The sequence below is a fragment of the Telmatherina bonti genome (assembly GCF_933228915.1).
Source record: "Telmatherina bonti genome assembly, chromosome: 22".
NCBI classification, from domain to species: domain Eukaryota; kingdom Metazoa; phylum Chordata; class Actinopteri; order Atheriniformes; family Telmatherinidae; genus Telmatherina; species Telmatherina bonti.
In genome coordinates this window covers 14,138,710-14,193,397 of record NC_136631.1, presented here as the reverse complement: position 1 = coordinate 14,193,397, position 54,688 = coordinate 14,138,710, and the positions used below count along the sequence as shown (strand labels likewise).

At 39.3% G+C, this 54,688-nt stretch overlaps 3 protein-coding genes across 3 annotated transcripts; 2 read left to right on the top strand and 1 right to left on the bottom strand.

Moving 5' to 3' along the window:
* Positions 1-5,413: 5,413 nt before the first annotated feature.
* Positions 5,414-24,839, top strand: LOC306772140 (uncharacterized protein; the record flags this gene model as incomplete). Its single annotated transcript, XM_079261554.1, has 9 exons — positions 5,414-5,705; positions 17,673-17,816; positions 17,922-17,965; positions 18,053-18,188; positions 18,541-18,648; positions 18,811-22,617; positions 22,769-22,804; positions 24,305-24,432; positions 24,792-24,839. 9 exons carry the CDS (start codon positions 5,414-5,416, stop codon positions 24,837-24,839), a joined length of 4,743 nt encoding a protein of 1,580 aa, XP_079117680.1.
* A 3,450-nt stretch (positions 24,840-28,289) lies between these two features.
* LOC306772883 (sodium-dependent lysophosphatidylcholine symporter 1-B-like) lies at positions 28,290-38,207 on the bottom strand (the record flags this gene model as incomplete). The annotated part of the gene is made up of 14 exons (XM_079262528.1): positions 28,290-28,332; positions 28,544-28,720; positions 29,437-29,580; positions 29,675-29,787; positions 29,927-30,010; positions 31,345-31,428; positions 31,636-31,754; positions 32,031-32,121; positions 33,452-33,603; positions 33,683-33,761; positions 33,846-33,969; positions 36,023-36,147; positions 36,633-36,761; positions 38,124-38,207. 14 exons carry the CDS (start codon positions 38,205-38,207, stop codon positions 28,290-28,292), a joined length of 1,548 nt encoding a protein of 515 aa, XP_079118654.1.
* Positions 38,208-50,528: 12,321 nt separating this feature from the next.
* On the top strand, positions 50,529-53,451 carry LOC306772512 (protein L-Myc-1b-like). The gene is made up of 3 exons (XM_079262010.1): positions 50,529-50,741; positions 51,259-51,851; positions 52,345-53,451. The coding sequence occupies exons 2-3, from the start codon at positions 51,332-51,334 to the stop codon at positions 52,902-52,904; spliced, it is 1,080 nt and encodes a 359-aa protein (XP_079118136.1). The 5' UTR covers positions 50,529-50,741; positions 51,259-51,331; the 3' UTR covers positions 52,905-53,451.
* The last annotated feature ends 1,237 nt before the right edge of the window (positions 53,452-54,688 follow it).

The following is a 54,688-nucleotide window of genomic DNA, read 5'->3' as shown; positions in this document are numbered from 1 at the left end:
AAAAAAAAAATGTACGAAACTTTTTTTGCTTGTCATTTTTCTTGATTTCAATTAGGAAAAAAACAACATAGTGGCCAGACCATCATTCTGCTGCTATAATTCCCAAGAAGACAATTAAAAACAATAATAAAGCCAATAAAAATGACAAAAATTTTGAAAATGGAATATTTTCAATAATTAAAAATAAAATTGATTTTTAAAAATTGTGAAGCAAAAATTCCTAATATTCGATTTTTCAATTCGATTTTCCCACTCTTAATATATATATTAGGGGTTGGAAAATATATATTTATATATAAATAATATATGTACATATAAAGTTGGGAAATCTTAACTCCCAGCTTTCCTTGAAATTTATATGGTCATAAAATTAATGTCACAAATCCTCCATAAGTTCTTGGAATGGACAATTTCCAGTTTGTCATTTATACTCGCTCCATCATCCATCACAGTGGATGCCACACTCCTTGAATGTTCACAGTTGAGTGCGTAGCAGAGCTCCAGTTCAGACAAGGTTACTAAAGTTTGCTGTGGAGTAGAAGTGCTCTCCTTTGTTTGTTAAAGCCCAGAAAGGACAGCCAACGCCCTGACTGATACCTGCAGGTGCTGCACTGTAACAACCCCATTTTTTGCTCAACTCTCCAGTTAAAGAGTCATTGCAAAATGTAAAAGCTGTTATTTTCCACAAGTAGTTGTTACTGCAAAGCCTATTCTGCTCTTCTCCTTTCTTTCTTTGCAATAATACTGCATCCAGAAATCATTCCAAGTCCTCAAAAGAAAAGTATTAACCCTCTAATCTGTCATTTCTTTCATCCAACCTCACTCAGCCTGATGTTAACCTTGCTTAGTGCCAGCTAAAGGAGGCCAACAGCTTAGGTGTAGATGTGAATGCCCTGCTGAATAAACTGAGCCAGTCCTAATTCAAACAAAGTTGGCTGTCTGCATCTCTGACACGCCCTCTTCCCTTATTCCCATGAGGCAGTAGCAGTCTGCTCTGGCAACTTGCATGTATGACTCAGTGCAGTCAAGAGTTACATTTCCTGGAGCCCCCTCCTTTAACCCCAAGGCCACTCGCTACCTGAGTTTCTTATTGCTTGTGTTAGTCGAAGTTGATAAGATTACAGTAAGCACTGTGAGGTTTGAGTGGGCTGCTGTTTTTGCCTGCTGATTACTTTGAAGTTGTTCAGATCTTTATTAGAGAAAACATTGTTTTAATTTTTTTGTGAAATATGAAATCTTACAATAGATTCTCGCCATTTTACTAGGAAACAGAAGAGACTTTTGTAAAGTTCTCTGAATTGGTGTAAATCACACCTTGTTAGGCTAAAAAAAAACAAAAAAACAACAAATGATAAGAATTACTGTATTGACAATTTAGCTTTGATACTAACGTGTTCAGGGTGTGTTAAGGAATTTTCAGGAAGAATGACCAGCTTTCCGTCTCTACACACTTAGATGGAGATCCATGGTGTGTAATCCTGAATTTGCACAGTAACCTATGCAGTGGCACTTTGCTTCAGGCCAGGCAGGTGTGGAGGGAGGGGGGATGCTTTGCGTCACTCTAACTGACTTGCCCTCAAAAGATGTGAGCAGACCCAGATTTGCTCTGGAATTTGTAGCCTCGAGTTATAAAGCATATAGCTGTCAGAAATGTACGATCATTCTGTGTTGTTTCCAGATATTGTGAGTCTCCAGGCCTATCTTGCCGTCGGTGTATAAACTATTTGTCGCTGTTTACTTTGTGTTGGTGTTTGGACACTGCTGTCAGTGTCAGCGCTGCAGGTATTGACACAGTGCTCTGAGGTTTTTGAGGTTAGAGTGGTATCTCATGTCCTCTGTGAAGTCTGACGTCTTTTGTAAAATGATAAATAAACAGCATGTTGGGGCACATGCCTCTGCAGGACCAGGGTGGGGCTTCAAAACCCACAGCAGCTTTGGTGTGTGTGAGGTGGATTGTGACTCGATCGTGATGTGTATGTATGTTTCACATGTTTGGGTTAATGAGATGCTGCATTGTCCCTTTATGTCTTCAGTTTGTGTATCAACATCTACAAACTGGGAGCTGTTAGAGTTAAAAGAAAAAAATCGATGGGACGAGGAAGCAGCTCTGTAATTAGGATATCAGCGCTGTAGTTTTGGAAACAGATTTGCTTATTTGCATTATAGCAACTTTTGAATTCGAAATGGCAATTTAGTCACTGTGTGAAAACAAAAAACACCAAACTGAACTGATATTTTTAGAGCGCTTTATGGGGCTGTCCGCTTTTTCTGTCATGCTTTTAGTCATGTTTGGGAAACTGAAAATTACAGGTTGTTTTTGTGTAACCACAGCATCTGTGGAATGAGTCACCTCCATGACATCCAGACTACACAGACAGTGGTCCTCTGGGTGGTCTTTGCCACAAGCTTTGAGCTCTGCGCTGGTTCTTCTGGGATGAAAGTAATATGAAGAGTTGTTGGATTATCAGGAACTTGTGGGCTCTGAGTGAATAAACCAGCCCTCCTTCTCCAGAGAGAGCCGTCTGATTATTGGCAGCGTTAGTCAGTACTGATGCATGGATCTTAGTCATGACAAAATGACTGTAATTTACAGAAGGAGAAAACATGTAGCAAAGTGCAGAAGAGATGATGGTTACTCTTTCCTGCTATTGGCCTTTCACTACAGCTTCACACTCACTGAGACATTTTAGATGTTCAGCTTGTGTGTATTAAAATAGCTAACTTAGAAAATAGAGAAATATTTCAAGCATTTTATACTTATGATGATGCTACTGACATTAATCTATTTTTTTGTGTTTTCATCATGCTTTTACCAAACAACAAGCAAATAAGTTTACATATTCATGTGTTTCTGGCAGTCTTGTTTTGACTAAAGAATATTTTCCAAGTTTTTGGTGTATTTTTATGTTTCTCAGAGGATATAACCTGAAATACCAAACAGGATGGATCTACACTGTGAATATGAATTTCTCACAACTGATATAAAAATAGCACATGGAAATTAGTTTGGAGATGGATGTATTATACAGATAATGAACAGACATGTTTGCATTTTCCTTTCTTTTCCTTTATCTGTGTTTTTTTTCATGTAAAATTGAAGACAAAAGAATCAAAACAAATGTTAATACTATTAGCCACACACACACACACACACAGCACAAAAAACAAAACAAAAAAAGAAAACAAAAAAGGTTTCAGTACGCATTTATTTAGAAATGTAAGTTATTTTTAATTAAACTGAGCACTACTGGTAGACTTGGGCTGAAGAAACAAACTATGCCAAATATCTTTGCATGAACATGCAATTTTGTCCTGCATTAGACCAACAGAAGGGTTTAAGTTACTTCTCAAATATTATTGATGTTATTAGCAAAAATCTGCCTATTTTTTCCATTCATTCTCTATGTACATAGAAACTGTTGTAATTCCCTCCTGCTGATGTGATGCATGCTGGAAAACTGGAATGTTATTTGTCTTTATGCTACAATTTCTGATGTTCCCAGTGGTCAGTTTAACATCAGGTCTGTGAGCTTCTTTCATCAATTCACATGCTGTGACTGTCATTGATAAAACTTGAACTCACCAAGAAAGACAGCAACAGCTTTGTTTCTATTGTTCAAACAGAAAATTGAATCGTCTCATTAGTAGAATCAATCAAAATTAATACTTGCCCCATGAATAACAATCCCATCAGGTTTTTCTCTGCTTTTCCCAATAATGGATGCATGTGACATTGCCAGGTAGGGCTTGGACACAGTGTGCACTAATTTCCTCTCAGGGTTCCAGCATCCAGTTTTACTTCCCAATTAGTGTTTCCGTGAACTGGCTACAAACTGCAGGATCCAGACTGATCATATCCTTAATTTTACAAAACATAAACTTAATTATTTTCCCTACAGGGAGTTGGCAAGGCCTTTTGCTTTTTCACGCTGCTTTTACTCCATCAGCGAGGTTTTGGCTTTGCAAAGTTTTGACCAAAATTCAAAAAGATTGTTACCAATCTCCTGTATTTTATGTCTGCTTCAGAGTAGACGCTTCATTAAACAGGGCTGCTTGGGAAAAAAAAAGTCATTTTTGTAATCCTTGGAGAACATGACTTGGGTTTCTGTGGTTGAGTTTCATGTCTTGTCATGCAGCAGCAAAGTGTTCACTGCAGACTGAAAGATGTTTGGTTTTATTTCTCACACATTACTTAAGTCAGGTTGCAGTGTTTTCATGCATGATTGGAAATCAGCCAGACGTTTTTGTTTCACAGAGGATTCATAATTCCCTCATTCTGACTCGACTCCCACTCTCCTGCAGCCTTTCAAACACTGATTTCTGTCATCTTAAGAGCTTGTTCCTACATTTAGACTGCGATTTGGAGATAAGTATCTAATAAAGTGCACTGCTGGAAGGAGCCCCAGTTTAAGCTACACATCCCCAGGAGCAAAGCTGGGAAATCTGCCTCAAAGCATGGAAGTTTAGCAAGGTGTAGGGTGGGTGGAGGAAGGAACCAAACAGAGGGTGATGAGCTCATACAACTATGTGGCAGAGAATACAGAAAGAGAGCGAAATAAGAAATAGAAACTACACTGATGCATTTAATAGATGTATTTGGTTAATAATGCCCCCGTGCAAACTAGTGGATGTTTGTTTTACACTTCTTTGGCTTCTGCTTGTGTGCCGTTGTGCCTGTTTGTAAAATTGCCTGAGCCTATGGGTGTGGCTTTGTGAATTATGACTCCATGTTATGGAATGAAGGGAGTCGTGCCAGGTCTTTCTTTGAAATCTGTGAACTTGGGTTTAGAGGAAAGAGTGGGGTCTGTCCTGGCTGAATGAGCAGTGCCCACTGAGACTCACAAAAACATACTGTTGCTCATAAAGTCATTTAAAAAACAAGACATTTTAATTTACTTATTGTGCCTGGATTATTTTTTTTTGTTTGTTTGTTTTAAAGAAAGAAAAACAGCTTGTAAGCCCCAACACCTACACCAGTGGAAAGGAATGACAAATGTGATCTTTTGATTTTTAAGAAGTCAAACCTAGAAGCAAGCGGTAATCAGATGCAGTGACTGCTGGCAGCTTTTAGATGTGGGATGTTAGGATTTCCATGCACACAAAAGCAAGGTTTGTTTTCGCTTCGTGCTTGAACACTCCACAACAAGCGATAAAGCCAAAGTTATGTCTACTTTTTTGTCAGAACTTGCCCTGATGGACAGAAGGAAACCTCAGGCCACCATAGGATTGTTTTAATGTCTGCATTGAGGCGAACTGTTCCACAACAAGAGGTTGAAAAGTAATAGAAAAATCTGGTATTTTCCTTTTTATTTAAGTCTTATCACAAGTGATCCCTAAATTTAAAGTGTTTCTTCATGGACTTCTCTGCTTCATGGACTTCTCTGCTTTTTCAGGTTTTTCAGCGTAAGGTGGCATGTCTAACCGTGACTCGCTGGGGTTTGGGGACCTGCTTCCCCATGACGTGGTTGAAGTTTTTGCCCAGCAGAAGCACCACAAGAGAGGCCGGAAGAAACGCAGTCGCTCTCTTAGAAGGGCTTTTAGCTGGTTGAAGGGTAAGAAGAGAAAGACTCTCAGCTCTAATGGGCAGGGCCTGGGTCTAGGTCCGGCACTGGACCTGGCCTTGGATGGACATCCAGCTGGGCAGCAGGGACACAAAGGCGCACAAAAGTCTGGAAAACAGGCTCATCCACAAGGAAACAGTCATGGTAAGAACCCTTAGCATTTCATGTCTTCCCATAGAACTACAAGTACCACCAATGTTTGCATCTGATTGATTTTTCAAGCCATTGATCAAGCAAATCATCAGCTTTTCCCGTTTGCACATTTTTATTTTCTTCACAGCATCTTTGTGAGATCACCATGTTTGGACTGTTAGTATAATAGAAAGTTTGTACAATTTATGCAGTATTTTCTGACATGATTGAAACAAATGCACATTTTCTTTGATGCTTGAAAGATGCTTGATCATATTTTCAAGAGGACTAACCATGCACACATAGGGAACCTGTGATTAAATGAAGTATTTTGGAGTCACTTTGTTAGTGGAGCAATTTTACAGGACCAAACATGTTGGGTTGACACTTAGGGGACTTCTTTCAAATGAAAGCCAAAAACAAAGCTATCTGTATGTTTTACTCCGACTGCATATGTCTGATGTGGTCAGCTTTGACTTGATATGGACTCACTAGCCTTACACACTAACTGGCACTGTCCTGTGCCATCACCTACATGGACTACTACAAAAGCACACAGTTAGATCCAAACAGAAACCTTCTACTTTCTTAGTCTACCAGTGTTAAACTATTATGTCTTGAGCATAGTTTACTTGTGTAGTTTTTGATGGGTTAACTGACCATATGTATTCAGTAAAATTTAGGTGACAAGCTTAAGAATGAAACATCAGGAACCTGTTTGAATATCCTTCTTACAGGCATGTGTGTTTGTTAACTGGATGGATGTTTTAGCACTGACTTCTACTTGCCTTCTAACCTGCAGCTCACTTTGTTTGCAGCGCAAAAAATCTTTGTCTGTCCTGTTCTATGTCACTGTCACCTCTCCGGTCTTCAGATTGCATAGCGCTATGCAATCAGGAAAAGAGTGGTGTCTGTTAAGTCATATACACACACATGCATACACACAGTGGGCCTTTAAAAAGAAAGGAGCATTTACACTCTATCAGGAAAATTGCAGCAACACTGAGACATTTTCTAGAGCTGCAGGTCATGTTGGAGCATGTAGAGTTGCACTTCTATTTCAACTAGTCTGCCCTCTACCAGTCTGTTTTCTCTGTGTTAGTACTTTTTTCTGCGTAAGAATGTGAACTGTGAGTACACAAGTTTTATTCCCAGATTTATCACACCTAGATGCAGCAACACACACAAAAACATTCCACAATAAAGCAAAACCTTGTTTTATGGAGTCTGCTTATGCACAAACAGTGTTTAGTTGCTCAGACTCTTTTATGTGTGCTTGTTTGGCTTCACTTATGTTTATGGCTGACTGTGTTATAGACAGAGAGGGCTCCGCTTGTTTATTCTGCTGCGTCTTCTCAAAGTGGAAGCCCAGATCTCAAGCGAGAAGGGTGTTGGGGATTTCCATGGGATCAGAGTAATTCAGTATCTATTAGTTAAACTATGTCCACGGTAGAAGATGAATGTGTGGAGACACGTTTTCAGTCTTGCATGTGTTTTTTTTTTTTTTTGCAGATGATGATGAATGCATTGAGAAACACAGCTTTTACTACATTATGTGTTCATAGGCCTTCTTACACAATTTTGTGCATTTCATTGTGCAGCCCACAGTTGGTCAGAATAGGCTTTTGTTTGAGAAAGCAAACTGAATTAAGATAAAAGTCTTTCTCCCCTACCAAGGTTGGCTTTGAGGCTAACTCCCACATTGGGCAGAGGTCAGGAATCTTACCTGTCTTTCAATCCAATGTGTTCAACCCGAACGAAGGAAATGTTACTTTTTCTGGGTTGATTTAAAAGTCGGAAGCAACATTTCTATGCACATAGCAGCCATTGTAAGTATTGTTTAAATGGCATCTTAAAAACATTAAACTGGTGGGGTTTGAGGTTACAAAGATATTTTATGTCACTCCAAAGCCTGAAGTGTTGGCTATTGGCAATGATTTATGTGCCAGGTATGCTGATTTTAAATCATCAGCAATGATGGAGTTATGATGGTGCTGGCAGCAACGTCAGCAGACTCCTCATGTGATACTTCCACTGATTTTAGGAGGAGCTGAACAACTCCCAGAGGGCAATTACATGAGAAAAGATGTAATGCTTGCCCAGAATTTTGAATACCTCCAGCTGAGTCTCTGATGATGATGATCTATATTGATACCAGAGGGACCTCCTGCCCACTAGCTTAGTATGGAGGGCATGGTGCCAGTTAATTAAAAGGCATGCCAGTACCATTAGAGTGAGGAACAGTGAGGAAGGAACAAAGTTTTTGTTTTGCCTAACCTATCTATTTCTGCCATTTTATGTTGTTTTCCATATTTAGAAACACAATATGATCAATATTAGATTAATAAAAAAAACAAAAACAAAACATCATGTAAATTAAAGTGGAGCATGACCAAGAGACAGAAGCAACACCCATGTATCTCACAACCTTTGTTTGGTAGATCATGTTTGATTTTGTGATTGATAGAGAAGTGGCCTTAGATGTCCATCACTTCAGACTTAAAAGGGTTTTATTGAAGTTGACATATTGGAGGAGTCAGACAGTATGACATTGTGTTACAAGAGGGAGATACAAGAAGCCATATGAGCCAATGAGCAATCCCAACTAGGTGGACAATATTGCAAAGAGATTGGGTACCAATACTGAGCCCTGTAGGACCTCTTTAGACTGCCAGGTACCCTAGGATGAAAATAATTCATTGTTGTTAAGTTCCTCGACAGAATCACCTCCAAAACAACCCAGCTAAGCAAAACCAGAAAAACAAACAAGCAAAACAAAATCAAAGAAATCACAGGTCAGAAAAGTTTATCTTTGTTTTCCGAGTAATCAGTCAATGTCCGATCTTTGCTCCTCCTTTATCTAAAAAAACATTTTTGCTTCCATGTGTTCTGTGTTTTTGAGATCAAAAGATACCATGCAAAAAGCAAACAAACAAAAAACTCGTCACTGGAGTACTTTCTTTTAATTTTTGGGAAAAAGTTCACGAGTTTACAAGTGTACATACTGTATGCCATGTTATCTGTAACAGGTTTTGGATGTGTCTTTGCAAAACAATAATTGATTTTTATGCTATTGTTGATACGGTTAAAATGGTAAATGGGCTTGTACTTATATAGCGCTTTTCCAATCATGCCGACCACTCAAAGTGCTTTACACTACTTGTCACATTCACTCATTCACACACACATTCATACTATACACCAGGGGTGTCAAACTCCAGTCCTCGAGGGCCGGTATCTGGCAGGTTTTTGTTGTTTCCCTCTACCAACACAACTGATTCAAATCAAATGCTTAAAGCAGCTTCTAGTCAACCTATTTGTGAATTTTGAGCAGGTGTGTTGCAGCATGGAGACAACAAAACCTGCAGGATACCGGCCCTCGAGGACTGGAGTTTGACACCTGTGCTATACACTCATACTTCGATAGGCACATGGGGGGCAGCTTGGGGTTCAGTGTCTTGCCTCAGGACACTTCAGCATGTAGTCAGGGGAAGCCTGGAATTGACCTCCAAACTTTCCAGTTGAAAGACGACCACTCTTCCTCCTGAGCTACAGCCGCCCAAGATAAAGATAATTGCAGAAAAATGTTTTTAAACGTAACATGAAGATGGATCGCATGGTATTGCCTTCAGCACTGAAAATGTCTTGCGCTATAGTCAACTTTTAGCCATTAAATCCACTGGGAAAGAGTGTCCAAACTTTTGACTGGTAGTGTACATACTCAGTTAGATGATGAGTCAGTCAAAATAAATGTCAGACTGAAAACTAGAAGCTTGAATTTGTTTTAAGTTTCAGTTAAAGATTTGAGTTCAGGCTGACCTGCATTCCCTGTGGAGAGCGAGCATCAAAACCCTTTGTAGTTATTCTACCCTTTGCTCTTCAGGGAATGCGTTTTTGCAAACACAGCTCTTGGAGTTTGATCCGTGAGGAAACTGTTCTGAAATACAGTTCGAGCTGATGAACCCTGACATGCCGGACCTTTCAGTGTGGTAAACCCATTAATTCTCCATTGTGTTTTCTGACATCTTTGCTGTGTTTCATCTTCAGCCAAAAAGCAGAGATTTTATGCCTTTGCAAACGCATTCACAGTTAAATACTTGTTCCTCTGTCAGTGATATGTTCCTCCCGTACTGTCTGTTTAGTTGATCCTGTGTAAAACTAGACGACAAGCCTCTTGTCTTACTGTCTCCCCTTTGTTGTGAGCTTTAAGAGGAATTCCCCTTAATTTAATTATGAACAAGCTTGTTGAAGACTGATTAGGTCATACAGCCCTAACAAGACATGCTCAGGTCACCTGTTTGCTCAAAACACTCCCTGAGAGATTCCCAGCATTCCTGATCTTCTAGATATTTCTTTGAGGAAGCTAGAAATAGGGAGCCCTTTGTGTTTGTGCTTGACTTGCATGCCAGGATCTCAGGACTTCTGAGCCATTCATTTGACTTCCTTTGTTGAATATTCACTAAAAGACTCTGCTTAGCAAGACTGCTCAGCCAAACACATGGGCTGGATCTCCTGCTTCACTCCATTTTCTTAGACTGTGATGTTGGTATTGAAAGCCCTGTTTGTTAAGGTGTTTGTGGACCAGCAGACCTCAGCTGAAGATAAGACAGATTCTCTGTTAAGGGTTCATGAAACGGTCAGGTGATATATAAAATCTAAAAGATTGATTTAACTACATAAAAGAAGATTTCTGAATGGATGAGAAGGAAACTGTGTTTTCCTGTGGGGAGAAGTTTCCAGTTTGAGATCGCGGCGCAGATAGGACACAGAGGGAAAACAGACTTGCAGCATGTTATTCATTTGCATTTAGGGAAGTAAAAGAAAGACATCATAACTATCCATGACTAAAGGGACACTGGTCACAGCATCCATCTTTAGACTGAAGTAAAGCTTCATGGTATTGTATATGTTGTAAGTGATGTTAAGCCCCTAAACATTAAAAAGAGGGATTGTGCAGGAACAGATATGCATTATTTTTCACTCTTTTTCACTTTCGTTATTACTTTTGTACTTCACTCCTACCCACTTATGTCTGGGAGCTAAAACTACAGGGTCAGGGACAGAATTAATCCACATGTTTGGGTTTAGATGCTCAGAAATTCAGGCTTATAATTAGACAACTATACCGGGATTTTTATCCAGTTTAAATCTAATTACATGATGTTGTTACCTAAATTATGTGACTCGTATAAGGATTATTTTCTTTTTTTTTCTAAACAAAAAAAAAACAGTTAGCCATAGACCAATTAAATGAAAAATAATATTCCTGTACAATGCACAAGAGTGAACTTTTGTTACTCCACAGTACAACAACAATGTAGGGCAGGAGAACGGGTTTGAGAAAACTGACTTCTGATAGAGTTTCACTTTGCATCTCAAGGTGGGAGGTAATCAGTTTCCTTCTTTTGCACTTTTGCCTAAAGGGAAGGTATCCCTTTGAAAAGTGCTCGCATTGCATGGCTTTTATGGGAAGATAATTCATTTTGGTGCATGTTTTTGTGTCAATTTGCCACCACAGTGTAGAAGGGATGAGGTAGACCTTTCTGACACTCATCCATATATGAGAACAGCTCAGACTAACACGAGACAAGAAACAAGTTTATGCTGGTGCTTTGAGAATTTCTGCAGCCGAGGACTTGGCTAACCTGTATTGTAAACAGTTGCGCAAATGCCCATTTCACATGGCTTTTAGAGCATTTAGTAGGATTTTTATTACAAAAGGTGAAGAATCACCACACCCTCATGGTGGAAGTGATCATATTTAGGTCATTTAAAAGTTAAGAGGTTTTTGCCAGTGTCCCCTCTGATCCCATTTGAATCATGTTCATATATTTTGTATAAGGTTCTAGTGTTGGGTGTCACTTAGTCTGACTGATCTAAAAAGAAAAGAACTGCTATTTATTGCTTCACAGTCAAGATATGCAGACATGTTACTATAGCTTTTCACCAGCTGCATGAGCCTTTGTCCTTAAAGGAAAATGTTTACCAGGGCATTGTGGCAGGTCCCCAGAGAGGTTGATAAATGTGTACTTGGAGTTCTCTGAGTCACCACTCATGACTTCTGCATTTATGTTTTGCAGGTTTAGAGCAAAGATAGACAGTAGGTGCTTGTGATAGTCTTGTTAAGGATATCTTTTGTTGGCTTTAACTCACTAGGGCAGCAAAGTAGAGTAAAGGTTTACAGAGTGCTTGGCCTCAGTATAGATTTCTTTCTGTGTACATGCTGTTCTTTCTGGATAAATTTTAGCACCAGTGCCATGATAAGTCTGAGCTGTACTTGTATATAACAGAGCTACTTACCTGAGATATGTCAGCACAGAGATGACAGGGAAGTCCCACTAGTCTCTGCTATTTTAATTTTGCTGGTATCCTCTTAGCTTGAGAGAGTTTAACATCTTCCTGGTATGAAGTTCTGAGCACGCTCCACCGGGAGGAGGCCCTGGGGAAGATTCAGAACAAGATGGAAAGACTGTCTCAGCTGGCCTGAGGACACCTTGGGATTCTCTCAGATGAGCAGGAAGATGTACCCAGGGAGAAGGAAGTCTGAGCTTCTCTGCTTAAACTGCTGCGTCTGTGACCTGACCTGGCCTTCATGCATTATGCTTAAAGTAGGATTAGAGAATTCATCAATCTTTTTTATGATTGGATTATGTCAGGACTTTATCTTAGTCATTACAACATTTATATTATTTTTTTACTTTAACCATTCTTGAGTAGAACAATCTGTGAGCTGAGGGCCATTGTCTTTTATGACCCACTTTCTCCTGGTATTCTGACAAATGCCCAGACTTCTTTTTGGTTTTTTTAATGTTTTTTTTAGTATTTGCTGGTTCAGTTCATTCTTTGTTTAATTCATGCTGAGAAGATGTCCTGACTTATGATCTTGTGCTGAAATGCAACGTTTTCCTTTTTTCAGTCTCTTCTTGTTTACAAAAAAAAAAAAAAAAAAAAAAAATCAAAAATCAGTAACTATAGGCGGGCAAGAAACATTCCTTTGTGGACAGCCAGAGTTTTTTTTTTTTTTTTACGTTCAGTGTCTTGTGTTGCTTAAAAGTTACTTTAGTTTTGTTTTTTAGCTCTCACAGGTCAGGAGGTGAATAATGGATTATACTTTCCTCCATTCTTACAAAATCTGGCTAGCTGGATTTCTGGTGACCAAACTATGAGGAATAACTTTTGTAATCTGTATCTGTCATATGTGTCAGAAAACACTTGCATAAACATCTTTGGATGATCAACCTGAGGAATAAGTGGAATTAAGTACACCTTTCTTGTGTCTGTCATCTCAACACAATAATTTTAGAATGAAAGGGAAAATTATCACAATTTTTTCAGATTTGATCATATAATGAATTGATAACTGACTAAGCTGAATGCATTATTTTTTTCTCATTTATTGTACAATCAGTGATCAAAGTTGTTGCATTTTAAAAATCTGTAAATATAGCCATACTTTAGTTATTGCCTTTTCCCATGTGTCGTCTTTTCATGTAAACTTCTGCAGACTTGGAAATTAAATTGGCCCAGTCGTGTTGGTAGACACCCTCTGCCATAAGGTTGTAATTAAAGTCTGTCTTTCACGTTGTTTATTGTCACTAGTCACATATCTGCTAGCAGCCTGGGGCAAAACTGTGCGTACACCAAGCAAGCACTAGCAGGCTTGAATATTTTCCAGTCTCCTGCATGTTTTCTAATTTTAACTGACTTGCAAAACCTATTAGATAATATAGATTGTCATTATGAAGCTGGCAGAGTTTCCCCCCTTCTTGACCTACAGATTGTTTGAAATGATCGATTAAGACTGTGGGAAAATTAAAAACCGATGCGATATATGAATAATATGAAAAGAGAATATGCTTTGTGCTCATTGTTGATCCAGTATATTTTTGGAGTAATATGATATATGCTGGTTTCCTGGTGTTCCAATTGTGTTGTCTGACAGTGATGAAATGTGTAACCCTGCGTGCCACATGATGCAGGTATACCTGTTACCTAGATTGCAGTCCTTGTCACACCATGCTTGTTGCTTCCTTTCTTTCAGCCATGATGTTTATGTTTAATTCAGTGAAAAGAGTCAGAAGAACAAACAAGTTTTTGACGAGGATGCATTAACACATGGGTCCAGCTTTTTTTTTTTTTGTTTGTTTGTTTTCGATGCATGGGGCCTTCAGCCTTTTTCCACTGTCATCACGGAGCATTCAGTTAGGCTTGTACTGATTAGAGAAGCTTAAACTGCACGATTGTCTGCCTGACTGTGCAAAACAAGAGAAAGGAGCAAGTTAGGGCAGAAATGTTCGGTGTGTGTGTGTGTGTGTGGGCATTGTGTGATTCCCACATCAGTACGGCCGATGCTTGAGATGAAGGCAGATTGCAGCATGTCATCATGCCTGCTGAGGGAAAAAAAAAATCAGATACAATCTGCTGCTTCTTCAGGATCTCTTTATATCAAAGGAAATATGATTGCAACAAGCTTTTTGAGTCACTCCTGGAAGGAGATTGTGATCCATCAGAGCACACCACCAGAATGTTTCTTTTGTCTGTAAGCTGGCCTCATCAGCGAGGCCCACGCCCCCCTTTGCTCTGTTACACAGCCTGCCAAACCCACTAAAGGCTATGTTAACTTTTAAGTCGGTACATCTGTCATAATGCACCACAACTCCTGAACATTGTACTCACACACTTCATTTTTTTTACACATGAATTTACTGTAATTTCTTTTTTTTTTTTTAAACCATACTATTATTGTTTTATCTTTTTTGTATTTTATTACAAATATATCATAATAAATTTTCTTCTTTTTTATTAAATTGGTAGGACATTTTAAAACGATTGGTTCTGGTTTTCCTTCCCTAAAAAGTATTTGAATTATTAATTATTAATTTTATTTCTTTTTTGGTATTCTTCTTCTTATTATTATTATTATACTTGTCCTGTCCAGCAATAAAGCAAGCAGAATGATGGTCTGACTGTTGTGTTGTGCTGAGAAAAATTAGCTTTTTCAAGAGGAGATTTAGATAAATAAAGATCCTCCTGATAATTGGAGTTTTTTTTATTTTCTTAAAAAAATATTTTTTTTATAGAACTGAATAACCTTTTCGTACACTCCCTCTATCCATGAAGTGGATAGCCATGACTAACATATGATTACCCTGTTTTCATGTCATAAACACTTCACCACCATCTATGTAATTTTTTTACATTATCTGTTAATTATCTGTGGATTTATTGAGCCCTTCAGTCTTTTTATAATTCCACAGCAATTACCAGTGAACATTTGCAATACATATTTTATTATTTTAAAAATCTTTCCTCATTTGAATCCAATTTTATTAATAGGGTGATTATTTATTTCTCTCCTTTTTTTTTTTTAGATGATTTTTGTTCCCTTTTGTTATTATTAACATTGTTTTTTCCCTCTGGACCCTGAAGTCTCATGCCTGAATGAAAATGGTCACGTGGCCTCAAATCCATTAGACTTAGTATTCCAATCCGAGATGTAAACATCAGTTTGGGGTACATACATAATCACTGGCAGCCGGTTAATACTTCAAGCTTTTGCACAATCCAGCAGTGACAGATGGGGTCATTAATATGGACACAATTACAGAGATAATGTGGGCCCCCTTGTTAATGTGCAGTCACGCCCCACCCAGTCACTACAGGCTTCTCCAGTTTAGTGTGTATTGGCATGGTAACAAGTGAAGTGTTGTCCTAGACTGACTTAACTTTATATGCCCATCAGCTTTCTGTTTACAAATGTGGACTGAAGCTTCCACTTTAGCAGCCAGTCCTGTTCAACTTGTGCTCCTATTTTTTGTCACTAGGCACTAAATCTACATGTCGTTGATTCCTTTATTCTTTGTAAACTGCTGTTGTCTGACTCACTTGGCTGGATCACAAGCATGGGAATGTTTTCCATTTGCTCAGATGTCATACATTCCATATCATGTCTGCTCGGCACACTAGGAAGTGAACAAACCCCACAGTTTCAGCAGACGATTTTAAGTCCCCTGACGATAAATGATCTTTAAAAGATAATATTTTAAGTCCTTGCAATGCCAGACGATTGACTTTGGAATTAGATGAAAAAGTTTGAGGCTTCTCCAGATGAGAAAAATCAATACCAGTCTTGTTCCATTTTTTTAGTTGCACGGTAATAAAGTTAGAGATGTGTTTCTAAAGACAAAAGAACTTTTTTTTTCACATGTGTGACCATGTGCTGTTGGGCTGCAGGCCTCTTGTACAACATGTTTTTAATCTTGTTTTCAAAGTAGACCACTTCAGTTGACCTACTCCCCCTTGTGGCAAAAGTGTATAGTTATATGCTGCTTAATGAAGTTTAAGAAGTGCAGAAATTTACTATATAATTAGCATTCTGTAGCCTACTCAAAATGGGATATGATATAACAAAGCCATATAGTTTCACCTACTTAGAGCTGTTGATCAATGCACCCTCAATGTGCCCGTATCTCAAATCCCAGAAAATCCCAGGCTTTCTCTTTCCTGTAATGTTTACATGCTTGTTATTAGTTTGATCGGACCAATCCGGGGCGAGTGTGCCTGCAGATGGGGAGCAACAGAGAGATGCTGTTTGATATCAGAGAGGAATGGCAGGAATTAGGCTGCTGAGGATTAACGCCTGAGCTCTGATTGTCTATTGGCTGAGGAGGCATTCTCTGCTCTGCTTGGATGTAAACTGACAAAAACAATTTGATCAAAAACAATCTTGTTGTTCTGGGACGTTTATTCAGCTGAAAGGCTGTAGAGTACTGGCTTAAAGTTTTCTTTTTCCTTAACACATCTTCACCATCTTTTTTGGTGGACTTTTGGATAACTTTTGCTAGATATAAGACAGGAGATGGTGGTGCTCTTAACTAGAGACTCAGGCTCTAGTTTGCACTGCTTTCCAACAATTTTAAAGAGGAAAGGTGAGTTAAAACAGTACTCGGTGAGTGTTTTAGTATTTAAGTCAGGCCAATTATGCACAGAATGGTGAAACCTCTTTATTAATTAAGTGCAAACAGGACAGTCAGGATCATTTGGGTCTGCTTTGATAACAATGGAATCAACTTTTGTTATTTACTCTCACTATAAATCATGAAAACAATCATTTTTTATTGTTCACACTGCTTATTGATAAGATGCTGCGAGTCACATGTCAGAAATCTTACTTTTAAGTTGGCATAGCTTTAGAAAACTATTTGAAATTTTCCTGCTCGGAGCAGACCATAATGCTGTTACTGAGAACAAAGTAAAAATTAGCAGCAGTCACTAAGCACGTGGTTGCGAAGGCTAATTCCAGCATGTACTTACAGAGACGGTGCAGACAAGAGAGCAGCTAAATGTAGAGCAGCTGTCACTATTGCATAAAAGTGTTGTGGCAAGCTTATAGCTTGTCTCAGACTGTGCCGTGGATGTGTTAGGGCACTATAATGATCAAGTTTTGCCTCCTTTTTTTTTTTTTTTTTTTTGTAGGAAAACTTTTTTTTTTCTTTTTTACTTTATATTTTTACATTGTTTTACTGTAAGAAATATCATTCTCAAAGCAAATATTGGTAGATGGCATCTCCTTGGTATTTTAGAAATATTATAATTAGTTTCTGAAAGATTTGACTTGTGTGCAATGCAATTTAAAAGACATGACAGTGATTTAATGAATGTTTTTCTAACTTGTCAAATCACACTTAAACTGGAAAGTGTGTCTGCATACGCTGCTGGTTGCAGATTTATTGATTTGATAATCTCCTCTTTAGAGTAAAGTCACAGTGGTTTAATCCCACATAAGAGGAGGAAGAGTTCAGTCTATTTTATTCACAGTCCTATGCATTAAACCTCAAACAAATGTACCACTCCTGTACGCAAATACCCCTGACAAACACCTGAATGCTCTCCCGCTGACCATATGGCCCTCTTAACTCCTGTTACTGTAAAGTAAGTCTTTGAATTAAAAACCCCTCCCCTCCATTTCTTTGTTACAAGCTGTGCCAAAGCGAGATGATGACGGCAAGACCCCTGCGCCCCCATTGTTCCAGGAGAACGTGTTCATTGAGTCAAGCAGGCCAAAGTACCTGGAGGACCTGCACACAGAGGCCATGGAAGGATTGAGAATGATGCAGCAGGATGGTACATACTCTCTGCACTAAATTACAGCTGTTTCACTAACATGTTAACGATCCGCATGCTTCTAAATCTGCAACTTTAAACCATTAAATGCTGAACTGTTTGCAGAAACTAACAATGGAGTGGAGTTTCGGGATAATGAAAGCACAATTGTAAGTTCTGCACAAACAACAAATGCAAAGCTGTAGTAGAAGCGCTTCCTCTCTTCACACTTCTGACCGTTTTCCTCCTTTTGCCAGTCGGCAATGACGCTCCAAACCGATGGGGAAGGTGGAGGGTTTATAACTGACAGGACCATTCCCGATTCCTCCTCGGTTGTTTCTATGCAATCATCCGCTTCTCTAAGATCCTCCCGCTCTGGACTCACCAGGCAAGGTAACGTACTCTAAATAGCATTTATTTGTCTTATTATCAACTTATTTTGCATGTGTAAAAAAACAGATGTGGACACAATTTGATTTTAATTTAAATGAGAGGATTAAGGATTTAAGGACTTGTGACAAATGTTAATAATAAATTAATTGGTTTCTGCTTGAAATGGGTAGCTCAACAGAAAGGAGTCCATTTGTAAACATTTCTCAGCTTTCTAGCTTGTTATACAGAAATTTATTACATGTTTTATGTATTTAAGACAAAACAATTAATTAATCTGTAGATAGAATCAGATTAAATCCAGATTTACCAAAGATGTCTGAGTGTTAACGTCTTCTCACAAATATTAATCTAGGTTCAACATTCAGACCACTGAACTCTGGGAAAAAGTCTGAAAAAAAGACGAGGAGAAGACACAGGAGGACTGTTGTGGGGATCCCGAAACATGTTCAGAGAGAGCTGGGTATGCACTTCATCTTATTCTGAACTTATAAGAATTCAAAATTAAATAAAACCATCCATTTCTAACAGGAATTTGTCTAATAGGTCATTTTGTTTTAGATGTTTCCTATTTCCCTAATTAGTAATGCAAACTTGTGACAATTCCTCCTCTTTTATCCATCAGGCCTGGACAGAAGTGGCTGTTCGTTGACTCAGACACCAGATGAGGAACAGCCTCACAATGGTGAGGCTGATGTCAGCTCCACTACCGATGGGCCACAAAAGACAGCAGAGTCAGCAAAGGAAATGAATACCAGCCTCCAAGCTACTAACATCATCCAGCCTCTCAGCAAAGACAAAGTAGAGCAGCTCAGTGCCACCCATGCTGGTCATAGTGACGACCTGGCTCTGCTGCATCGTCTTGGTCCTGACTTGGAAAGTGGACAGAGACCTCATTCCTTGGCAGTTCCCTGGATGACTACTGGCTCCAGCCTCCAGCTGCATCCACCTAGCCCTGTCATGTCCATCTCTCCTCAAGCTGCTTACATGTCCAAAATCATTCCCAATGCTGTGCTGCCACCCTCCATCGAGGTGGTGGAAATCAGCCGTGGACCGAGTCGCAGCAGTGTGCGCACTGTCAGCAAGAGCAGCCTGCAGCTGTCCAGCCCATCTCCCTCTCGTGCCTCCTCTAGAGCTTCAACCAGAACCACGTCCTCGAACATCACCTCTGCTTCCCGCTTCAATGTTCCCGATGTGTCTGATTGCTCCTTTTGGAGCAATTCTGCATCTTCAGAGACTTTGGTATCAGACTCTTCGACCATCTCCAGCAGCGGCACCCCCAGACAAAAGAGGTCTCAGAATGAGGATTCTTCTGTTACGGACAGCAAAGTTATGTCCTCCACATGTACATCTAATGGCTCCTCTAAAAGTAAGATTGTTAAGGAGGACAAGGTTAAGAAAGATGGGCAGTTTGTGCGTAGCCTCTCTGTCATGAAGTCCAAAAGGGCTCCACCTCCTCCGAATCGCTCATATTCCCTCCACGGTAAGGCGAAAGGACGGTCACGAGATCTGGCAGAGGTTAGAGTCTTTCCGGGAGAATCTTCTCCTGATAAGGCCTCAGCTCTAAATTCAGAAAATGAAAAGAACAAACTCAGATCATCTCCAGTGCCCTGTGTGAGTATTGACAGCCCCGGCTACAATGGAGACACCAGCTCTCTGGAAAACTCTGCTGACTCAGTTTTATTGTCTCTCATCAAATCTCAACAGCAGAGTCCAGAAGCAAAGGATGTAAAGAACAACGCAGGAACAGTTTCCAAAGAAGCGTCACAAGAGAAGCAAGAGCCTCTTCAGGGGAATAAGCTCAACAAAATGGTCTCCCCATCTAGCGGCTACTCCAACCAAGATGGAGCATCCCCACAAATCTCTAAACAGCCTCATAGCTCATCTCCAAAGCAAAGGAAAGGCTTCTTGGCAAAGCTTCAAAGGTTATTTCCTGGGTCAAGTTCTCCTGGTTCATCTCCATCCTCTCCATCAGAACCAGAGTTTTCTGAAAAGACTAAAATCACAGACATTGTTGACACAGTTGGCGTCAGCCCCTCTGTAAGGACCCTGAGAGAACTCTTCAACATCCCTGCCCCGCCGAAAGTCCATGCTCCTCCACCTCCTCCCCCTGAGGTATGGGCTCACAACAAGCGTACATTTGTGCTGCTCTTTGGACCCCCAGCTCCTGACAACACCTATGCCATCATAAAGAAGAATCCAAAGGACAGGAGACAACAGAGGCAGTCTTCCGTGTCTACAGAGGGCTCTGTGAAGATGGAACGAAAACACAGGAATTCAACAACAACAGTGGAGTCTGTAAATGGATCCCTGGATGTGCTGCAGACAATGAAAGTTCATGAAAGTGGGACTTTGAATACCGAAATGCACAGAGAGAACAATGAAAGATTAGCTCAAAATGGAGATTTGAATGTAAACGGTAAAGATGAGAAAGTGAGAGTATGTGAAATGTTGAATGGGATGTCGGTGAAGGCTGTTGAGAAATGTGAAGAAACAATGGTAGAAGTGAAGAGAGAAGAAGGTCAGCACACATCCACCCAAGCTGCAGAGGTAGAAACCAACTCGGACTCCTTACCTTCCATTTCATTAGCGAACATTTCTCCGTTGCCGCCTCTGCAACCACTAACAACCAGACAGTCAACTGAAGCTGCATCTGTCGCATCAGTACAAGTTGCATCCCCTGAGTCGTCCTGGCCCCCGCCACCTCCACCCATGGCACAGGTGGGCACCAGCAGGCCAGATGAAATAGATCTCCCTCTTCCTCCTCCACCTCTGTTTGGTGAGGAAGGGCTAGTCCTGCCTTCTACAGCTGTGTCTGATGAACCAGAGGTGAAAGCAGGAAGTGTCAGTGTGATCACAGTTGCTGAACCCAAGAAACTCCATACATCAAATGGGGTCGTGTCCTCTACTTTGAACATACCTCCTCCCCCACATTATACAGCTCCACTTCCACCAACTACAGCGGTCTTGCCTCCCACGACTGAAAACATCTCTCCACCACCGCCTTCTTTGAGACCTGAAAAGTCCACTGTTCCAGTTGTCGAAGACAACACTCTACAGGTTACAGTAGCTAAAGAAGACCCACCTACTCCAGTTGTAGAGGTCTCTTCTCGGCCCCCTGAAGACCTATCTCCACCTTCGCAAGAAGCCTCTGAGTATGCCGAAGATGCAGCACCAGAGAGTAAATTCAAGGCACCGCAAAGTATTCCACCTCCACCACAACTGCCATTACAGCTCCATCTATCAGAGCAGGTTGATACACCTCATGATAGGACCCTGCTGGAATCTGAAACTAATGCACATCCATCCAACAGTATACTCACACCTCCTAAAAGTATTCCACCTCCACCTCCTTCAGAGCCTCTCCAATTGACAATTCATACTCAGACAGCTGATAATCCAGAAGCTGAGACACCCCCTTCACCTCCATCTGAGTTCAGAAACTCACCTTCACCAAAAGAGGCTGAAGAATCTGCTCCTCCTCCACCTATTAGCTTTCCTTTGCCTCCACCTTTGCCAGTGCAGGGCCTTGTCAACGCCAAGTCCAGATCTAGTCCTGTAAGCACAGAAAACCAAAGCCAAGAGCAAACATCTGCACCTGCTGAACCCACTCCCATTGTTACCCCATTGCTGCTGCAGATGGTTAAGCTTCGGTCAGTTAACAGTAGCCCTGAGCCTCCTGAAGTTCAAGAAGAGACCCCTGCACCAGTTTTACTTGAGGAGCCCGGTCCCATTGACACCTCCTCCTTTCCACAAACAGTAAATCTGCAGTCTGTTAATAGCCCTGATCCCCCAGATGCACAAGAACCACCAGAGCCTGAGGTCACAGTGAACCAACAGCAGCAGCGCAGTCAAGTCCCGTCCTCATCTTCAAACAGTGAGGTTCCCCAGAAGCCCATCAGAAAATCTTTAATTGTGCCCTCCACATCAACTTCTCCATCAGTCATTGTCACCTTGCAACCAACTCTGCCCAAGTCTGAGACTGTTGTGGTCCCATCCGAGCCTTCATCCGCAACCGTTTCTTCTGTTGCAAAGTCTCCTCCTGCCACAACTCCTTCTATGAACCTGCAGGAGGCCATCCGTCTAAGGACAGCGTCCAGATCAAAAGGGAGCCCTCTACTTGGCTTGCAGTTGCCATCATCAGCTCCAGATTTCCATAAATCCCCTACATCCACCGCCAGCTTTATCTTTTCCAAGAGCAACAAGAAGGTAATGATTGAGACCAAGCAAGAGAAGGAGAACAAGGAAAGCATACAGAAGAAGACAGAGGTTTCTTCTGTAACAAAGATTCCCGGGGAAGCGGAGTCCAAAAATAAGGGAGTCAAGGTCCCACCACCTGTTGCAAAGAAGCCAAAGGGTAATTGTAAAGGGGTAGAGACCAATGAAGGTGTGGAACAAACAGGACAGGAAGCTGAAGAAGAGAGTGTCAGAGGTAAGAGAAATCTGAACAGATGAAATGTCAATAGTTTTCACATTTGACATTATTACAGCTTTGCGTCTTAAAAGGCTATCATTCAATCAGTTGTGGTATTACAGCTTAGCCAATCGCATTCCACAAAACTAACCCTGTCCGCGTTTTCCAGTTTCAGATGCCACAGAGGAGACAAATGGGACAGCAGGTACTGTTGGAGGGGAGACGTTGTCAACATGATTGCAGAGACTGGAGAAGCCCCTGGAGGGACTTTCTGAATTTTACTGCAAGTTTTTGTTTGCGAAAGACTATAAAGCAGGATTTTGATGGATAAGATGTGTATTTCAGAAATTGTTTAAATTTGATGTTAATGGTGTGGGTCTTAATTTTCTGAAGTATTCATTTAGCATTTAACAGACTAAATACTGTATATTTTCTTGGCCAGTGGGTCTTCTAAGCTTTACTGTTGCAAGAGATGTGGATCTACCCCCCTCTAGTGTCAAAATACGATTGTACCACTTACAATATGTCCTGCTGAATCAGCGCTTTATCAATGGGACTTTGGGATGCTCATTTGTAAATGTAGCTATTGCTTGTATATTTAACATATCCAATAATTATTGATCTGTTCAGAGTTCTGTATATTTTCCAAAGATTCCACACCAATTATTTGTTTAAAAATATTAATTATCTTAAGTTATTATTCCTGTCATGTTCAGAGGAGAGTCTCCACAAGAGCATCTTCTTTGCAATGTGTCAAATCATGACATCACATAAATCGTTTGTTTAGGTGCATAATCAAGTCTGAAATCATGTCAAACATTCCTCATGCCACTTTCCATTGTTTGTATAAAGCAACAGAAACAACTTAGCATGTAACTTTATAATGGAGCACCTTTTCTGCTGCTTTTTGTCGCTGATGACCGTGGCGATGCCGTTTCCTCAGTTACGATTCATTAAATTTGTTTCAGAGATGTTTTAGAGGCTAATGGAGGAAACAATCATCTATAAAGAAAATTAAAGATTTATGGACAGATCAATTCGTCATTTAAACATTAGTCTTGTTCTCATTTGTATGCATTTTCTTTTCATGTCAACTATTTGTTTGAACTGTGTGCCAGAAAATACAAGCATTTATACCTTTATTTCTTGATCCGTTTACATTCATCTGCTAGCAAACAGTCATTCCTATGATGGAGTTGATCTTTGACATTTTAGGCTATTTTAACACGTCTACTTTTATAAAGACAAACAGAAAATAGGTAAAATTTTCATACAGTATCCACTAGTACGTGAATGAGTGAGGATATATTTGCTAATTAGTGGCTACGGCTACTCACTGAATACAAAATTTATAAGTATTGTAATTTCCAAGTTTGCCTCTGTGATAAACAGGAGAAAAACATAACACAGTTGTGATTTATTACTTAAAATATTTTATAAATATTTAGAAAAACTAAAAATAAGATAAAAAATAAATCATTGCTGTTATGTGTCTAGAACTGAAATAGTTTGTGAAAAAGTTGTGGAACTTTTTAAATAATTCATGCATCAGAGGGTTAAATTGGTATTAATAAGAGAATTGGCAACAGTGTGTGCGTATTGATTTTATTGAAATGAGCAAACAAAATTATGATCTAATCACACATTTATTTAACTACCTCCATGTGAAATACCAAGTTTTTTCCTCTTTTTCTACATCTGCCAGACTGGTATCACTATTTGGTTGCACCACAGAAGCCATCGTCCAATCCTCTTCAGCTGTACATGCATGCTTCTCGTTTTCCTCCTCACAGTCAGGAGGCTCCAGCTCCCCCTGCAAGCCACTTTCTGTTGGTAATGTTGGTTTTAACTGTTCCCAACGATGGAGCGGTTCACCTTCCTCCTGATTCTCATGGATCATCTGCTCTTTGAAGATCTCTGAAATATCCTCCTCATCTCCTCCTGATCCATCCTCCCTAAACTTATTGAAATTCCTCGCTTGAGGTTCCATCCACTCATCCTCTAAGACACTCTCTCTGTAGTCCAACTTTTCAAGATCAGGTTCTGCCATTGCTGCAAAAACGGTTTCACGCTCTTCAAATTTCTCCATGTTTTCACCATCAGCAAACTTCACTATATCTCCCTTTTCCCACATCTTCTCAGGATTATTTAGCTCTGTGTAATAATTTCTGCTTGTCTTGTTTTCTTTCCAGCTAGCTGCAGAGGGACTGACCGGTAGTAAGCCATCCTGTACTGTGTAAGGCTGATCCGAGACCAGAAGCGGCTCACTGCTTGCAGACCCTTTGAAAAATGAGAGGTTTAAAATGTTAGGTTTAAATCTTTTAAAAGACAAATTATCAAATTAATCTGAGTTGGAAGGAGTATTTAAAGAGTGCCAAACCTTCCTTCAAGGCCCTGCGGTGTTTTGAGGTCACACATTTTGACTCACAGCACTCACATATTGAGTCATGACCAACAAGGGCCCTCCATCTGTGAAGGCAAAGATATCCTTAATCCACCTGCAAAGAGTGGAAACATCCATAATCTGGTTGGAATAGGATATTATTAATGCTCACCTGTGACCTCTGTAAGAGCAGGATTTGTGCACAGGTCCTGGGTCCTCTGATGTGACCAAAAATTTGCAGTGGATGCTGACCTAAAACAAACATGGATAAGCCACAATTGGTGGATGAGTAATTCTACCAAACCACAAATGTTTAAACCTCACCTCAGTGTCAGGGTCAGTGGTAAACTGGAAAGCCTTTAAGGAGAACCTCAGGGTGCTGTCTGTCCGAGAGGTGAACTCTGAGGCCCCAGGGTCCTGTTTGCTGTCCAGCATGCAGCTGTGGAAACAAACAAAAATACAAACATCAGGGGGGAAAAAAATTAACAAAAAAAAGCAATATATTTTAAATATGGCACTATACATACCCAAAGTTATCTATGATTGTGTATCTTAGGGAGGATTTGGAACCAGTGGATGGCATTGCATAGCAGGCACTGATGTACAGTTTTTCTCCAGCTGAAAGGTGAGGATTAGACACTTGGACATTGACCGTTTGCCCAAGTAGATACTCATGAGTTTTGGCTGGAGTTTTCCAAGAATCTAAGAATTAGATGTGTGGAATCATCATGAAAATATTTAAAACACATCCAAGCGGGGAAGTATTCACAGAATACAAAAGCATCTTTAAGCATACCATCCATTAGTGTGATCTGGAAGTCCACTGGATGACCCTTTAATCTTTTACGTACAATTATAGTTTGCCATGTGGGCTGTACGGCCAGCTGGTGAACAGAGTAGTCTCTGTAGGATGGAGGGTTTGAAAGGCATCAGCACAAACCCATTTTTTGCGTAAATGGATCATTTTATAAAGCAAATAAACCAAACGAACCTTTGGTAATGGCATTCTATGTTGACATCTATGGGCTGCGCTCTGCTTGGAAATCGTTTGGATGAAGGCTCGTAGTGAAGTACATATTTGTAGACCAGAAAACCACGAGGCAGCTGTGCGTCAGACAAGCATCCACTGACGTTAAATGTGAAAAGGTGGTGCAGCAGACATGTAAGCGACCTTACCTCACGCACTGCATCACACGACGTCAAGGGATACTTGAAGACCAAGTCACCGTGCGCCCCGAGATCCCCGTTGCTTTTACAGCTGCTGCCTAATGTCAGCTCCTGCGCATCTGCACCCAGACCATAGAAAGCTCGTTTCACCCGCAGGACCAAGTCAGACGCGGAGCAAGTTACGGAGACGTCTGGGTCAACTGGGGAGTCCGACGGCATCTGTCCTGGACGCATTAATGGAGGGGTTACCACTTTCGAAGAATGAATTAATCTCCCTAAACCAAGTTTAGACAACGGAGATGCGCTGCCAGAAGACCTCCGGGGGAGCGTTTGGCTCGGTGTAGTCGACAGACTGACTGGTTCCTGGTTTGATTCAACAAATTCTAAAACTTTCCCCACTCGACTTAACTGAGATTCATACGCAAAACTAAAGAGGGGGAGGAATACAACGGAAATACATAAAATGAAGAGATAACACTTTGTTTTCATCGCAACAGACTGTTGTCCTTTCTCTCATCCACGTTCAATCCGCGCGTAAAAACTCTGGCGTCACGGCTGCAGGTAATTAGTGGAGATACGTCACGACACAAGCCTGGTGGTAAAAGGGACATCGATTGCCAACATTTAATCAACACATCTCACACAAAGTGTACACTATTCTGGGGATATTCAAATTCAATCCACTTTTTTTTTTCTGCTTTGACAAACTTTATTCACAGACTTAAAATTACAAATTTACAGTACATCACTTTCTCTGCTCCCTGATTTACACGTTGCTCTTCACTGTCAAACGTGGAAAAAAGTATTTACAATTTAATACATACAGCAGCATTTTACAGGCCAAGACGAATGGCCCAATGGGAGATGTCATGTGTTTCATTCTGGTTGTGCAGTGCAATTTCAAAATCCTACAAAAGGACAAGACATGATGCAGCAGTTCACTAAAGATATATCATTAGTTGTATTTTTTTAAGTCTTTTATATCAACTTAATGAATGGAAATTGGGTGACAGCTGCCTCTCCGTTTTAATCAAAAGAATCTGGGCTTGTACAGCTGGTTTTGCAAGTATCGATTTTGTAAAAGCAGTTAATGGCATATCTTTTCCTAGAAAAGGAAAAAAAAAACAAATCCACCACTTTGATGTTTTTAGTTTTCCACTGAACTTTAAGATCAGTTGTTCAGTCTACAACAATCACTTAATAAATTATACATATGCATTTCCATAAGAACAACAACAATCCCTTAGGCAGTTTGTTCAAATAAATAGTTAAATAAAGCCTTTTCCAATCTTGTGAAGTGAGAACATGTCAGTTGAAATGATTATATGAGTTGACCTTGCTGTAAAAGACATGCATCTCGAATCTCATTGAACCTTCAAGAATAAAGCAGAAAGTTTTTCCCCCCCCAATATGATTACGAGTCCCAACTGAATCAGAAAATCTCATTGTAAATAAATATACACAGTCTTTGAAAGGCAGTGATCCAGACACGCTACTAGACAACTTTTCACCTTCAGAAAATTCAAGTTTTTGTCATCAGGAAAAATTTTCTAAAACAAAATCAAACAAAAGGCATTGGCGAAACTCCACACAACTCCAGTAGTACAGTAAACATGGAGGGTAACGTCACACTCCGGTTGACACTAGTGATGGAAAGCTTTTGTAAACCCACAAATAAATACTTCATCAGCCACAACAACAACACATCCCTCCCAGGATGTAAAGCAGTCACACAGAAGGAAATCGCCAAATGGAAAATAGAACAAACAAACAGAGTTCCAGGAACATCTCTGTTGACAACAAATCTTTGGACAAATACTTGAGCTTGACACGTGGACAGATCTCAGTGCCTGATTCCACCTTACTGATGAAAGAAAAGCCCGAGATAAAAAGATACGGAGACATAAAAACAACAAAAAAAAAAAAAAAAAACCCAAAACAAAATCTGACCTGGGACTTTGGCTTGATTTCTATACCATTTGTTTGTGTTTTTCTTTTAAACTATTGGGTCTCACAGCAGTGAAGCAAAAAAACAAAAAAAGTACTGCTCTGCCATTAGAGGGCGATGTAAACCTGTGCAATAAGGAGGGCGATGCCAAGGCAGCAGTGTTGCTTTATGGTCCTCTGTGCAGTAGTGTAGCTACACGCTGCTCCCAAGCTCTGATGTTTCAGACTCTGAATCCCTGTTAAAAGGCACAACAGTTAAGAGTTAAACACACAGAAAAAAAAAACCAAAGTAAAATCTTAGGCAAACTGAATATAAAGGCAAGTTTATTGTCTAGCACCTTTCATGTACAAGACAATTCAGTGTTTTACATGAAACAGATGACACTGTTGAACCTACAGTTGTTTGAGCTTGCTGTATGAGTTGTGTGGGTTTTACTCCTCACTTACAATTCATCTTGAAGAACTTTGTGGTTTTTTTGCCTCGTCTCCTCGTCTATGGGATAGGTCCTCAGTATCAACAGTCCCACAACAATAAGAACGATAGGCACAGGAGAGACCAGAACCTTCAGAGTTAAACTGACCGAGTCAGGCTGCAAGCAGTTGCCGGTCACATAGCCAGCAAATCTGTCAAAAAATGTAGAAAGAAGAGGAAAAAAATGAGTGTACGTGAGTACAGTTTAGACCACATGACCATTAAAACCAGGAGGTAATCCCACAGAGTTTTAAAGGATGAAAACACTCATGAAGAAGTGTGTTTGAAAAGACTTATAGCCAATTGTCATTTCGTTGTGCAGAGCCAGAAAAATAATTAGCAGGTCCCGTGTGAAGTTTTGCCTGAATACTTTTTCAGTTTATTTCTTTTTTTCTTCTTGTTTCAGGACATCCCTTATAGATGTTTCTCATCTGCTGTAGATAGTGTCACACCATGCAGATATACTGTATGCCACGTTTCAGTCCATACCATGCAAAAAATACTTTATGCCTTTCAAACTACCATATTTCCTTTTTTTAAAATATGCAATGAAAGGAATTGGGGTTTCTTTGTGATATGTCTAAATAATGGAGGTAAAGTGGCTCTACAAAACTGATTCCCCATAGAAAATGGCCAGGCAACAGAAATTGACTAAAAATATGTTACAAAGCAAAAATAGAAAGAAAGACTTTGAAGACCTTCAGAAAACGGTTACTCAAAACAAGGATTGGCTCCAATAAAGAGTTGCAAGAGACTTGTACACAGTACTTTAAACAAGAAATCTGCATTATAAAATGACAGCAGGTACAAATGAAAATAATTTTAATGGTAGTAGTAGTAGTAATGACAATCATATCAATAAACTTACTTCAAGCTGAGAGTAGAAATACCCAGAGACAATCCAGAGGCAAATTTGATGAAGAAGACATAGAAGGAGTAAAAGAGGGCTTCATGACCATGAATGTCAGGATTTTTAACTTTGAAGTCATCCACCACATCTGGAAGCATGGACCTGAAATGACAAGCAAAACTTATATGAAACTCAATACATAAATAACTCTACATTTCCAGCCAGAGATGAAGTCTATGGATAAATCTGTGCGTACCAAGGCAGGAGGAAAGCTGCAGCCACACTCACACCTGCTGCCACTGACACCAAGTAGGAAATGATCAGGTGGCTTTTGATGGAAACGATAAGGATCATAAAAGGAACTGCCCACTACAGAGAGAGAACAAAGTCAAAGAAGTTTCTTTTTTGGAGAACAATATGTTTAGCCACCTTTCAAATAACGTGGTGACTGATCTGATGAAACATCGCTGCAACCTTGAGAAATAAATTATTAAAAAGTTATACTAACAGAGATGCCAACGAAAGATGCTGTCTTCTTCCCGAAACGGGCCAGAAACCACTGCCACCATGGGATGGTTAGAGTCCCAGAAAGCTGGAAGAATAATGACAAAATATCAGCAATGGCGTTTCATTAAAAACCATAAGGCACAAATGTGAGCAAAAAGTTGTGCGGGGTAAATGAACGGAAGATTAATAAAACAATCAGACCTAAGTTTTCATTCAATCAGATCCAGCCGTGCTAATTTTATAAAGGGAGGGGGACTTGGACACATTTAGATGATAAAAATCCATCCAAATAACTCATTGAAGTTACTTCTGAGTCATAAGTCTGGCAAAAAAAATTGAGATGTCGTTGTAGTCTGGGGTGGAAGTAGCAAGCAGATATGGTAACTTTGCCAGAGTTCACTAAACTATTGAAAGTGTCTCTAACCTGATATGGCATCGCCAGATTGTAACTGAAAATGTTTAACTCATTTTAACATGTACTGATATACTATCTCAAATGACAGCTGATGTGTTCACAAAGCAAAGAAAATCACTGTGTTCAAGAATCTGAAAGACTCACTGAAGTGGTTTTTTGCAAGACATTTGTGGGGAAAACCTTCCGACTGAGATGAGAAATGACTACTTGGATCACTTGTAGTGTTTTCAGTACAACACAGATCCTGTCCTATGGTTTATGTGACTTGAAGGTGTTTGCATGTTGTTACGGCGTAGATGTGAGAATTCAGAAGGTATATGAGCAGATGTTGGAGTTGGATTATTTTCTACCTGTGTACAATCAAATCCATTGTTTTGTGCATTTTTTTTTTTGTTATGGTTGATAGAAAATGGATTTAGCAGAGCAACCACTGTTAACTTAAGCTTGAATGCACCTTATTAAATGTACTTGATTCTGCATCAAGTATACAATTTATAACTTCTTGGCCAAACTTGGCCAACCAGTCTTGAATGACAGCACAACAAAAAGCAGCTTGAACTTCTGCAGTGTGCAGTTCTCCACTCCCACCTTTCCAAATATAACAAACCCCAAAATTTTCCACTGGCAATCAGAAGGAAAAGCAGCAGAGCAGAAAACAGTGATGGGAGGATGGAAAGAAGGACACAGCCAATAGTGGAGGTTTCCGTGGTGTCAACGAGGGGTTGCCAGGGTAACAAAAGCTCCACTGTGAGCCCATCTCTTCCTTGATCTTCTGCTAATGCAGAGTGAGAGTGTGGGAGAAAAGTTCCCAGTGAGCGCAAACAACACCTCCTCTCACCCTGAAAATCTGCCCTCTCGGCCTCAGAGCGTTGTGTGAGGGAAGGCTTCTGAGAAACAGCTGACAACAGGACAGCAGACTGTACTAATGTCCTCTAAATTCCATCCTGATAAGGTCTGTTACAAGGATATGAAGGGCCTTTCAGGCGGAAAAAAGAAAAACTCACCATGATCACCAGTAGAATATTGTGGAAGTCTTCTCGGTGGCCCAAAGCATAGGTGATGAAAAGGGCAAAGTTCCCCTCCAATAGCTGATGATAAAAACACACACACAAAAAAAAAACATTTATCTTTTCAATAAACATTACTTGTCAAGAATTAGATGTGAAACCAGTCAGTTTATTAGACCTAAAGCTGCTACTCAAAGCTAGCAAGGTTCAACATAAAAAGTCACAGAAATAAGTGTTTACTTTCTAAAATGTGACCTGACAATGTTTATACAAAATCATAACTATTACCATGAAGGCCAGAGACGTGAAGAGGAAGGCGGCGACCAGTTTAACGTACGGTCCGTGACTCATGACCATCCACAGACCCCGGCGGAAGGAGAGCGGCTTTGACTTTTTCTGCCCGCTCTCTACAATCCAACACAGACAGAGAATAGAAGACAAAAGGAAAATCTTTGCTTTATGAAATAAAAGACCAATCTGATAAGCAGGAATCTGGAATTTGTCCAAAAACTGATGCATCTTGCAAAAACTGTCTGAGAAATTTGAGTCTCAGTACATCAGGTGCAAGGAAGATGTAGTGCGTTTTGAGTTAAGAGTTGTCTTATGTCAGCACTTCTATGTTAAAAGCAACATTTCCACACTGAACAAGTGAGAACTTCTTTTTTCATTTGGTGGTTTCATACCTTTTTGCTCCTTCACTCCCCAGAACAGGATTGCTGCACACAGGATGTAGATTATACAGATGACCCCTGAAGCATGTAAGTATGCTCGTTTCTGCAAAAAAACAGAAGAAAGAATCAACCTGAATCAACAGAGGCCTGGAGAGACATTATTAAATAAGGCTTTTTATGATTTATTTTTACTTGTTGTATTCAAAAAATACATATTTATGTCCTTTTACACAAAGAGCAGAAATTTGTGGGTTTTTTTCTTGGGTATAAATGGTACAAACAGAATAAAAATGTTTGTGATGAAAAACAAATATAAGTTGTATTTAGGATTATTGTGGCAGGTTGACCAGATGCGTTTGGGAGCAACCAATAAACTTGTGACTGGATAATTAATCTGTTTTCATCTTTTGTTTCTGACAAGGTCCTGTCTGTTTTGCAGGGCGGACATATGACGTGTTCCAGCCTACACATTTAATGAGCAGACATTTCCACCATGTCATCATTAATAGATCTGCTTGACAGCATTTGGCTGTGCCATCTTGGATGTTTGGTGCCATTATATGACACAATATCTTAATGAAAGTCTGTGTTTTTGTTTTCAGATCAAGCTTTTCATTGAAGTTCATTCTGAATGTCCAAAATGTTCTAAAAGCTGAAAATTTGCTTCATTCTGTCTCCAGATATGCTGAACAGCTAATTGGTACAATCTCACACTGACTGACCTGAAGAAGATTCAAAATGTTGAATCAGCTTACAGAGCATTCAGTGTATTACACAGCAAAAAGACAAGGAGACAGATGTTCATCAACACTCCAGATGTTACCAAAGATCAGCTGTTGGCTTGGAGTGTATGGTCTTCCAAGTCCATGGAGAAAAACTTGTAGAATAGAACAGGTTCCAGATCAAATCAGCCATATGCCTTGTTAGTTGTTCATGCACATCAGAACCTAGTTCTTCTTTTAGACTTTGCAAAGTGGTCAAACCTATGATTCGCACATAAATGTGTGAATGGTTAATCTTGGCACTTAAACTTGTTCAAAAATGCCTCCAAGAGACATTCTTCTCATTGTCCTGAATACTTGTCAACCCAAAGAAAGGTATATCTTTATATGTTGCTACATGAAGCTACAAGCTGCATTATTTCATGACCTCTAACATAAAGCTGAATTAGTCATCTTTATTTAACTGGATTTAAAAATATGTTTTTTTGTTTGTTTGTTTTATTTAGAAACCTGTAAGATTATTTTTTACCCAATGTTGATTTAATAAAAGTCATAGTAAAATAAAACTTGTTTCAGCTGTTAAATATGTATGCAGTGCAGTTATTCCATCTCAAAAAACAAACACATTTATAACAAATAAACTGGAAATGCTGCACAAAAAACAGCTGTAAATGCAATAATTGAATTCAATACAAGCCTTAGGAGACTTACCGTCTCATCCAGGGAAACTATGGTTTTGTTGACGGTGGATGTGTTTGTGCCGTTAGCGTCGTAAGCCTCAGTAGGACAATCAGAGGCACCGCCGACCATCTGTCCCTGGATGGCAGTGCCCAGCACTGTGCCCAGAACCTCGACCATCATACCTTAGAGAAAAGCAGGTATGCAGTTAAAACATGAGAGAAAACACAGATGTGTGTTAATCACACAGGAAGTCTGACATACGATAGGCGGTGGCAGAGTCCCGCTCCTTCTGGTTGCTGCTGATGAACATGGTGAGGGCTGAATATGGCACATGGAAACACTGCAGATGGACACAAACTCATATTACAGAAATTGTGATGAAGGGGGAACAAATCACTGAGAAGCATCAACATGAGGTACTAACTGTTTGCATGGACTGGAAGAGGCAGTAAAAGACCAGGTACCAGATGACTTTTCCTTCCTCAAACGGGGGCACGTACCAGATCAGGAAGTAAGTCAGCACCGCAAACGGTGTGGAACAAAGGATCCTGGGTGGGAAGTAGCAGAGTTAGAGTATTAAATAAAAGATCTATCATCAAACTAAGCAAATACATTTTTCCTAATTAGTCTCATTTTGTGAGCGAAGGGATTAAACACAGTTCAGGTTCACTCCTTTGAGAATGGCTAATGAATTACACCTGCTGTTACTGTACCACAAAACCTTTTTTTTATTCATTCCTGCCATGCAGTCACTTCTTTTCTGTGGCCTCCTGCTGCTTTGAGAATAATCCTGTTAATCCTGCCTTATTAGATCTCATGGCTGGAGAAAGGCTTGTCGGGGCAGTGTAAGAAGGCCAGGGTGGGCTGACCCAATGGTGAGGCCGCTCTGGCCCAACTCACTCACCCCACTCAGTTTCAACAGCCTTTTACTCAGCTCTGTAAGCCCTCCAGCTGACCTCAGTGCTGTAACTCAGTCTGTCAGCTGGTACCACTTCAGCAGCTTGTTTTTACACAAACGCTTGCTAATAGTCCAAGTAATGATAAGATCAAGCTCTTGTACAACCTCCCTTCTGTTTGACTTATCTGATATTATGAGTTGACAAAACAGTGCTGGAAGATCAAATATGTCTTGTAAGATAAAAGAGAAAACAAATATTCTGCACATTCTGGATTTATTATCACAGCTGCGAACAGAAAACATGTATATCAATAGTAATCCCAACCCCCCCAGCACACACACACACACACACACACACAACTAGCAAATGCAACAACTTTTGTGTCCCTTTATGTCTGAGCTAATGTAGTTATCATCAGTAGAAAATAATCTGGATTGAAACAAGTTGACATGTCGACATGACTGACTAAACACAGACAAGTGAGAATTTGCATCATAAGGTCAGTGAAACCCAGGAACACACTTTGAAACATTTTCTAATGAAAAAAAAAACTTGCAGATTGTAAATGATCTTTAAATGTGCAACAGTTCCAGCAAAGACAGAACAAACACAAGAGAAAATAAAGAAAGATCTTACAAATGACTGTTTCATTTACACGTTGCCTCTCCTTGACAATGACCTCCATTGTTTCAACCAAACACGGCTTTTGACATGAGGTGACCTCTCTTTGCTTAGGCAAAAGCCTCTTCCAGAATCATAAATACACTCCGCACATATTGTGACTCTCCCATTGGCTTGAATTCGATGGTGTGGTGTGGGTTGGACCAATCTGTGCAGAAGCTTCCCCTCCCCTTCCTTATTTCAACTTACAGCATGAAGCACGTGCACACAGCTGTCTTTTTTTTTCCTATCAGAGAGACACTGTCTCATCACTATGTGATCATAATAGAAAGAAATCTGTAAAAATATTAGTTATGTTTCTCAGCTAATTAGGTGATGCTTTAGGTGATGGCTTATGATGAAACAGTCTTAAAATGGTGGGAAAAAAACAAACAAACATGCTTTCCTCTACATGCACAATGTCAAGGTCATCTCTCTTTATGACCTGACTTCCTCATTGAGCTCAACTGTATGAATTTGTTTGCAGGAGTAATTTGATTCAATAAAGAACTGGATTTGCATTTTACAGCCTGGATATTTCATATCTTTGTGCGACATGTTACTGTTCAAAATACACATCCACACAAACATATCCTTTTTACGGGTTGCAGCGTACTGAAGCAAGTCACTGCATCCTTTTGAGGAAGGGACGAAATGGATATCCATGACATAATGGCACCTGTAGCACACATGGACGTTTGAGCAAAACAGCAATGTGCAAACGAAGATAGTCTGTTAAATGTAGGTTCTGAAAGTAATCCAATAGATTTAGTTTTATACATGTGATAGCGGAGTGGAAAATGTTGTGTTTAAAAGCTTAAAAAAAGGGAGATTTTTTTTTCCTTTTACATATTCGAACAGTCAATTTTCATTCCTTTTCTCCTTTTAGCAACCGCTTCAACCTTGTTGCCATGGTTACCGTTTACAGCTTATGAGCTGCTTTCCATGCAGTCATGCTTCACATTCCTGTCTCCACTCAACATCCTGGCACCTCATCTCTGCAACATCACCTTCTGCTTGTGAACCTGATTCAGACACCTACCAGGGCATCATGCGGCCGATGCTGGTCCACCTACTCCGGCTCACCAGGAATCCCACAGTTGGGTCTGTGATGGCATCCCAAGCCCGGCCCACAAACAGGATGATAGAAGCGTGAAAGGGATCCAGCTAGAGAGAGAGGAGGGAAAGAGGAGAGAAGCTTGAAACTAAAATAAAGAAGATGCCAACTATATTATCTCATTTGGTGTCATTGAAGAATAGTTCAAAGGAGCAGTGACACCAATGTTCAATGAGAGCTACTGTTATGAGCTCATCCCTTTGGCTGAATAGCCACTGTTTAAATTTCCACTGATGAGTGTGGGAAAAGACTAGTTAAGAAACAAAGACACAAAAACCACAGGAGTCCAAGTTAATGAGCTTGACAGAGGACGAAGACAGCAGGATGAACAATATTAAAGTGACATGAGGTAGAGAGGCCAGAACAACAGGAGCTAATCTACTGGGAAAACGCTAAAATATAGAACTCAGTTTAGAGCCAGTTTGTTGGATACTGTACAGATGAAGGCATTTTTTTCTTTAAAAACAACGTGATACTTGTTGGTCTTATTATTTTAGTATGTGCTTCACTTATTTGTGCATCTTTTGTCAGTCACCTGCGCCACATCAAGTAGGTAAATCTGGAGGAAGAAGCCCAGAGCGCTGCCTGTTATCTGGTAGGGAGCCCCCCCAAATGCATAGCACAGCTTGTTCCATACAGACAGACGATTTCTCCGCTCCTTTGCCTGGAAGAGAAATATAGAGGTGATGCATAACTATATTAATTCGGCTCTGAAACAGTTCATGCTTCTGCCTGGGGAGTTATGAATGGATTTTATCTAATTCTCATTTTCTGCTTCAAATACCCTCACCCATCACTGATGCTGCGTTACAGTCAGAATCTCATGAAAAACTATGAGGTTACTCTAGTTCACTCACTATGAAACTGCATCATTACATCAGCCCAGCACATTGGCTGCTGTGATAGGATGCTGGAGGTAGTGTGACTTTTTTTTGCGGAACAGTCAGCACACCGGCTGCAGTCTGATAGACCTCAGCCAATCATCTTGAAGCCTGATGATGACGGCGAGGGGGATCCACATCACCACCACGCATTTAAAATCTGTATCACCTCAACACAAATTGATACCCTGTCACAAAAATAAAAGGCACAAGCGGTATTAACTCCAGCCATATCCCAAAGCATATGATTACCAGGCTGAAATAATAACCATGTTAAGCCCATACACACAAGCTAAATAAAGTCACGGCTTTAGATGTTTGATCTCTTTCAGTAAATCAACTCACAGTTCAGTCAAGTTTTAACTGCAACAGTTGAAATAATGATTTTGGATTCAAGGAAAATCTGCATAACATTGCAGACTTTAAACTGGACAGAAATTACTTACACATAATTGAATAATTTAAAAAGTATTTTAATGTCTAACATTTCTCTTCAAGTATTGCTGAAATTAATGACTTATCAAACAGGACTGTGTATTTGTCAGACTATTTTGGCACTTTGCTTTGTATTTAAAGTACGCTTCCTTCCAAAAGATCCCTTGACAGTCATCCATCCATTTCTACAATCCAAAACTGGCTTCATCTTTATGACTTAATGCTCATAAAGAGTGACAGAGCGGAAATGCTGTGGGTGCTAGGCTATACACAGCCACATTTTTACATGCCAGTCCCATTCTGAAAGCTTTCTGTCTTTACAGAGTAAAATGTTTGTTTGATGTGACAATGCAATGAAATAATCGGTTATCTGTTGCAGCTCTCAATCAGCAGCAGCTCGTGCCAGCTCAGCTGCACATCTGTCTGGACCGGACCAACCAGACCAAACAGTTTATATAAAAATGTCTATGTAAATGTGGTCCCACTTTAAAAAGAAAAAAAAGGGCCCGGACTACGCCTGGACAGGTGGACAAACGTGGTGAAATTCAAAACCCGGACTACCAGGAAAGACGCCACACGGCTGATACAGAAAGGAAGTAAAACCTACTATGATTTTACGTGCTTCTGAACGAACTTTCAGTAAAACAATCTAAAAGGAGATAAAAACGTGCACAATAAGATCCATACATAAATAAAAGTGTCTCACTTACCTTTACTGTCTTTATATCTGTGTTTAATGGTTTTACTGTGAGTAAAGTCGCCGCGTACTGCTCTGCGCCTTCTCCTCGTGCCATTGTGCGCTCAAGACGAGAAAACGAAGAAGAATTTGTGCAATATTGAAATAATTTGAATTTATCGGTGGAGGAAACCCTTCTTCACAGGACCATGGTATTTTGCTCTGATGTCTCTGTGTGACTCTACTCGCTTGTACTCCATATGGCCAGCTCATTCATTCTCTACGTCGGCGCACCACGTGACCATCCCGTGTTTCACGACGAGTGGATCCCTAGAGTTACAGCTCTATGTGAGCAGCAAAGAAATATGAATATCTTTTTTTAGGCAAGGCAAGTTTATTTGTATAGCACCTTTCATGTACAAGACAATTCAAAGTGCTTTACATGAAATATTAAAAGCATTACAGAAAAAAAGCATAAAAGAAAATACAAATAACAAAATCACAATACAATCATAAATTATATTAAAATAATTAAAAGCTCAATTAATTTAAAGTTACTGTGCTGATGTCATGCATGAGAAAATAAATGTTTTTAACCTGGGTTTAAAAGTTTCTACATTTGGTGAAAGTTTTAGGAATGAAAATAACGCCAACAGGCAATTAAATGATTTTAAAATGCATTGAGACACTTCACACTACAGAAAAGGCAAATCATCTAGCACATGTGCCTCGACACATGTGATCAACTTATTACCAGTAAAAGACAGATATATTATGTTTTGCCACTCAAAAGGGACCTATAAGGCTACTGGTCCTTATCGCAGCGAAGCTGAAGCAGCCTCTGACTGAGGTCATGGGAGTGGATGTTATGTTAAGGGTATGTAGTGCTATCCATTGAGCAGTTTGTGACATAACCTTCCTTTCACAACCAGTTAAGGGGCTTCAGAGCAGTTCCCAGCACAGATTGAGCCATCTGTGTCAGTTTGTTCACTCTGAAATGCTGCTCTGGGGACAAATAGGGACATACAAAAAAAAAGCACACTCCATCATAGAATTATAAAAGATATGCAGTATCTTGCTACAAACACTGAAGGAGTTAAGCTTCCTTTCAACAATTAGATTCAGTTCTCTCCGTTCTTACACAGTTTCAGTGTTGCATTCTCCTGTACAATCTGTTGTCCAAGGGAAACACCCAAGGATTTTCAATTCGCCACTCCCATCTTTTCTCCCACAGTAAAAACAGAGTCCAGTTTAACTCAAATTCTTCTAAAAAAAAAAAACCCCACAATCATGTCCTTTGTCTTAATAAGAGCTAGTTGTTCCCATGCCATATATTGTGAAAAGGTCCACTAAAAAATTCCAAAATTTGGGGATATCTGCAGCTGCAGGACTCTTGGGTTGTACCAGAAGTCTGCAGTGTGCAGGGTAAAAGAGAAAAGGTGAGGATAGATTCCTTTGCGGTGCTCCACACCTTAAATTAATTAAATATCTTTTGTTTTAGCATATTTTTTATTTAGTGTGTAGTTCTTGTTTAATTTTCCAAACAAATACAGTACAAGATTAAACCTACTTACTAGTTCATTTTCAGTGTATGATGTTACAATAAGACAGATTAATTCTCTAAACTCATGCACAATATCCCAATGTTTTATCATGTAATATCATTATATACTATGCAGCCAAAAGCTGCAAGAATGCATTACTGCCAAGGAAGTCTGTTCAAATTTGTGGCGCTATCAGTGGTCGCTCCTAGGTATAAACATTACACATTATATTACTTCTCTCACCAATAACTTACATACTGTTTTATAATTAATATTTCAGTTAAGTTCACCATTTAGTCAATGTTTGTTTTATGGTGCACAGAGAGCACCGTGTAGAACACAGGAAGAACATTAAACATTAAAACAAACATAAACAGAAAACCTCAATAAAAATGGTCAGGATAAAGAACAGTGAAATTAAAAGCTCAAAGTGCTATCTGGAATTGAGTCATAGAAGAACTGTGGGAAGGAGCAAAATGAAGTTGAAAAGCTGCGACAGGGAGGAGTCAGAGCTGGGGACAAAAGTGACTTTCCTCTATTGTTTCCTCCACAGTCTGTGCCCTGATCGAAGCTACACAAACAAAGTATACAAGATACAGGATTTGTCTCAGAGGATCCAGTGGGCAGCTGTCTATTGTTCACTGGGTGGAAGAAAGAGATTGTATAGGATGTCTCATAATATCAGAACAGGTCTTAATAAATTCATTTAGGGGCATCTGATTTTACAAACTGATAGAAACTTTTTGATGACTGTAGATAGAAAGTGCGCTGAATACGTGCCTGTGGGTTACCGACATAACACAGTGAAGGATGTGACTTACAAAAGTCTTTGGTTAAAGACACAAGGGGAAATCCAGAGGTGGTGCATTTCAGATCAAGTCTGCCTTTTCAGTGCAACAATGAGAGAAATAGAACTGTGTTAAACTGAGTCCACCTGTATTGAAAAATTCCGCTACTTTCCATGAAGCATGATCCGGTTTCCTGTCACAGAGTGTTGACCCAGCTTCAGTGGAACAAAGCAAACAGGGCTTTTTTTTCAGTTTGAGTCTGAAACTAATCTGGTCTCATGACATACAATAACCTGAAACATCTTAATCCTGCAGATTTGTTTCCAGCAAAGGTGAAAGTGCCAAGTTTGATTATTCACTTATGTAAAAGGTAACTCAGACCACCTGGACTAGTTTGCCCTTTATGTTATAGATTTTGTTTGGGGAAAAGTTAAAATTTTTTTTATTTTTCCAGTTCTTGTCTTTTTTGGTGAGTAACTAAATCAGAATCAATCCTAAGAATAAAGCTAAGTATGATATTTATAAGTGTTTGCTAAAACACACACACACACACTCATAAACACACAAAATTGCTCAGTTATATGAAACTAAAAGACATTCACTTTAATCATAATTTAATTATGGGGAGAAAAAAAAAAAAGAAAAATCAGACACTGATACAGGGGTGCCCAAGTTCAGTCCTTGAGATCAACTATCCTGCAACCTTTAGATGCAACCTGTGTCCAACACACCTGAATGAACAAAATGGTTCGTTATGGCCTCTGCAGAGCTGGATGACATGCAGAAGAAGAATTCAGCTGTTTAAACAAGGTGTGTTGCATCTAAAAGTTGCAGGATGGCAGATCCCGAAGAGCGGAATTGGGCAGCCCTGCTCTCATATATTGTTGGACCACCTTTAGGTGTCATTATGACAACATTCAGTGTGACATGGTTTCAGTAAGCTTCTGTAATGTCACAAGATTTATTTCCATCCAGTGTTACATTAATTTTTCACCAAGATCCTGAGTTGATGATGGGAAAGTCCGATCACACTACAGAACCTTCTCCAGCACATCCCAAAGAGGGATTAAGATCTGGAATCCGCGATGACCAATCCATGTCTGAAAATGAGGTCTCCTGCTCTCGTAATCACCCTTTCACAATTTGAGTCTGATAAATCCATCACCACCAGACATCACCTGATAGAATAACCTGCTCATTTACTATATTCGGGTAGTCATCTAGCCTCATTTTTTGTGCACATATTGCTACTTAACCGAGACCTGAGCAGCAAACCCACATCACAGTACTCCCCCCACAGGTTGTTGATGGGAGCATCACTTCATCTGCCTACGTCTTACTCTGATGCACCCATCACTCTGGAACAAGGTAAATCTGGACTCATCACACCACAATACCTTCTTCCATTGTTTCAGAGTGCAACCTTTATGTTTCCTGGCAAAATGAAACCTTTATCTCTGGTTAAACTCACTGATTAGTTGTGTTTTTATGGGTACACAGCTTTTCAGTCCCAACAACTTGAGTTCCCTTCACATTGTCTGTGTAGAAATGTTCTTCTGATTGCAGCTGCCATCAGTAGCAAAATTAACAGGTTAGGTAGGAGAGCCTGGAAAAAAAATTCAAGCAAGCTAGATTTTGAAATTACACAATTCAGAAGCCCAAACCCTTTCTTCAGCCACATCCTTCATAATGTATATGTATGTATATATATATATATATATATATATATATATATATATATATATATATATATATATATATATATATATATATATATATATATATATATATATATATATATATATATATATATATATATATATATATATATATATATATATATATATATATATATATATGTGCTTACTCACCAGGTATATATATATATACACACTTGGTGTATATATATATATATATATATATATATATATATATATATATATATATATATACATATATATACATATATATATATATATACATATATATATATATATATATACATACACATATATATATATACACATATATATATATACATACACATATATATATATACACATATATATATATATATATATATATATATATATATATATATATATATATATATGACCGTGGCCAAAGGACGTCCACTTCTAGGCCTTTCTGTGACTCTTCCAGTCTCTCCATATCTCTGTTGCAACCTGCTGATGACACTCTGTGACACTCCAAGCTCAGTGGCCACTTCTGTCTGAGAACATCCTGTTTGAAGCATTGTAATGGCAAGGGACTGTTGTTCCATTGTTAGGTGTCGTCTTGGTCTCATGATGTCAAAATGTGAACAGCATGATGAGGACAACTGTTTAAACACCAGCTCTAATTGAACCAGGACATTTATTGGTCAATTCAAGGATCACACACCTGCCGTGATTTTTGCCGTTAAGCTCCTTGTTAGAGAACAGCAACTTGTGCAAAATTTATTGAAACATTTAACAGTTGGACATGTGCATTTAAAAGCTTAGAGAAGATCACATTAAGTTAACCTGTACAGGTTTGAATGCATTTTAGGCTTGTTGTGAAATTTCACCCAAAAGCTGAATATCCCTAACTTTTTGTGAATAGTGTATATTGTCATCTGTTAGCTAAGAGCTGAAAAAGTCTCTAGACTTGTTAAAAGTAACTTTTTCTTTACATAGAGTCACTAAAAGGGTCTGAAAATTGCTTTATAAAGCTTCAAAGTATTATTACATTTGGAGCATAAGTCAGTAGTATGCGTCAGTGTTATCGGTGTACAAGGAAATGCACTAGGCACTGACAAATGTTCCGCAATTAAATGCGGAGATACAAATTTCACAGCATGGGTAACGTGTGTAAATGCCAGTTACCAAAGGAGGCCTATGTAATTATGATTGTAGTAATTTTTTTTAGTTAATTTATTTTGAAAATATTGAAATTCTTACATACTCTACCTTTAAGAGCTGACCTCAATGGTAACTAAATTGGGGTGGTTTTGAATGTCTGATTTAGTTTCACTTTATTCTTTCACATTTAGCCACATTTGGAACAACAGTGAATTTGACCTTAATTTTGTCAAGATGTAGACTTTTAGTTTCAACTGATTTATTTTCTCAGGCTTGCCTGATTTAATGCATTTGGATAAAGAAAGAGCATAATTAATGCAAGAATTCTGGTACATTGCAGAATGATATTTAGTCAGAATGAAATTTCACCAAAAACATATTATTGGATCTTTTTCTTTTTAATTGCAACTGTAACCTGGATGTACCAGAAATTATGCAGAACAAATGCTAAATAAAAGATACCAAGCAGTCTTTTCAATAAATGTATCTCACTTTGCAGTTTTAGAAAGCAGGAATGGCTTTGTGCTGGTACTACGATTCAGGGAGGATAGGGTTAATGGATTAAATGAGGATAATTTTCAATGCCTTTAATACATGATTAAGATATTGAATGAGGTTGGGGAATTAACATCCAGCTGGTTTAAGAACTGAATGTTGAATGAATGGCGTGAAAGAGGTTATATTTTTTAAATAAATCTGTTCTTCCACTGCTGTTGTCCTCCTGGAGGCATAACTGGGAGAATAACCAAACAAGAAGAAGAAATGTCACCTTCCTCAGGAAAAATATTAACATGGTTGATTAATCACTTCATGCAAATAAGTTGCTATAAAATAAAAGCATCTGTCAAATGACTGTTGAACAGAAGAGTAGAAAAGGAGTCTGCTGGAAATAATCTAGAAGTTGATGCATTTAATCATATTTAGGTGCTGCTCTTATTTTTTTATTTAACTTATTGTAACTTGACTGGCCAAATAAACAACTTTAGAGGCAACTTTAGCTATCAGATGACTTCATTACATTAAAGGTGGAGTATGTAAGAGTTTCAATATTTTCAAAATAAAATTAATTAAAAAAATAACTACAATCATAATTAGATAGTTTTTTTTTTTTAAACATGTAGGTTCCAGTCTGTCCAGATTTGATGTGTTATTAAATTACAAGTTTAATTAATGACAAAGACCCTTCTTAAATGTTTGCCTACCAGTAAAAAAAAAAGTGCTTTTTGTCATTTGTCATTGTCAGAAAACTACGTTATTTAAAAAAAAAATGTCTATGGGAAAATTACAATAATTTTGTAAGCTTGTAGGGAAGTCAATGTGAGTTCAAGGTTAATAGTTTTACAGGTCAAGCTTGTGGAAACTGAACCTTTGAGAAGCCTGAAGCTTAAAGCTTTGAAAACATCGCCATCTATTGGGCATTAATCTGCCATAGCAAAAAATGAGTTTTTCCATCTCTTACAGCAAATTAAATTAAATGAAATTGAACAAATATTATTTCTCAAATGGAATTTGACTGTAATCAGTATTTATATTTAATTTGACAGATTTTACATTTATTAAAGATATTTCTGACAGTGTTACGGTCTCCTCAACTAATTATCTCTCAAAGTCATTTTTTGTCATGAGTGTCATGAGACTGCTAAGAATTTGTTCCCATAATTGTACAAAACGCATGAGAAGCATTCCTGCAGCTGAATTTAACCTACGCTTATAAACGCATCAGAAATATTTCTTCACATTTAAATTATTAACATGAGACTTTCTCAGGCCACTCCACTAGGTTGATCTGTGTGTACAGGAAGTACAGCTTGAAGCACCAACACAAGCGTTTACAGATTTGATTCTTGATTTTTAAGTACAAAAATAACCAATAAACATCTCTTTAGGAAGCCAAATATATAAATCAGTTAAGTGGCTGCACATTAAACAGTCTGGACTCTCAATTATTTTAGTAAAGGTATTAAAATGTTCTGCATGATTAAGTTCTTTGGTGTATAGTAGCCTGTAGTTTGAGTCAGCTGAAACTGGGAACGAGTTCCTTCTTTATCCACAAAAAAACTTTTTAATTTTGATGGGTATAGTGGAAATTTTTACTGATGTTTTACAGTCTATGGCCATCATTATGATTCAAGCATTGTCCTTAGTTCACGTGAATGTACATATAAATAGCTATCAGGATCTGTGTCATAGCACAGATGTGTGCTGATGAGTTGGCTCTTCTGTGTTGAGCTAACAGTCTGTTATGAGGTTTGGTTTCTCCAATGTACAGCTTTTGTGACCTTCATAGACAAGCGTTTTTTTTCAAAAAGCTGGAATTTAGTGTTTGTTCTCAGGTGTTTTGGATGCTTAAAGGGTTGGTTTCAGCATTTGAAATTCAACTCATCTTTTAGGACTGAGCTCTTTCCTCAATCTGAAAGGAGAAAGGAGACACTTTTGAGGACCACAGTGGGCTGAAACATTGCATCTCCCCACCTACAATAGCATCCTTTCAGCCATTCTGAGGAAATTGTTGACAATCTGTTCACACTTAGCCTCAGGTGAAACTATGGACATGGACTGATGACTGATGAGACCTCAGGCGACAGTCGTGGTCTCACAACACATCAGTGGTTTCATAGGTTCTTTGAGTGAACTTTCATTCAATCAATCAGGACTAAAGAAGCTTTTCTGGATGAAAAGCAAAATGTTGTCAAAAAAATTAAACCTCACCAAAAACATTTACCATATGCACAGCATGTTAATAGTAATTGTATTTGAATAAACCTTTTTATATCCTCCATTTTCCTTCATCTGTTCCATCCAGACACATCAAGTCATTCATTCTTTATCTATGCTTTTTAGTCCAAGTCAGCCTTGCTATCCCAGCAATTAACAGGTGAGAGGCAGGGTACACCGTGGGCATGTCCTGAGTGTAGTCATGGCATTACGCATGATTATTTACACCTAACAACCAACAGGTGGCAGCCTGAGCCTCACAACATCTTACACTTAAGTGTTAAATCTCTGCTGTTATTACTTATGCACACATTAGAACATGTTTTAGATTTTAATAAACTCCCTCCACATAGTCTTATTTGCCAAGCAGAAGACCAATGTGAAGCAGAACTACTTTTATTCTTACACATTTTAATGATATTTGAAAACAATATCTGCATAGATTTGTTTCTGTTGCAAAGTCGGGGAAGTTAAACTGCACAGCTTAGCATGTCTTTAAATTGCAACACTTAGCTGAGGAAATGACAAGTGATACCATCAATAGTAAAAGACCGATATAATGCCTGGTGTGACAGATAAGAGATCTCTGGTATGTGAAAGCTGCAATCAGGTAAAACTGGCACCCTGCTGATCACAGTCTCACAGTATGGTGGGGATGGAAGTTTACACCCAGGGGGAGCGATAACATTTGTGTGACTTATTCATGTGTTTTTTCATTCACTGCGTTGCTGTGCCCTGTGTGCGGGCTGACTGACCTCATCTCTGAACTTTCAGAGGAGAGGGTCACAGGTCAGGGTAAGGGGGTGTCTTTGGGGTTGTGGGGAAAAGGAGTGGGATCCCTTGTATGGCACATGGGGACAATTCCAAACAATCACTGAAAAACCACCCAAATTCCTGCACTGCATTGGGCTTGTTGCTTCTCAGGCGACTGATTGGGGGTTACAGATAACACCAGACTCGGCTGAAGCCCCCCCCCCCTCATCTCATCTTTTACCATCCTCACATATATGCCAGTATAACAATAGAAAACAATAGCGAACTCTTGGAGTTGAGCTGTGAAGTGACTTGGGGAGCGAAAAGTTGGTGTTAACTTTTGTGTCCCTCACACTTCCCCCGCTGAAGACAAGGGACAGAAAAGAAGTGAGGGACTGAGACATGGACTCATTTGTAAATTTATGGGATGAAAGGTCTCTAGTTTTTGGCAGCGTGACATATTCCTAACATAGCTTGCTGAGGGTTAGCTTGCTATGTAATTATGGGATGTGAAGTTGCAGGATCCGAAGGATGTGATCTTTGCTTTGTGGGTAAATCGGCTCCATAATCACACTGGTGAAACTTCAAATTAGCTGGCAGAAGTTTTACTTTTGAGAAAGTCAAGCTTATTTTTTTAAATGCAGACATGACTTCCATCCATTTGAAATTGATATCACGGCTTTAAGAGGCCATCACTGAATTTATCTGCCCTTTATTGAGTTGAATAAAAGTTTTACTGAAGTACTGCAGTAAACCTAAATAGCAGTTAGAGAAAACTGTATCTTTAGATGAAACTCTGATGTGATAAAACTAATAAGAAACAATCAATCAGGCTGCTGTGAAAGCCTTTCTTGTTGACTTGAGTAAAATGTGTTTAGGATAAAGATTTTGAATCATGCATTTCTTTGATAAGTGGGAAAATAGAGGATGATTTTTTTCAAAATATAATCATTTCTATGTTTTGTTATAAGATTTTGTAGGATTTGTTGTTGCACATTATGCACCACAGAGTCCTCAGTTAAGCTAATCTTTAGTCTCATGTCTTATTCTCTGGTCATTACAATTAACCTGGATCCACTTACATGAACACTCCTCCGAAAATTTGCTTGGTTCTGTATCTGAGTCTTTTCTGTTTTAATGATAGCATGAGTGTAGTTTTGATTATTTTGCAGTTTGTTTTTAGATCATGTCTAATTCTACACCTTCTTTCAATTCTCCCCTGGCTATTCTTTTCAGCAGCTGAATCTTGTGACCGAAACTTTAAAAAAACAAAAAACAAAAGCAACCAAACAATCTCTTTTATGCAATCAGCGACATGTGTCTGACTTCAAGCTGGTTGCATAAGACAGATGTCCATCCCTAATCAGCGTCTACAACATGGGCTGAATTCGACATATAGGAGGTTTTGTTTCATCCACATACACGATTAATTAAAGAGGAAGCCCAGCCACGCAAAGGACCAAAATGATCAATATTGTTAGCGGGTGGTAAAGACGAGTTGTTTATGAATTTGACCTGCTGCTCTCTGATCACCAGACGTTGTTGAACTTTAACCTTCTACCAGTCGGAGTAAAACATTTAATCAGACTTAGCCATACACAGACAAATTACATCATTACTTTATCATCAATTGGTTTTACATGATTATAAAGTTGTTGATCATATTGATAACACTGCACATATTACTCACTGGTAGGATCATTATGCATCTGTCTATGTGATTATTAGTAACTGTAATTTGTAAATTTTCCTTTTGAGATTTTTATCTTTATCTTTTCCTTTTTATTGGTATGGAACGACTGTGTGCACATAATTTCTTTTGGGATTGTTGAAGTTTTTCTAATTCTGTTGATGCACATTTTGACCAAGATGCTGTTGTTATTCTGGGGGCTTTTAGCTGAAGCCAAAGAGTTTGTTTTAAACATTATTAGTGTTGTAGAAGCTTGCGAGTGCATTGCAGATATCCTGACACTTTGAATGTTGGGGTCTTTTGTTTTTTTAATTAAGGTCATTCATACTGAGCACATCACCCATCGATGTGACAAGGTTTAGCTGGGAACAGAATACAACTGGAAAATACCTGCATACCAGGTCTTTGTAAGGGTATGGATTATGGAAATGTAGGATTTTTTTGTTTTAATTCTGACCCCTTTTAAAGCAAATTAAGTCTGCAGTTTTCAAATGAACAAATACAACATCCAATACAACATCACAAAAACTTTCCACAGGGATTTGCATTTAAACTAATGTAAATGTCGCTAGATTTTTAAAATCAGCTGCAGGAAATTTAATTGCGATATATCCACATTCTTTCGATTAGTCTGAACAGGCATAACTCAGTGAAAAGAATTCCATTGTTGCTAAATATATACTCGATGAATGCTTAATTCTGCTAATTTTAACTAGATTAGAGGAAAGTAGGTTAATCTGAAGAGTAAGATTTGGTGTCAAGCTTGACATATGTCGGCTTTACATCACAGGATCGTGCTCTTGACTCAGACTGCACAAAGAAGACATCAAACCGGTCTTGACATGACCCCAAGACAAAAACTGACCTCGGCTGTCTCAAATGCATTTTGAAATGTTCATTGAGTGGCATGCAGCAATAATGATCAATGACCTTGCATTTAAAACTTAATCCAAAGGAAAGCATTGCAGTTACTTATCATGGCTTCAAAAAACAATCAATACCATATTTTTTCTTTAAGTTTTTTGTATTATCAGAAGCAACTATATATATATATATATATATATATATATATATGTATATATATATATATGTATATATATATATATATATATATATATATATATATATATATATATATATATATATACATATATATATATATATATATATATAAGGCTTTTCCTTGATGTTGCGGTCTCCATCCACAGTGCGGACACAAAGCTGATCTGTCCAGGATGTAGCTTGCCTTGAGGCCTGTATCAGGCTCCAGCACCATATGACCCTGAGCTAGATGGAGAAGATAGATAGGTTTTCTGTCTGAATGTCACAAAACCAAGAGATGGAATGTCACGTCATGTTTACTGCAAACAATAATGACAAAGAAATGCAATCTCCGGCATTGAGTAAGATGGCATTTTACATTTCTACTTGAGAAAAAATATTTGATGAAACAAAAACAGTTTACCTATAATTAATCAACTATTAATCTCAACATTGCTGTATGTAAAACCATTAAGTGGGCTGGTCTATTAGTGCCCTCCTAGCAAATATGGAACTCATTTAGCCACATAATTAATTAGTGGTTTGACCAACAGCAGTATTTTTTTTTTCTTTTTTGCATTTTAATTTTTCAATTGGATGGCAGGATTTTGCTTTATTTTGAAATCCCTATAGCACAGTCTGAAAGAGTTGAATAGCAAAGCAATTATGAAATTATTATCAAGATAAATATGGGACTTTGTTACCAAATAAGCTTGAATATCTAAGGAATTTGACTTGGGGTGTCAAGACAGCAAAAACAGCGTAAAACAGACGGAACATAAACACTGTTTACAAAGTGTAAACTATGAAAGTATATATGCATTTATTTGTCTTTTTAAAGAAAACTTTTATCATAAAAACAATAAGAAAGACACTGAAAAGTGCGCATTTGTTGTTGCAGGCGGGGCGGGGCCACGCACCCCCCCGGCTGTGATGCAAATAAAGGGGCTTTGCCCGGATCTAACGCTGCAGATATTTCTGAGGCTCCTCCCTGCGCTTTTATCGCCTTATAACACGATATCTCACTGGCGCGAAAAACGCACTGTGTGGCTCCTCATTGTGGGGCGGTGCTGGTGTCCGTTGTTCGCTCCCTGGTGGCTTTTTATTTATTTATCTTTTCGACCGAACCAAAACAAACGTGTAGCCTGCGTCCTGTCGGCTGCATTTAAAAGCAAGCGACACTTTTATTTCTTCTCAACACTGGGAGCAGCTGGGCTGTGGGTGCCAGTGAGATCTTTAATGTCCTGAATTTCGCTTTGGGGAATCACCAGAAAGCCGGTGAGTTGTTCAATTTCAACATAGGTCTGTAAAAGTTTTTGCTGGGGAAGTCGAGCCAGTTGTGTTTCTGAGGTTTATCCCATTATGCGACTGTCTAGTGGTTCACCCCCCCCCCCCCCCCCCCCCCCCCATAAACCGGTTTTCTGCACAGTGGAACAAAGCGCTGCTTTCAGGAAATCGTTTACTTTTGCGCAGTTCTCTTCTTCTTTTCCGCATAACGCTTTTTATGGTTCACATTCACACATAGACCTCTGTAAGCTATATATAATCAGATTATGTAAGAACCGTTAAGTGCATTAACAGCCTGTGTCCATCACTGCAAAGAGCATCTGCAAGATGCAATCAATTATTAATGTGGTCCCATTTCAAGATATGGGGCTATTTCGGGAGTATGATGTCCCATTAGATATTTATCTGCTGTGGGACAGTACGTCTTGTGGAAAAGATTTTTTTTTAAAAATATATGTACATATTAAATTAATGGCTAATTATTGATATGTCCTATGTGCTTGTGTAGGACCACCTTTGGAGCCATCTGGGGTCATTTATCACTTCTGGGACTCAAACTTGTGGATTTTACAAGCCTCGCCATGGAGTTTGATTGTTACCAGCACTATTTTTTCGACTATTTTGATGCCGAGGAGGATTTTTTTTACAAATCAACTGCACCAAGCGAGGACATATGGAAAAAGTTCGAGTTGCTGCCCACCCCTCCCATGTCTCCCACCCGGACTCTGAGCGGTGTCGCTCCGCACCTCGCGCCGGGAGACAAGCTCAGCTGGCTGAACAAAGTGTTGGGTCAAGACGAGGACTGTGATGGTCAGTTCATCCCTGACAGGGGGGAGATATTCGGCAACCTCAGCGCGCACATAATCCAGGACTGCATGTGGAGTAGTTTCTCCGCCAGCAAGCAGCTGGAGAAGGTCAGCGGGAAAGCGTCCCCGCCGGCTCAGGTGTCCGTTCGGCAGAGCAAAGCGCAGTGCGCATCGCCGGGTGGACATGTCTCCGCGCCGACGGACTGCGTGGACCCTGCCGCCGTCTTCACCTTCCCGACGAGCAGCTGCAGAAAGCCTGCGTCGTCTGGCTCGGAGTCTCGCTCTGATTCCTCTGGTAAGGAAGCAGTCATGTTGTAAACCGCCCCACCCTGCCCTGCCTCTGGATTATATTGCCCACTAACAATGACTTATTAAGAAAAAAAAGGCAGCTTTGTTTCAGAGGGGTTATCTAGTGCAGCACAGTCAGCCACCTTAAGGCTGATTTTTTTTTCTTTTTACTCTTGCTTTGACAATGCACCACATGCTCCTTCTGAATGCACATGTCATCTTTTGAAAACCGCGCCCCTATCGCTTTTACTCAAACCGCCCTCATTTCTTTATCTGCTGCTGCAATACAATCTAGGAGGGACGGGGGTGTCACAGTCCCGATGATTTATTGCAGCTGTGACATGCTCAATTGATTAGACACTTCCTTGTTGTTATTTTAATTTGTTTAGTTATTCAGATATTTAATGTCTAGTTTATATGGAAGAGATTCTTCATTTCAGTGTCTTCATGTGAACATTTCAGTGTGTATTCAGTGTGTTGTTTTTCTTGTGTGATGACAGATGATGATGATGAGGAAATTGATGTGGTCACTGTGGAGAGCAAGCAGAACCGGGTGCGACTGGTGAACGTCCGAAAACCAGTCACCATCTCAGTCCGGGCAGATCCCTGCCCCAAACGCTTCCACATGTCAGTCCACCGGCAGCAGCACAACTATGCAGCCCGATCCCCAGACAGCGACCAAGAAGACGACGACGATGATGACTCTGATGAAGAGCCCCAGAGCAAGCGCACCTGCACAGAATCCCACCAGCAGTTCAGTCCTCAATCCTTCTCCGATACTCCCCAGAACTCAGATGCGGAAGACACTGACCGGAGGCGGAACCACAACTTCCTGGAGAGGAAGAGGAGGAATGACCTGAGGTCTCGTTTTCTCGCCTTACGGGATGAGATCCCGGGCCTGGAATCTGCCAAAACCCCAAAGGTGGTCATCTTGACCCAGGCCACAGAGTATCTTGTGGAGCTGCACACCAGGGAAAAACAGCAGCTGCAGGAGAAGAAGCGCCTCAGATCCAGACAGCAGCAGCTTCTCCGCAGATTATCTGAACTCAAGCGCTCGTGAGACTCAAGTGTGCATGTAAAATAACCTGCCTCAAACAGTCAAGAACGTAACTCAGATTATCAGTCACTTTGAAAACCTATAATTATATACTATCATAGTATATGCCTCAATGTAAATAGCTGTGAATGGCTGGGCTTTTCCATGAATCAGCTGTGCTCTCCTGTGAACCTACATTGGGAGGAACAGTTGTATCCTTGTGCTGTTTTGTTTTTTACTTTTGCACATTTTTTTTTTAAATTTTGAGCTAAAACAAAGATATTTCCTGGTGTGATCGAATGTGAAATTGTGTGTTAATTTTTGTGAAAATTTTTGTACAAATTTTATGTAAATAAAAGCTTATTGCTCCCGGTGAATCAGACAGAACTAAGAGTTGTGAGAACTGAAACGCAACTCAACTGCTCAACCACTTTTTTTAAAATCTTGTTTTTAAAGAAAAAAGTAGCACTGCTGTACTTTATATTCACACGCCACTTTGTGATTTCAATACTCATGATTGATTTTGTTTGTTTTTAAGCATGCTAATCTCAACAGCATCATTAAATTTTTATATCAATTTTGCTAACCTGAGATCTTGTGTTTTTTTTATTCTCATGCCCTATAAAGCAATACACTGACAGGGCTCAATTTATTGTATGTTATAAAAAAAAAAAACCCAGCACATTTCAACCTTTCCATCATATCAAGTTTGCTCTCATCTCAGCCTCCAGCGGGTTTCCATGGAAACATAACGCAGCCTAAACTCACGCCAAATTGAAATGCTTTATTCAAATGTTGAAGTTAAAGTGACAGATTGCCACACGCATTCAGCCTGAGGTAAATACACCTCATGCTGATGTGGCGCTCTTCCTGCATAAACAAAAACTATAATCACATTTACATCAGCTGTAAAAAAAAGGGTAGCACTTTCAAATGAGCCTACCAGGCTTAATATATAACTTTGTTATTTTTTTCTGTTGATATGCATCTTCTGCGCAGCAACTGCTGGTCTCCTGGAGGTTAGACTGAGACTGTCCTTCAGACTTGTCCTTGAGGAAAATGCGTGTGTGTGTGTGTTTGAGATACCGTTGTAGATCCTCCCCTCTGCAGTGGCTGCTGCATGCTGGGCACCTGATGTGCTCCGAATTAGGTCACACTCATATAAATACAATTGGTCTCTTTAGAGGTGTCCCCGGCGTATAGACTGCTGGTTTCAGTGCAGGTATGCAGTTAAGGAGTTGGACCATTTTGTTTAAGTTCACCCAAGATGCTCTTCAAGCTTTGTTTGAAATTTGCAGTTGACATGCCTTGATCATTGTTCTTTACACAGATGTTTTATTGTCCATGGAGATGGTGTTTCACAGAAAACATGTTGTTTTAACTTCAGTCATGTTTTAGTAACTGCATTTTTTATTTTTTTCCAAAAAACAAAACCAGATACATAACAGGACAGAACAAAGAAAAAAAATATAGATATACAAATGTGACCGTCCCAACACAGGACAAACCCAGACTTCCCAGTCTCCTGGAAGGAAGCCTCAGGGAGTAAACATTCATGTGATGATGATGATGTGAATAGTTGAGCAAAGGGAGCCACTGACCTGACTTCCTCACTCTTGCTCTCCATCAGCAATAACCAAACGACCCTGCAGACCACAGTTATGTTAGAAACAGATAAATATATATAAAAAAGCAAGAATAAAAGGAAGATTGACAGTAAAGTCAAAAGATAGACATAAAAATAACTTCCATCACCATATTCGTTGTCAAAGTATCTGATAAAGCTTTGTCTGGAAATTACTGATAAA

Coding starts and splice junctions, on each gene's coding strand:
- LOC306772512 (XM_079262010.1), top strand. CDS start 51,332: ATGGAGTTTGATTGTTACCAGCACTATTTTTTCGACTATTTTGATGCC. Junction 51,852..52,344: donor GTCTCGCTCTGATTCCTCTG/GTAAGGAAGCAG, acceptor GTGTGATGACAG/ATGATGATGATGAGGAAATT.